Source organism: Acanthochromis polyacanthus, chromosome 3 (assembly GCF_021347895.1).
Source record: "Acanthochromis polyacanthus isolate Apoly-LR-REF ecotype Palm Island chromosome 3, KAUST_Apoly_ChrSc, whole genome shotgun sequence".
In the NCBI taxonomy this organism is placed as follows: domain Eukaryota; kingdom Metazoa; phylum Chordata; class Actinopteri; family Pomacentridae; genus Acanthochromis; species Acanthochromis polyacanthus.
Genome location: NC_067115.1, coordinates 23349890 through 23412076, shown reverse-complemented (window position 1 = coordinate 23412076; position 62187 = coordinate 23349890). Strand labels below are relative to the sequence as shown.

Sequence of the window (62187 nt, the reverse complement as noted above, 5' to 3'; positions counted from 1 at the left end):
CACATGATGACAAAAGGAGTGACCCAGTGCATGCAAACAGAAACCTGCAGTGAATTTTCCACTGTCTCTATGTTGGAGTGGGTTGCTTTAGGTACATAACAGGCAAATAAAACTGAGAAAAAAAACAGCCGAACATCACTTAACAGAGGCAAAGGCTAATTAACATTTAAATAGAAGTGGAGAACAGATAAACAAACTTTACGTAGAAGAAGAAGAGAGCACCAAAAATAAAATACGGAAATTTGTTACTTCAAAGGTAAATATTACACTGTGGTATGAAATTTAAATAATTTCATGGATTTTCATGGAGACTGAATGCAGGCTTTGGGGTAAATTTAAATTAATTCTGTCTCTGTTTATGCTGTCACTCGGTCAACAATTCATGAAAGACTGACTTGACAATTGAAAAAATACTTCAAGGAAAATGTTTTATATCTGCTTTTGGGCAAATTAAGACAAAAGGTCAGGAGACGCATTCATTTAATGGAATCTACCATTTATTCCCTTTTTTACTGCCTGTTTAGATGCGGCAAATTGACTTTATTAGAAACAAGATTGTAATAAGATGGCATTTCCAGTGTTGGGGGGGGGAGGAATTTGATGTGGCGCTTTACAGATATACTGTAATGTGCAGCAAAGCAATTAATTCTAATTAATTTTGAGAATGGTCAAACAGAGCCCGTGGCCGTAATCCACAGCAACAGTGTTATAGCATTCAAAGATCATCTGAAGCCTCTGAAGTGGTGCGCCTGAGGACAGTAATATTAGTCAGTCTGCTGTTCTGTCAGCACTTTGCTCTAGAGAAAGATGTCTCGACAAACTACTGTCAGGCTACATTTGCTATGATTTTATGTCCCTGGAGAGTGAGGATTTAGCCACCTCCTGACCTTTTTGTTTGTAGTACTTAAATCTACCACGGCCACTGTAGTCCCAAGAGGGACGCTTAACCAACCCCATTCCGCTTTTTTTTACATGAACATTACAGCAGATGTAATGCATAATTGAAGTCGCTTCATTCCAAAATTTGGAGACATTCTGCAGTTTTAGTTTATCGCCGTGTTATTGTGCCTGCGACGCCACCAGAGACAATCTGTATTTTCGGTGTGCTTGCTGGAAAAGGTCAGCAGAGTGTGTTATGTTGGGTGCACATCGTCTTGTGGTGCTACAGCCCATCTGGCTCACAGTCAATAGGAATAAAGACACACTGTGGATTCCATGGTCTGGCATAAAGCCTTTCAAATGTGTGTGAAGAGAGCTGTTGCCCTCAGGTAGTCTGGGTATAATCTTATTACCCAAGATGTCCCTTCAAAATGCTCAATCGGTGTTTCATTATGCTCATTTTATCCAGAACTGGACTCTTTGTAAATCTGCTTCAGTATGAGCCACTAATTAATCATCGGTCATTTCTCATGTTGATAATGATAACTGAGCTTTCACTGCGATTGTCATTAAGGTGCAGCATTGTGATAATTAGTGGCAGGTGTCGAAACACTTAGCGACAGCTGCTCAATGATGCAATGCAGTCTGTTAAATTGCACGTCTTCTCCTTTACCTTTTTCTCATTAACAGTGCTATTAACTTGTGGAGTCTATTAAAGCAAAGGTATGTTTAGGCATTTTCAGTGGGGATGGAGATGAGCTCAGGACTGAGATTTTTTAGGCTATGCACACCAGGTAACTCTGATGAAAGGTTGTGAATAAAACTGAATGAAAAGCCTGAAATCAGGATGTTCCCTCCACATATTTCACAGTGGGATGATGTTTTATGTGGCCCTTTTACACCCATATGTGGAGCTGTGCGTTCTTCCCAAACAATTCAACCTTAATTGATCAATCAAAGTTCATATGTGCAGTAATGTGTCTTTTCCTTGTTTTTTTACCCACCTGTTCAGTGATGTTGTGTGTGAGGACTCATGAACAGAGATGCTAACCAGCTGCATGATCTGCCTCTGGACTCTCTAACTCATCTCCATTATATGACAATTTGGTCTAATATGGACTGACGAAACACTTATGCAACCCTTTTCATATTTAAACCAATTAGCAGTTTTCGATCGATGCGGCTAGCTAATTTAAAATGTGTTTTTTCTCAAAGAACTCCACCCACACCTCATTTCAAATGGATGAATTTGAAGTTTGCTATCTCGTGACTCCAGTTTAAACCTAATCCTGACCAAGCAGGACCCAAGCAACCTCCTAATCCGTCGATTTTACACTTTACTTTTTACTCTATCTTATTGTAATTACCTGCTTTTGGCACCCTGTTTCTTCGATCAGCACGAATTGCATGTAAATGGCAGCTCTGTGCGTTGCAATTGTACATTGTTTTGCCCGTGCACATTCATACTACTCATATGCACACTGATATTTATGCATCACAAACAACACTACAGTCACAGTTCACTATTTTTTACTTGCTATTCTACACATGGAACTTTTTCTTGTTCTATGTAGCTATCACTTGTTATCAGCTTGCTGGTTTCACTTCCATCATTTCACAGCCTCATATATAAATAATTATGTTGCGTTTGGAGTATATCTGCACCCATCTGTGGCCCCAGAGGAACATTCACTTTTATTGCAGTCCTTGACAACGACAAGCAAATTTGCTTTCCTTAATTTTCACGCTTCGTCTGCTGAAGATCGGCATCACTTGTTTTGAAGTGATCCTTTCTTTTACTGCTAGACGAGTTTGTGTAAATTTCATTTTTGTTTTGTGTTTTAATTTACACTCCTCATGCAACAGCTGCATGCATATTAAGAGAATCACGTCAGCGTTATTAAACTGTGACACAAGTGAAGGTTTATTAACGCAGCTTCCTACTAAGACTTCTCCACATTATTTGTGAGACCAGGCAGAACATTATGAATAAGAAGATGAATACAGACACAGCACATGTGATTAAGTGTGTCATTTCTATTCCAACCTCTAAGTCTTGATGCACATTGTAGTTTTTTCAGTGTTTTAATATTATCCTGAGATACGATGCAGGACTTTGCCTTAGAGCAGGTTTCCTTTCCTGTGATGATGAAAAAAACCCCAAAGGTAAAGAAAATTGGCATACCCTATCAGAAAGATAAAGAGTTTTAAATGATTAAAAACGCTTTATCACGCAGGAATGTTCTGTAAATATGGTGAATGCTCAACTCTCTAATGCAGAAAAGTCCATTACAAAGAGCAGATCAGTAATCTTTACAGTCAAACTCAGAGATCTAAATAGTTTTCATGTATACAACAGACTGAAAATGTGAAAAAGCTTATTTCTGGCTTCTATTACAGTGAAACTGCATCCAGACAACATCACCTCACAGAGACCAACAGAGACCTACATGCTGCCGTTGCCATCTGCTCTGGGAGCAAACCAAAGGGATGTAATATTGAGCTTTTGAGGCTGAAATTATGCATGGTATTTCTATTTTGTTGCGGCAGGTCATGAAATGAAATCACACAAACAGAAACAGTGACTGTGTGTATGTGGATGTACACAAGTCTGAACAGGTGCCACAAATGCAGCGACTTCCCATCCCCTTGAAGGGTACAGGCTGATTTTGAGAATAACAGGGATCGACTGCATCAGGCAAATCACTGAGCCAGCTGTGCCGTTCTTCTACCACTGATGGTCCACAGGCCCCTCGTGCATACCGAGCTGCATCCAGGCACTATGCAATAACAAGAAAATATGCTATGCTCTCTTCTGAATGTAGCCACGTTGTGAGTCTGTTCCAAAAAAAAAAAAAAAAGAAAATAAGTGGAAATGAAGCAGTACTTTGTCTGTCTTTGAGTAAATATACAAGAGCACTATTTTGTGCTGAATCAGCAGAGTGCTGATTTTTCAGGGATGGGAAGAGACTTTAGTAAAGAACAATTATCTAGAACACAAAGACGACGCTGATTACAGTGTAGCGCTAAGATAACACTGATAATCCCTTCATAATGATATCACCATTTATCCACTGTAGATAGATGCTCAGATTTGCTTGGATTTCTCTAACCTGGCATTCATTTTACATTACATTATGGTTTCATTTAATAATAATTCTTATCATTACCCACAGGATTACACATTTCTATGTTTTGTCAAATTTAAATCAACAATCCTGTGAGCTCAGAAAATGAAGTGAATAAAGTCAGCCAAGGTTAGTCAAACATTCAGCTTGTTTTGTTTTTTTGTTTTTAGGATGCAACGCTCCTCTTGTCCAGTTGGTGTCCATGTTGAGCTTTGCTAAAAGGTCAAACCTGCTCTTCAGGCAGTCTTTTATGGGTGTAGATTCATTTGAACTTCATAAAATTTACAGCCCCTTCGCCCAGCCTAAGTGAACCTTGATAAGATGTGAGACTCGCCAGCTGCTAAAAGGACAAATCATTTAAATCAAGCTTCAAGAGCAGTTTTTTCCCAGATTACCATCAAAGTGACATACTGCAAAAGCACCACAGTACAAGAATCCCTAACGTAACCTATCACCCTCCCACAGCGCTGGAACCAAAGTACAGAGCATTTCTTTAGATGGAATGCATATAGATGTGTTCGTTCAAATGTAATTACAATCACAACACAATATCTCAATATTCATTTGTGGATTTAGATTTTTTTTAATCAATATGTCAGAAAAAAAAATCACAACTCCATAAGTGGCTATAAAGTCTTGACTAATAAGTGAATATTTAGTCTCCAGCAGGCAAACAATACTAAATATGAACTAATGGTACGATTATACAAGCTAGAATACTATTTTGCTTTGTAAACATTTAAGAATGTGTGGATGACCCACTTTTATTGAAACTTTCTTTCTTGTCTAGTTATAGGTGGATCCATCCTCCTGAAGGATGTGCTTTCATATAAGATCATGCTTCTATCTGTTTTCCTGCTTTCTGCCCAAGAACGCTGATGGCACGGCTTTGATGAGTTGAGGCTGATGTGACCATGAAAGATTGAAAGACATAATGACAGCCTATGGAAGGAACACAGGAGGATCAATCTCACATCAGCTGTTTGCCCGTATCGGTGAGAAGACTGTTACAGCTCTGCTGCAAAGGCTTTCCTGAACAGAGGAGCACGGCACGACAGAAGTTATCACATGCTGCGCCGCGTTTTATGCTGCGCTTGTAGTGATGCCGGATGCCTTCTTTGAGCGCTGAAAAGGTTGCAAGCAACACCACCACAAGATGTTACGTGCGTGGACATCAGAAAATATTCTCCCTCTTATCGATAGCACAAATGGTAAGAAACACATGAATGTGTCTTTGGACTTGAAGCCACAAGCATAAGTTCCTTGCTTGCAAAAGCGATCAGAATCAGTCACCAGCTTGCTGCCACTCAGAAAAAGAATCTTGCTAAGCCCTGAAAGATCTGACACTCCAAAGAGCATTGATATACTGACGGGGTTGAGGAGTTAACATTCTGGGATTTACTCCACCAGGCGCCTCCCTAGCACATTTTCCTCTATCTTTATAAATCAATACACTGCACATCCACTGGGTCTATTCATTGAATTTAATTAAGAGTTCAAAGAAACTGACATCTGTTTTCTGCAGTGCAGACGATTCCTTGTCCACCTGGTGAAACAATGTGATTTATTTACACAGTTTTTACAGTGACGGCTTGTAGCAGATGACTTACAAATAGAAGGTGATTGATATGATCTCTGATGCTTTTGATGTTTCAAACAAGGTTACTAATATCTTTTACTGTGTGGTTTAATGATTTTCTTTTATGTGTTGTTTTTTATGACTTTATTGCAGGCTGTAGGACAATTGGTCCTTTGGGGATGATAATGTCCGGCTGCTCTTTCCTGAAGAATTAAAACTGCATTCAGTAATTCCTGGATTTTATTTTTGGTCGAAACAGACTTTTATAGGATGTGACACATGCTGGCAGTTTAATCCAAGTGATTATACTAATTGAGATAATGAGGTCTACAATTATATGGCTTTGGAATCCATGAATTGACATTTTTAACTAAACCCCAAATCAATGTGAGATTTTTACAAACCATCAGCCTAGAAAAACACGATTTTTCAGAGAATTTGTCACAGTTCTTGTCTCAAATAGCATATTAAGTCAGTGTGTGATGTGAATATTAAGTTGTAATTGTTTAAAAAATCGAATTAAGAGGCAGGAGTGGATATACTTTAAATGATTGGGCTTGTGAGCAGAGTGCAGACTGCAGTCAGGCCGGGGATAATGGGAACAGAGCACAGAGCAATGCTTGATTTCGGTTGTTATGATGCTAAAGATAATGAATAATCACATATTTAAATCTGTTTGGTTGCTGGTATTATCTGTGGTTTTTTCTGCATGAAAACAAGGTTTGAAATCTTATCTTATCTGTAAATGGTTGATGTGCATAACAAACAGCCCTTCGCAAAATTATAGCCCATCAGTTTATTTTTTTCTCAGATTTACTGTCCTGAATACACCTGCAGTAAATGCATTATGTCCCTATTTGTCATTTTTATCCCTGATATGACATCAATGTGAAACATGAAGAGCCTTCTACTCATGGATGATCATTTTCCAGATTGTGTCACATTGAATGTCTGTGTTTTATTACAACAGAACAAGCATGTGACGCCACATTCTACCTATAATTAAACCAGCAGATGCGTCATTTGACTGGAATGCAAAAGATGTCTTTATAGATCTGCAACACTGACACTAAAAAGTGATGTCTTTCTTCCTCTTTGCTTTTACTGAGTCTTCTCTTCTGCATATTTAAAATCTGCAACAGACAGGAAGTAATTCTGACGCATGACCACCTGGTGCCAGTGTTGCATACTTGACAAAACAAATTACAGATTGCGGGAGTGGGGTTTTTTTTGTGTGACTTTTATAGTCCTTCACACTAATCTTCGCAGCAGTTAACACCTGTGAAGCATTTTCAGATAAGTCCAAATTGCTTCTACATTTGAAAACTTTTCTTGTAGCAGGAGCCAGTTCACGATGTTCACATTTCAAAGATAAAACTGATGGATTGTGCCACAATATAGTGGCTAAATACTCGAAACAGATTCACATCAGCCAGCTGCAAATTGACATTATGTATTAAATGCTGCTGTTGGTTCTGCATGAAAACGGTTTTAAAAATTGTACTTCTCGATTCATTCTTTACCTTGGAAAACACAGGCGACAGAACAACCTTTACAATCTTCACTCAAGGTCTGCTTAGCAGCTTGCTCTGAGCTTTTGACTGCATCAAATGGCCTTCGTCAGCAGATATTCGGTCAGGTTTTCTGGAACGGCGAATTTTGACGTCTCCATTCGAAACCGTATGAGCTAGCAGCCACTGAATGAAGATTTCTTTGTCACCAGTCGTGCACCACTTTCAAATAAAACTTCCATTACTAATTAATATATCATTTACTAATCAGTTAAAAGCTGTTAATAAGAACATCATGTCTGCAGGTGCAGTCGGTTCCTGTGGGCGTAAACGAATAAAGGCTTAAAAGTGTCTAATATCACTTTCCTGAAAGTTTTTCTACTTTTATGTGTGCCATCTCGCTATCAATAATTGGGCATCTCATATTCTCGAGGCGAATATTTCAAGGTAACAGCCACACAAGAGTGTTTGAAGTTTTTAATGTCAAAGTCAAACTTTTACATGATTCATCTTCATACCAAACATTCGTTGACAGCTCCTCTTCTTCCTCATCATAGCAAATGCAATTAGTTCATTAAGTAATTACAGGAAGGGAGCAGCGAAAAAACAGAGCCAGTCCCTTAAGAAAACAAAACAAAGAAGAGGAAATAAAAATAATAGTTTTTTTCCTTATTTTTTTTTTTCTCAAGTGCAGATTTGAACCTTAAGCATGCCATTGTCTGTTATGGTTTTCAGTTGTCTGTTTCTACAGTGTAGTTTTATCTGTACATGGCTAGGAGTAACAGCACGAGGGGGGATGACAGGTACATGATGTCCACTGAAGTGTCTGTTTTGTTTTTTTTTTTCCTTTCAAAAATGTCTTGATTAGCGGATGATAGATCTCAGACACGATGCTCTTCTCTGTCTGTCTCCCCTCTTGTGTTTGCAGTAGACTGAAACGTATTCGTGTTTAAACGTGCAGTATAAAAAAAAGGACACACCCACACAGAATCATGTAGAACAAGTTCCCCTTAAATCCAGATTTGAGGGTTTTTGAAAGGTGCCATCATGGAACTGCCATAAAACAGCAGTTTTGAAGAAATATCTGCCACTTTGAAGAGGCAGGGCTGCGTTAGGAGTCTCTTTCCCAAACTCGCTTTTTGATATCCGGGGCGCTGAGACACATTTATCTCAACTCCTTCTCCCAGAGAACGAGCATGTGTCCTTTTGTCTCTCAGTACATGCAGGATATCGTGATTGTTTCCACCAATCAACATGAAGTCTCCAAGAACAGAGAAATTCCAAACGTTGTGTTGTTACATCCTCGGCACAGTCCGTCGATGCCAGAGCTCGGTAAACAGCCATGTGGTTGGATTTAGGGGTAATGAAGGCTTAGGGAGTAAATACATCAGTGGGTTCAGCGGTGAAGGCTGCTGTTCACAGAGTTGTAACGTATATACAGGTCTACAAAGTGTAATTACACGCGTAGAGCATTTCTCATCCTAATTACCTCTGTAAAATGTAAGTAGGCATCATGACAACTGCTACTGTTTTCAGATGTTGAGTTATTTTTCAGTCAAGCAGCAGCAGTGTGAGGAGGTTTAACACTGTTGCACACCTGAGTTGGTTGTGTGTTCCCCCCCCCCCCCCCGCCTCATCTCGACCGAAACAATCAGAAAAATTAAGAGACACACTTACTGGCAATTTGCAGCCGTGTTACATTCGCCTATCCAGACATTAATGAGATCAGCGCAGATCAAGGGAGGAGAAGAGAGGAGAAAGGAAACTCATTAAGACCACAGGGACGACCTAACCCTATTATCCCTATCACACCACCGAGCCACACACTGATGATGGGAATTAAGATGTGTTGGCCTCGATCCACACCCACTCCTCAACCCGATGCAGCAGAGTGTGTCGGAAGTCGTGCGGTAGCTGATGGGAAGGACGAACGTGAAAGAGTCTGTTATCTGCGCAGTTCAGCACAGCAGTATGGGCGTGTTCAGGTCAGCACTGTGCGGTGAAACGGGTCGCTGCAAAGCTCCTCGCTTCCACTACACATTTTGTTCTTTCTTTTTTTTTCCTTTGCTATAGCCTCCGGCACCCTTCGTGGACGTGGAAACTGAGCAAAAGGTGCCCAAGGTTACCCCGAACTCGCTTCACGATAAAGAAGTAACAGACTGAAGCTAACTCCCTCGCCGCCATCATTATCTCCATTTCCCCCTAAGCACACACATTTATTACAGACGTATCCAAATAGGCGTGGTACTCAAAAAAAAGAATGTAGTTTAATAAAGAGAAAAAAAGTTATCTTTCTTTCATGCAGAGTCTCTTTCTCCTTTCCTTTTTTTTATAAACTTAAGGAAATTTGGTTTTTCTATGAGTCCTACTTACAGTATGCAGAATATCTCCTATTCCCACATTTTTCTATCGTTACTTACAGAAGATGTTATTAAAATTCCCTTTAATGCAGCCTCACACATCAGTCTGAGAGATGAGTAATTATTTAAATACATATCATGTTTAAATACTGGCTGGAGGGGAGCAGGCAAAATGCTACAGCTAGTTCAATGAGGCAATATGTTTAAAAAAAAAATTATGACCAAAAAGCACATACACACATAGTGCATATGAACTGTGTGTTGTGTTTGTGTGTTTACTTATGTTTCAGTATATTTCATGTGTGTGTTTACGTTGGCTCGATGTTTCCGTAAGAAAGTTAATGTAAGTTATTATACACGTTATGTTACACAGCCACTGAATCATGTCACAAACTGTGGCTCTATGCATGTTCACATTCTGTAAATGCACCGTATGAGTTTGTGTCTACATGCGAAGGTCTGCGTGTGTGTGTGTGTGTGTCACTGCTTGCATGCGCGCATGTGTGTGTGTGTGTGTGTGTGTGTGTGTGTGCATGTGTGTGCGAAAGAACATTTATCATACATGAACACTGTCTGTGGATGAACTCAGCACCTCAGTCTACTATGGAACGGTGGACAGCAGCATGAAGAGATAACGCCGCCGTTTTTATCAAATACACACATACAATATATACATACAGACTGGGTGTAAAGGCAGAAATAATAAACATATTGTCACACGCCAGAATACTGTGGCACTACTGACACTCTATGAGAACCTTGTATTTTTAATAGTTACGTATGATCAACATAAAAAAAGTCTCTGTTTTCACATTGTTGCTGTTTGTTCTGAATCATTTGTGTTTTGAAAGAACACCACCTGATTTCTGAGATCAGGACCTTTTTTCTGTTGTTGAACTGTACAGCGACCACACTTATGTGTACTTTAAACTCTGTTTATGTCCTAAGATTCTCCCGGGATTAGCAGTTTGACTGGTTAAGATCCCCCTCTTGTGTTACGATACATTTGATTAGGCATTAGAAAAGTTTGATTGGTTTGAATTAGATCCAAATAACTCAATCAAAGACCCGTTACTTCTTTTTATCTATTTTGATTAGATGAAACCTCAGCAGTGTTTTCAGCAGATGGTTCACCAGCTGAGTCCATTCTGGCCTGCTGCAGCCTCAGTTTCATATGCGTCCAGGCATTTATAGCATCAGGATTTTACACTGATTCAATCTCTCCCTCTTCTTCACACAAACCCCTGTGTGGCAAAGGGTCAGGCATGCAGTGGGTTCAGGTAAAAAGAAGAAAAGATGAAGTTGTCCTTCCCCAGACAGATATAGTAGGATCTTTGCCTGTAGGTAACTTTTCAGTAGTGGTTAAAATTTTTTTTAGAAAGCGCTCCTGGTCAGAGCTCTCCAAGGAGCTGATCCATCGCTTGCTTCAGTTTAAGTGCCTATAAATATTAGTCAGAATCCAAAAGTTCCAATTTGATAATGGCTTTTGGAAAACCTCTTTTCTGACGTTTTCACATCTTCACAGGTTAAAAGGCCCTCCAAAATGATCACTTGCCAGTAACGTCTTTAAGCCTCCCTCTTTGTCAAAACAGGGAGTAGCGTGGTGAGGGTTTTGCTCCATTACAGGCCTGTCACAGGTAGACCTCACGGCGTGACAACGTCAGGCAGGACGTGGTCTTGTAGTCCCCTCCTGTCCGCGTCAGTGGTATGACCTCGGGTGGGTTCTGGCCTTCTCCTCCTTCCTCCTCTGGTTGGCGCCTGCCGAAGCCCGCGCTGCTAAACGTGTCATAGGATGCCGAAGTCATCTTGCGGTTTAGAAGGTTGCGGTTGTGATCACCCATGTTCCTGTTGCGATCTCCACTGCCCAGGGTGCCGAGAGGATCCCCGTTGGCTAACGGTAATCGCTGACCTTCTCCGCCGATGACCACTCCGGGCTCCGAGCTCCCTGCGCTGCCGGCGCTCTCGCTGTCACTCTCATGGTCGTTACCACGGAGATTGTTGTTGTCATCTCCCGGGGCGAAGGTGGAAAGTCGTGGGGGGTCGCTGCCGTGGCGCTGACGCAGCCGAGGCGAAGGGCGGACAGGCATCCAACAAGTGTCAGAGTGGCCAAACTCATCACACTCTCTGGTACACTTCCCTGTCAGAGCTACGTCCGGCAGCTGTCTGGCATCTGCACACAAGAAACAGACAAAAAAGGGCAAAAAGAAAAGATATAAATGTTGTTTTTTTGTAGTTTTGTTGTGCTGTCCTTACTTAATAGAAACCCACAGAGGAATTAGGAGGAGAAAAAGAGAAGGGGAATGTCAGGCAGCAAAGGTCCCCGATCAGAACTGAACTGGGGAAGCTACAATTATATTGTGCACACCGGGCCACTGTGAGGAGACAATTAAATAAAAAGTACCTCACATGGGAAGAGTTGAACATTGGGTGAGGGAGAAATAAAAATAGGTTAAAAAAAAAAGAGAGACTGAGGTTATAAGCGAGGGGGAATTCGAAGGAAGCGAGAAAGGCAGGGAAAAAAATGCTGCTGGAGCATAATGAAAACTGCTGACTTACAAAGAACGTTTAAAAAACCAAGGCCGTGCTCAGCATTAAAAGAAAGGTGAAAGTTGACGTCAAAGAAAACAACTATGAAGGCCAAAGAGGAGATGCTTATCTGAAATCTGAATGACATATCTAAATATCCTCACGTGCTTGGTAAAGACTAAGTTCTATATTTTCTATGTATGTCCCATGAGGGCTGGTTCAGGAGGTTAGCGAGGCCACCAGAGACTGAATGCTGATGTCCTGCTGGGTCAAAGGTTACTGTTATTATATAAGTAAACCGATCATTTCTGAGTCAATACCGACGGCTTTTTAAATGGAGGCTGGAATTCTAAAGATGATGGATGAGGTAAATATGACCTCCCTGCCAACAGTACAATCGTAAAATTGTACATTCCTACACATTTAATGGCCATGTGAAAGCAGCACAGTCATTTACAGGCTGATTTTCTAAATTCTACTTTATTTGAATTTACCACAGGAAATTAAATATTTCCGTTGTGCTCTCAAAGCTAATTTTTGCTGAATATGTACAGCAGCAGCGGCGGCAGCAGTGAAAGCAAATTCATGTGAAACCAAACAAGCACATAATTATGCAGTATAATTATAACCAACACAATGAGTTCTCTGTTCCATTCCTCTCTCCATCTGACCATGACGAAAACTTATTAAACTCCGCAAAGAAAAAAAAAAACCCGCACAAAAAACCCCCAACAACTCTTGATTTCACACACTGGTTGAAAAGCAGCGTTTAACTGCAACACCCGAAAGTTGCCAGTCGCCAAGGTCTCAGTGACCTCTGTGTTTTGTCGCCATAGCTCCGGCTCTGGCGTGACACACAGAGAGGAGAAAGGACAGAAAATATGAAAATAAAAATAAAAACTTCTACTACTTCTCAATATCCTTGACAAAGAGTCGAGGAAAAAAGTGGTGAAAACACAATTTTGTCGGTGAAAGGGAAGCTTAGGGCTAGGCCAAGGTTGAGACACTGCCACAGCACACAGCCACACAATAGCTTTTCTAAAAAAACTCTTCACATAATACACAATATTCAGACCTTGAATGCGAGTGAAGGCCTCAGTGAAAGTGTGTGTGTTAAAAAGAGAATATATGTATAATTAAAAAGTGTCTAAGTCTTTTCACAGTATGCGGTGCTCATAGCCTTGAGAAACAAGAAATATAAGTACATGCATCCGGCAGCCCGTTGAATTCATCAGCTTCTGTGGGCTGTGTGATTTGCTGTATGATTTGAGTAGGTGTTTGTGTACCGTTCTCCACATGCTCCTCTTCCCCGACGCTGCCCTCTGGAGTGGTTCGCTCGTAGCCTTCCTCGGGAAGCGGCAGAGCTCCCAGCCGTGGCCCTGATGAACTCTTGCTGCTCGGAGTCTCCGAGTCCTCAAGGCCGCTGTCATAGCAACCACCGTCCTGGGGCTGGCTCACCACGGAGAAGGTCACCCGGCGGAGGGTCCCCTGTAGAGAACATACACACAATATGGGATTAATCATCCAGGACTCCTAATCTGAGATTCTAAATCGGAGGATTAGGCTGCTGGGCAGGGGTCTGCAAAGACATTTTGGGATTATCTGATCGTGTTCGCCTTGATTATGGGCTTAGCTGCTACAATGCAGGGCAATAACCATCAACCAATCACGGCGGTCTTTCAAAGTTTTCTGTTGGCTTTTAATCCCTGTCTAGATTAAGGCTGCTGGACATGACTGATGTTTACAAACCTCTGGGCTGCCCGGAGACACTCACTTCTCATCTGGAATGGTGCCTAATAGTAGCAGCTGGGTAATACAGAGTCCACTCACAAAAACACTTAGCTGATCCTCTATTGAAATAAGTGGAGGACGCTAAGCGATAAATCTGATGATATTCTACATTTCTTCACTCGTCAACAAATGCCTGCTATGTACTGAGCTTATTAAAAAAGTCTTGGTGTGTCCAAAGCTTAATATATTTCCACTGCACGGTGAAGCCAATCCCAGTAGACCAGCGTGCTCTATATAGGAGATTTATCTGTATAACCAAGTGTGTGTTATTGCATGATGGCTAAGAATAGCCAACAAAACTGAACAATTCACTGCAATTTTAGTGACATTTGCTAAAACGGTTCCCAGTTGTTTAAAAAGCCTTTTAACAAAGCGTGTAATTCTGGTATCAGCGCCTTGTGGAGCGAGGAAGCATCATGTTGGCAACTTATTTGCTTATATTTGAGGCCTTAGCTACTTTAAGCAAATCAGGGCCATCCAGAATGACTTGGTGCCTCTGGGAACTCCAGAAAAACTTGTTTAGACTAACCGTTGCCAATCTAAAGTGAAGCCAGATTCCTCAAGTGCACAGATTATTTCTTGCCACTAATGCTGAACTATTTTTGTAATATCAGAGAAAGCTTCAAAATGAGCTGCCACATTGGATCCGATTTGAAATCCGGGAGGAAATATCCCTATATTATTCAAATATTCGTCCAATCAGGGTTTGTGCAGTTAAAAAAACAATGTAGTCTGTATTAGTTTCCTGTTTCAAGGAAGGGAAAATCTTGTCAATCACCTATCGTGACACCAACTAGTCCCACAGTCCTCAAACATCCAATGCTGGGGAGCAGCGTGATCCACTGTGTCCAAAACTGCCTTTGTGAAAATGGCAGGACTCCCACATACACGTTTCAAGTTTCAGCTGTCTTATCTCTCATTCACTTTGAAGGAAGTGATGTGAAGCTTTACCAAATCAAATTAGGAGTCTGTTACTTTCCTTCGCTTGCGGTAGAAAACTGAGAAAAGTTCAACTTTGTAAGCGGAAGTACAGGATCCAGTCTATCAAATCCCGTTTATACTATAATAATGTTAGGACAATCTCCCAAAACGCCACTCACGCCCACCGTCAGGCGTTAATGAAACACATATGTGTGGATCCTGCCTATTAAAAGACATAATTCACACAAACGGAGTATCACACCTGCTATGATTCTGACACACAAATCAACCCGGTCTCGTTAGCAGAGCAGTTCTCACTATGGAGAAGGGGGAAAAAAAGACTGTAATAAGTCCATGCTGAGAGAATATCAGAGAGAGTTAAATGACTCCGTCTGGCCTGGAGGGATCACACTGCACCAGGAAGCCCATTTCTATACAACATCCCTCCTATCTCCTCTCATACTCATTTATCTGCTCACAAAATTACAACCCTTTCAATCTAGATCTGCTTTGAAACATGGAGCGTATAGAGAGGAAGTGACGGAACAGAGGGAAGAAGCAGATTAGGGCGGAAAAACTTCAGCTCAGAATGTCACCTCAGGATAATCTGGAGGGAAACGGATGGAGGGCTGGTAGAAAAAGCCCAAACTGTACCAATGCTCCTTTTTCTTCCAAGCACAGAATGAAAAGAAGCCCCTAATGAAGGCACAGGACAAGTGAAGAGAGGAACACAGCGAAATTAATTAAGCAGATGGGGGGAAATTAACGGAGCACTTGTTTCTTCTGCCACTTCTTAGCAACGTTCACATGAAAGGGGGGATGAGAGAAAGTGACTCAGACAGCAGGGACGGCGAGCTCAAGCAAGACTGAGGAACAAGAAGAAATGTTCGAGTCTAATGGAAAACCAGCAGTTCTTGGAATCTCAGTGGCTTCATCCCAACTCTCCACAGACGGCCACGTATTTTTAGAGCTGAGATGATACAGCCCAACCTCGTTTCTACTTATTTAGACAAGGGACAGAGAGAGTGGAGAGGGCGAAAGAGTGTGAAGACTTTGAGTGGGATCATTTATTTTTCTTGCTATGAAAAAAAGTTAATTTGTGATCTCACAATAATAAGTTTGTTCTCTGAGATCAGAGGTGTCAGCATCACAAGTAATTCCTTCTCGACTTAACAGCCTGTCAAAGCTGTTTTCTCAGGATCATAGGATAATAATAACTCAACATCATGGCAGGATGTCTTTTTTTTCATCATCACAGAATATTCATTTCATGATAACAATGATGTACAATTCTAATTATTTTTGATCACAAGACAAGAAGCAAAAACAATATCCACAACACACAGCTCTCCTCCAGCCTTCTGTGCAGAGAACAGCAGACAGCGAAAGAAGGAACGAAAATTACAGAGGTTGGGAACATTGTTAGCAGCATTTTGTGCTTCTCATGAGTTAAAGACACCAAAAATACTCATAAATGCTAGAAAAACACACAGTAGGTAGTTTATCACTAAGCATTTTCTGGCCATATGAAAGGAAAATATGCTAACTATTTCCCACAACAGAAAATGTTCTAACCCATACTTGACATTGATCCTTGCTCATTTTGAAAAATGTGAACCAGAAATTGAGAACATTTCTGTAAAACAACATCAAGGTCAGTGTCTGTATTAGCTACATAGATCTGGAAATAAACAACCTGAGAAACTATCTGAAAATCTTTTCTTTGTAGAACATATTGATATTTATAAAATCCAGGAGGCTAAAAGGGTGTTCTTGAAATACCTTCAGAGCACTAATGATGTTCAAGAAGAAACACTTACAGTCTAAAAGCATGCAGCCCTGTGAGGTTTTACACAGAATAGTTCAATTCTAACTTTTCCACATTAATTGTATAATAATCACAGTAACAACAAGAAAAGCACTCTGAGAGCCAAGGCAACCTCAGCCGCTGTAGGATTTCCAACAGATAAGTCCTGATAAGTCCATGGGTTTGTAGTAGGACTGTGATCATGTGATCGTCAGCAGTCTGCTGACATATCGTTCACATGTTGACATAGTTACAGTGACGTTGTGCCGCTATCTCATAATGATACAGAAATCTTTAACAAATCCGTGGATCCAGACTATAAGCCACATCACTGCCAAAATCTAATCAGTTGGTCCTTGTGCCATTTCTGACCTTCCCTAAAAATTTCATCCAAATCCGTTCGTCTGTTTTTGAGTAATGTTGGTAACAGACAGACAGACAAACGTACGCCGATTGTCACATAATTCCACCGTGTTCCTTGGCGGAGTAGTATTCTATTGTAAAGTTAATTTAGCACTAAACATAAAGCATAGCTGACACTTGCGTGATAATCAATAGATTTTCAGATGTTTAGTCTTAGAAAGATGCAAATATTGACTTGATGATGGAACTTTATGAAAAGTCAGAGGATAATTTCCTCGTTAAACCTTTATTCAAACTCACTGAGGAATAAAGGCCCTCATTTATAATGTAGCTGACAAGTGTGCACCAAATGTCATAAAAATCTATTCAATAGTTGTCAAGTTGCTACACAAATATGTTTAGAAAGTCAGACGATCAGAGAAGTTTGTGGGTTTCATCTTCTGAGGTGCACGAATGTCTGCAAAAAAAAAGCAGCTCTTATGATATTTCAATCAAAGCTGACCCATTAGCTATTCTGCTAGCATGGTGAAAAACCCGGTGGGCTTTTCAAAGATGGTCGTTTTTGTATACTTTTGGAAACTGAACGTTTAGCTCTGTGACTTGAATGTAATACACGAGAGGCACAAACTGGGGCTAGGATTACTGGCTGAATGCAGAAATCCCGGCCTGTGCCACAGGGCAGCTCTTGATTGACAAAGAGTGAGTTACTCGTATTGGAGGTCTGCTGCTGGTTTGCTCTCTGTGTGTGTTCTCTTACAGAATTCATCTGTTCAGCTATGATTCCATCTAATTCAATTTCCCTCTAACCCTCTCTCTGGCCAGAGCTGCCCCCTTTCATTCCTTCATCCTGATAATTTTATTTTCTATTTCTCTCCCTCTGTCCTTCTTTTCTTTCGGCCGATGCTGGAGTCAACTCTCCTTTTCACAGCTTTAACTCTCCCTCTTTTCTCTTCCCGCTCGCTTCCTCCTCCTCCATCCGTTCTTCTCCTTGCCAGTCAGCTTTATGATGTGGCGATCGATGATGTGTCCTTGACCTCGTTATGAGTCCCTCTCCACTCCCCCACAGCAGGCTTTATTGACCCATAACTCCTCTACACTCTCTAACCCCCTTTTTTCCCCTCGTTTTCTCTCATCTTCCATCTTCTCTATCTCAAAGTCCTTCCCTCATTGACAAACTTCTCTTCTCTTCTTTTGCCAAATCCTATATTTTGACATCTTTTGGACTCATGCTTCTTATCATCAGAGCCTCACTTTTCTTCCAAATGTAGCTTTTTACTCTCATACTTCTGCTATATCTATCAGTATGGATTAAAAAAAAAAAAAACGTTTTCTACATGTCAGGCTTCTTTCCCTAAACTGATCTCTGATTATTTCCTCTTTGTGTTATCAGCATCTAGCTTTGTATTGGACAAAAATATCTCTGGAAACATTCCTTGACGCTTCCTAACCTGACTCACAAAGAATGTTTACGTGTATATATGTGTGCTTTCTGGCATTTGAACGAGGAATTGCAATAAAGGCTGGATACTAAACATCCCAAATATCTACTGGATGCTGACACACATTTAGAAGTGAGAACACACACACACGTTGATGAACTGGCTAAGGTCCAGTGTGGCCTATGAATTCATGCCTGATGGAATATTAATTGAGTTTGACGGAGGACATAAAAAAAACCTTCCCCTTAATCTGACACGGGCCATTACAGTTCAATACTGACATGGGAGCTTCACTCATCCGCACGGCTCGGTGAGTGTATATGAGTGGGTGTGTGCGCGTTTTTTGCATGTGTGTGCATGTAGCGCAACCATATTGTACAAGCCTACGAGTACTGTGATACAGTATGGGAGTTATTGTGAAGTTATTTCTGGCAGATCAGTATGAATCAAACAGAAGCATGATGGGTCTGAACTAAGAATAAACTTATCCATCTGAATCGAGCAGCTCTGAAGCAAAAAAAAAAAGAGTTCCTAATATAGCTTTCATTTCAGGGCAAGAGCGTGTTGCAGTGCACGTGTGTGTCTTCATATGCTTATGCTTATGAGTGAGACTTCACACCTTTATGTTTGTGCTTTACGGCTGCGTATGAGTGTGAGACTCCCAAAGCTCGCAAGATGTGTTATGTCAGCCTGTGAGAGTACAGTTGTGTGTGTTTGTAGCGTGAGGACATGGCATGTGTGTGCGCGCGCATGTGTGTGTGTGTGTGTGTGTGTGTGTGTGTGTGTGTGTGTGTGTGTGTGTGTGTGTACGTGCGCAGGTTGGCTCAGTCATCAAGGTAATTAGTGTGTAAACCTCCTCGCTGTCGGTTCAAAGAGAATTAACGAGCTCTAGTTAATTAACAGTCTCCCTCTCTTCTCGTTACATGTGTCTGCATATTCAACACATGTGTGTGTGTATCTGCACATCTGACTGCTGATGTGTGCGAGAGCACGTTTAGACACCGGTGTCTGTTTGTGTTTGTCTATGCCCTGCTACACTCTGGTCTGCATAATGAATTGACAGGATGCGGCTTATGCATAAACCAAAACTACAAATATGGTTGTAGGACTAGAGCCACTTTTCCCTTTGGCTCTCATCCTCATTCATGTTTAACATCACCTGTGTACCGTGGGGGAGCCACCACATCATGGCTGGTTTTATTATTTATTAGTTTGCTACCTGTACATTATATTGTTTAGTTGCTCTCTTGGTATGTTGATTATAACTATGTTGAGACTGGAAGCCAGATTCCCTCCATGGACACAAATTTGTTCATCCGTTCACTCGACTCCAAGTCACGTTGCATGCAGAGCCATGCATATTCTATAGGGGACCATGTGCTCAGACCTGCTGTACATCTTATTTAACCTTTACCACAACATCATGCTTTTCAGGCCGCATTTAGAATACTAAATACAGACCAAATAAACTTCAAATGATTCAGTTTCTGCAGCAAATTTTAATGGAGTTCGCCTGATATGACTTATTAGGGGCTGATATCAACATTTTTAAAAATCCTTATCCACTGACGGCGTATCAAAGCTTTTTGCTCTTGGATTGATATTTCATAAGTGTGGATGTAATCAAGGAGATTCAATAATTACTTTTGGGTTTAATTACATAAAAGATGTGTTTTTTTGCTTGCTTTATACCACTTGTTTTCTAGAATTGAAGATGAAGCTAGAAAAACAACTCAGTAAATGTAACAGACTGTGGCAGGACTAATTTAAACGTTTAATAGCTCAGAAGGAGATATGATTGAGAGTTTTTTCCACAAATGTTCATCATTGAAAATGCCGTTAGCTGATCTTATACTACATAGTGTGTGACTGTATATTATATTTCTTCACCTAATGTATTGCTGCATGTTTGCATTTTTTAGTGTGCTCAGAAAATAAGCAACTGGAGGTAAAATATATGTAATTTTCCCTCCATGATGGTGATGTATTTGTGCTGCATCAAGCACAAGTCAGACAATTTCATGAGCCAAATGTCAATCAAGCAGACAACTGACATGCTGTTTGTAATCGCTCCCTCCAGACACCTGAAATATTCCTAACGCTGACTGAGGGGGTGCAGCTTAGTAATTTTCCTGCCAGTTGTCCTTGACTGGTCATTTTAAGCCCGAGAACACATTATGTTTGATGCCAAGTGTCAATATTTTTTAACTATGATTATTTTTTTCCCTGCCAGAAATTGGATTGTGTGACCCTCATGGGATAGTGAAAGTCTCAATTAAAGGCCCGATTTATGGAATTCTTTAAGAGGCTTAGCAGCTCGAGTGGGCAGAATGACCTATTGAATGGCTAGAATAACCGTGGCATTTAAACGTAATATGTCTAATAGCTGAATAATTAGTTTGCAAAGAACACAATTAAATTAGCAAATACGTGTTTAGAGAATATTTTGATGTAGCTTCCAAACAGCTCCGGATGAGCAGAAATGTGATATTCAGATGTCAGATCAATACGGACGTCTAACATCACATTTATGTCATCAAACTGTGTCACGTCTTCCTGCTTCTTATAATGCGATAGCTTATTTACTACCTAAAAATAACTGAGCTGATAAAATGACAGTCTTATGCACATTACAGCTTTAACTGCGCAAAAGTAAGGTGAGACTGCACTATGCTACCACAGCACACAGTGAAAACTAATATGCTTGTGTTGACACCACATGGGTACGGTCCAGACTTCATATCTGGAATGCTGATCAGTCAAAATGACCTTTGGCTGTTCTCTTGTTTTGCCACCGTTTAGAAATCGTGTTGCGTTAATGCGGCCAGCAAATGTGAATATGCTCATACTTTGGAAGCGGAGTGAATGTTGGAATGAATAAGCGAAGTCAATGACTATGAGTGTGCCACAGCTGAGATATTATAGATAAATAATGAGTTTGTATTGACTGTTAAAGCAGGGACGCTGCCACTTTTCAAGATTAAACTGCCATGTAAAGGTCTTTGTGTGGTGACGCTGTTTCACTATCGATTCAACGCCAGACAGCTCCACTGATGACATGTTTCATTACTTGCATTAAATTAAAAGGTTGCCTTTCCTTACCATTCTTTGCTATTGTTCTCTGACATTATAACTGACAATAACATTCTCTCACCCACTCCAGATGCCTTGTTTCATACTGTTGAGGGATTTTCCCGCAAGTACCTCAAGTGTGAAATGTACTGGTGAAAAATCACATGAATATCTGCCCAAAAAAACTTTCACCCGCATTTTGTTTTAACACTTTCCTTGCTTTTCCTCTGTGTTTTAACACCGTGCCTCTGAGGTCAATAAAAGAAACGAAACGAAACCAAACTTTGACTAAGCGTCCGAGTCGACTGGTCAAAATTTCTCTGCTGTTATATTTGCTAATAAAATCTCTGCGAGATTGCTGGAAAATCTTTTGAAAACCTTTTTGCTGTCAGCTGCTAAGTTATGCATCAAAGGCAGCGAGGGGGAGAAACAGTAAAATATGCCGACAGAAAGCATCTTGTGGTTGCTGCGTGAACAGGACAGATGGGTTAACAATTCATTTCACGATGATATATTTACACTGGTTATTTAAATATAGAACTGATCTAAAACTGTGGTCGGGCCCTCGGTGCTGTATTCGAGTGACGTGTGCAGTGCTGGAATGCAGCTTTTCTGAGGCTGTGCTGAGCTCACACAGTGAAGCCATGAGGTCAAGCAGACAGGTGAAGACACGTGTTGAGAGACCAAAGTGGGAGATGGATGATGAATAGAACCACTGATAAATGGTTGAATGAGCAAAAGGAAAAAAACCAAAGGCGACCAGAAGAGTGTTAATCAGACAAAAGAAAAGGAACAGACAAAGAAAAAACAGACTCTGCAGACCACGAGGCTGTCTGAAGTAGAAATGAAGAGATAAAGAATGCTTTGGGGGTGAGACTGTGGACTGTTGTGGCATTTGGAGAATGCAGAAAATGGTTTGGAGCAGGTTGAAACTCAGCTCAGGGAGGGATGAAGCAATATGAAGAGCATTTCTTCAGCTGTCTGACTCGCAGATGTTGATGAGCCAAGGTGCCGTATTACACACCTACAACGCGCGCGCACACACACACACACACACACACACTTAGCCTCCATGCAGATATTGTAAATGCACACATTAGACACACCTGCTTTCTGGCGCTCACACTTGAAGGTGTGCACACTCACACATTTATAACTATGCAGCATGTATGTTGCAGTGGGACCACCTCTGCAGTAAGAGCAATCCTCCCTTCTCCATGCTTCTGTTTCCCCCCTTATTTTTTCCCTCTCCCTTTCTCTTCTCTCATTTCTCTCTTCTCTCCTTTCTTCTTCTTCTTCTTCTTCTGCAGTTCACCACTCTCTTCCCTCCCTTCCCCTTTCTCTCTTTCCCCTCTGTCTCTCAGTTCTATCGCTTCCCCGCTGCTCCCTCCAGAAGCAGGTGATGTAGAAGGGTGCTCAGCAGTATCTGACTATCAGGCCTGACTCTGTGAGAGGAATGATAATCACTGTGCTGCACTGCAGAGAGAGAAAGAAGAGAGGGAGCGAGGGAGAGACGGGGAGAGAGGAGAGGGAGGGAAAGGGGGCATGAGGTAGAGGGAAAAAAGGGGGGCAAGTGCGGCAGTAGAAGCAAAATAAAGTGAAGGGGGGGGAGTGGAGACGAGGAGGGCAAGAGAGGGGAACAAAGAGGAGAAAAAAGGGGGATGAAGACAAAGAGGAATGTTGGAAAAAAGGGTGACAGGATTGCAGAAATGGACTCTAGCAACATATCCCTTCTTGGTGTCATGCTCCCTCTTTCCCCAAACAAGAAAACCCTCTCCTATTTCACTCCCCTCATCTTTCGCCTCCTGCATACACACCTCTAACAACAATCCACCTCTACTACCACAATAGCTTGTAGTACAGCAGCCCCGCGGTATGAGGGAGAGCCTTAGCCTTGTGTCGGAGCGCCAGAGAACATTAACTGCAGCAGCGAGGTCATCTGATCGGCACTATGCGGACCCTCTCTCTCTCGCTCTCTCTCTCTCTTTACTCCTCTTCAGACTGCAGCAGTCTGCTGTGAGACCCCCTGTGGCCAAAGCTAGAACTGTCAGCCTTTGCTGCCTCTTGGCACGCCTGTCCCAATAAACAGTTCATGCATCGTGCAAGCCATGTATGTAAATTCTTGAAGCTTCTTGGACACAAATCACTTTTTTTTTTCAATACAGGGAGCATTTAAAGCCAAACCCTGCGGTGAGCATCCACAATCACAGCCCTAACTAGTTGCTGCAAGTGTGTGGGTGTGTGTATTTAGTTGGTAGGTATGAGCAGAAGAAGAGAGACGGGCGCAGAGAGCGTGCAGATCTACTGCATCGCCATCCACCCCAGCTTTGTTATCATCAAGCTGTCCACTCTGGCATTGTGCTTTCTCCCTTCTCCCTGTCTCCATCTGGGCTCTCCACCCTGCAGATACACACTGAAAATCACTGACTCTATTCACAGTGTCTGGCCTTTGAAATGTTTATCCTTTTGTGCAGCCGTGGCTGTCTATAGGGGGAAAAAAACAAAACAGAAACAAAAGCTCATAGAGTGAGATGTAAAATGAGGCTTACCGGACAAATGCCCATGATTCAGATTAGCTCCTTTGTTGGTGTGTTTGTGTGTGCTGGTGATGTTCGCCACTTTCCACTGCCAGTCCTTAAAACAGTAATCTCTTATAATATCCATGACAGCAGCCATTGTTAAGAAAGATGCAAACAGGATGGTGGCATACAACTGCCCTTCTGTGTGCACGCCTGAGTAAGAGAGACCATACATATGTATGCCTGTTATTTAGATGGAATTTACTGCCCCGTCTCTGTGTGTGTGTGTGTGTGTTGGGGACCATTAGAGTAATAGCATGCGTGTTAGGAACAGGCTTTTCCCACCCACTGCTATTGTCCATTAAGGTTTGACCAGATGAAGAGTGAACAATAGTCTCTCTGTGGGGGTCAGTGTATGAAAGAGTAAAAGTGAGGATGAGGCTAAAGATACGTAATCGTACACACAAGGCCAAAGCAGGCTCACACACACACACACACACACACACACACACACACACACACACACACACACACACACACACACACACACACACACACACACACACACACACACACACACACACACACACACACACACACACACACACACACACACACACCCTCCCTGTAGAGAGTGATTAGGAGTGCTGCTGTGAACAATAGACAGAGTCAATAAAGGACCTCAGAGACATCCGGATACAAGAGCAAGGTCTCTACCCCCCCGACTCCCTCTTCCACTGCCACCTCTGTTCATTTTTTTTCTCTCTTTCTCGGCATCCCGCACTCCTCTTCCTGCATCCCGTTCCTTTCCCCCTCTTTCTCCTCCACTTATCAAAGTATTTTATTCATCAGAATTGGCATATTTCTCTGCATCGCTTTCGTTTTCGTCTTGCTTTCTCGTCCCCTCTCTCACTTACACCCCGTCTCCTTTGTGGCGCTCCTGTCTTTTGTAAAATGGGCGGACGGGCTGAGCTGACAGAGGCTGACACGACGGAGCGCCATGGCAAACTGAAATCCATCCTGTCAGTTTAGAATCAGTGTCAGTCATTTTACAAGGTTAAAGATAGCTTTGCCTAATGTGCTGTCAGATACAAACAAACACCACGTAGGCCGTGCGACACATACACAATTACAAACCCACATGGAAGTACACTGGAGCAAACACACAGACACACTGAGACGTGCTCTGCACTGCAGGAGAGCGTCGCATTAACTCACCTACCTTCATCTGAATCTGACCTAAAATGGTAAGACAGCATATTTGTGTATTGGATATTTCTGACTGTGTGTGTGTGTGTGTGTGTGTGTACTTGTGTTACTCACACAGTAGGGACACAAATTTCTCACACTGTGGGGATCTTTTTGGGGACAAAAAGCAGAATTTCTTATAGTAAAAGGTGAAGACTTGGTGTAAGTTTAAAGGTTATGGGAAAGGCAAGTGGTCGCTGTGGTTACGGTGAGTCTGCAGAAAATCAATATGGGTCGATGCAATGTCCTCCGAAGTGATGGAAACACAACTGTGCGTGTGTGTGTGTGTGTGTGTGTGTGTGTGTGTGTGAACCCCATCTCAGCCCTATCAACCCCGTGACAGACACAGTGCCACAGAAATGTCTTGGGGCGCCTCGCCCAATGTCTTGACAATAGTCTCAGTGTGTGTGAGTGACAGAGAGTGGCTCGGGGACACAGAGGGGGCGTTATACTGGGTAGACGGCACGCACGCAGATACACATAAACACACAACACACACACATACACCGGCAGACACACACACACACACACACATTAAAGAGGGAAGACAGTGCGCTCTTTCTCTCCCTCTGCGCTATTACTCATTCCCTCTCTCCCTGACGCAGAGAGACTCAATCATTCTCACACCCTGTCTCCTTTGACGCAGAGGAAAAACATAAAATAACTGCTCCCTCACTCTCTCTCCCTCGTTCGCTGTTTGTATGTGTGTGCGCGCGCACAAACGCGGACTGTATAATTAATACGGCTTTCATTTTCTTTGAGCTATGAAGTATGCTTTTGGTATGCAAACAGACTTCTTGCATGTGAGTGTGCGTAAGTGTGTGCGTGATTCAGCGTGTGTGTGTTCAATACTCCAGAGACGGAGTGCAAAGTTGGGCCATTGAGCGGAAGGAGAAGGAAGGAGGAGAGTTAATGAGAGAGCAGGGGAGAATCCAAGCCGTCCCCATCGATAACCTCACAGAACACTTCAAGCGTATGTATGTACATTGGCTCAATTTTGCAATCCCCTTTGAAAATTACAGTTCACCATTAGGGTTAAGAAATTACTTCAGTGGACTCATAGTCAGCAGAGTTTCAGAGAGCTGAGTCTTTGCTCAGGAGTCTGCCTGATTATTATTCGGCTCTTGGCATTAAAAAAAAATGTTTAAAAATGCAAATTATTCCACAGCTACTTCAGTAAACGAGTTAAGCTGCCGCTGAAAGCATAATGTTTGTTGCACACTGAGATTACAGGTATACACAGCACTAATTACTTATCATGCGTCAGTGTCTATTCTCTTACATATGTGTACTTCTGCTGATAACAGAGCCTCTCAGTGGTTCATATGATAACATAAAGACTGACAAAATGTGCAAAATACATAAAATAGAACTATTTATACATTCTTTGTTAAATTTTCTTTGTGTTTAGTCCTTTGCTAGGGTAAAATGTCAAAAAAAAATCACGTATAACAACAACTATAAATGGTTTTCATGATTGATTTATCTGCAGTTTCTTTTCACACTTGACTGATAAATAATTCAGACTTAATGGCCCAGTAGGGTGACAAAAATTGCCTGTTGTACCTAACCAACAGTCCAACACCTATATTCAGTTTACTGTCACAAAACACAGAAAATTTTGGCTTTTATGCAAAAAATAAAATTACTCAAATGATCATTTACTTATTAATGGTTGCAGATTGCTGCGTTTTGCATTGTGTAACTGCTATGAAAAACTACGCATCTCCAAAGCACAGATTTTTCATGAACCAAGTCAAAAAAAGCTTGTTTTAAGCCTTGAGACAACAATCCAATTAACTTTTAAAGCTAATTCATGAAAGAGGAGAATTTTTCATCTCATAAAAGAGAATTTAATCCTCCACTTTATCTGAAAAGTTAAAAAATTACCAACACAGATGGTATATGGTTTTCACAAGAGAGCAACAAGGTCTCTAATTTATACAATATTTGCATGGTTTAACTAATATCTACTAAGAAGATCAAACTGTGAGTCAAGCACTTTGTAGATGCAAGCACACTGGTTAATGTCGAGAAAAGTTACGGCATGTTGTGTGTAAATTGGTCTCCTTACAGTCCAGATCTCAGACGCCACGTTCTTAAATCCCCATATGGGAGTAGGGAATGAATAATTAAACCATTCATAATGATCATGCCATGTGAGAGTAACATCGCTTTGTAAAAGTCATGCAGAGCCATTTTCCTGCTGCAGCAACTCGACTCTGGCATTAAAAATAACACCAGCTGTTTTTTTTTGTTTTTTTTGATATTCAAGTAGTAGTTTAGTCAATATTTTAAATTTAATGTTTGATCACCGTAAAAACTACACCACTGCTGCTGTTACTTTGTGGTTGAGATCCACTTAAAATGTGGCCAAGCGTGGTGAGCACGCTTGACTTCTGTCTTTTAGCAAATTTTGGAGAAAAAAAACAGGGAAAAGAAGAAGAAGAAAAAGAGAAAAAAAAACACGGAGATCATGTGGAGGTGAAGTCGTCGATTCAACATATTTTTGACGGAAGGCTCCCTGCAACGGCTCTGCTGGATTTAAAAGGGCCGTTGTCAGCAAAGGCCGGCATTAAGAAACACTCTCACACATCAAATTCTAATCAAAGCCTGCTCTTTTTAACAGCCGTGAAAGCTTTCATGTTAACACGACACCGCGACCAAAGCTTTATTCACGCTTTTAAAAGAGACTGACCGGTCATTGAGCGTTTGTGTGTGCCTGCACCTGACAATACACCATATCTGTGTCAACACACTCTATCCTTGCTTCTCATCTTACCGGTGATACTGTGTGTGACTCCCCTAACCATGAATAATTGTCTGTGATCCCCACTTACACTGTGCACACCTGTGTGATTGAGCGTATGTATGCATGCACGCAAGGACGTGTATATTTTCCAAAGCCATCTCAGGTTGTCGGCTCAGATGTGAGCATTCTTTTATCCAACCAATTAGAGGTTGCCATTTCATCCCCATGGAAACCTGTTTGTGGCACTAATTGGCAGAAATATTTGCATGACTTTGATTACAATTTTTGTGTGTGTGTGAGCGCTTCAAGTTTCTGTGGGTCTGAGTAATGTTCCATAAAAGTGAGTTGTTTTGTTTTCGCTTTTTCCTCAAGTACTGTTAGTTGCTTTCTTCATATTATCTGTGTGTTTCTGAAACAAGAGAAGAGAGACGCTTAAATAATGTATGTGTGATTTGTACCTGTGCAGTGTTGACCCATTAAGGACCAGCTTTACGGTAATGCTGTGCAATTACTGTGCTCTACTGGGAGCAAGCCATTGATTTATTATGTCGTTTGATTCATCAAAGATGTCTGTATGTGGACGGGTAAAAAAATAAGCAATTCGCTCGCATGGTTGTAGTTATTCATTTGAAATGTTTATGGGAGCGAGTTAAAAGTGATGTGTGGTGTGAGTGTGCGATTACTAGTCTTTGTGGGTTTATGTGTGCGTGTCAAACAGGTCAAACTATTTTAATGTCTCCGTTTGAAGGCACCGACTACTTCTTAGTTCTGCTATGTGTGTGCGCATTTAGGTGGGAGTCTCTTATCTGGTCTATTTCTGACAGGAAAGTGGGACTGAGCAAGGATCAAACACACGTGCACACATATACGCTCACACATACATGCACACATACATTGGGAGAGGTTTGGGTCAGTGGCATAATATGGAGCATCGCTGCAGGCAGAGGCCTGCCCACTCAGATTTATGTAACTTCTTCAATAGGGCAGGTAGAAAGCTCTGATTTCTCTCTCTCACACACACACACTCCCACCAAAATAGCCTGAAGAGTCTGAGCTGGCTTTACTCTCAAAGTGAAGTTCCTTCCACTCTTCTCCTCTCTCGTCTCCTCCTAACCCCAGACCCATATACCTCATTTCTATCTTTTTCATTCCATCTCCTCCTTTCCTACACTCCTCCCATCAGCTTTCCACCCCTAGGCAATACCTAAGAACGCATTCCCATTTCGTAGCTTCACATCCCCCCCTACCACTCGCTGAAGCGCTGCCTGGTCTCTCAGTCACCTTATTTCTTTTCATCTACCTACCCAAATCTCCCAGCTCCTACCCCTCCTCCCACACCACCACCATCATCCCCTTCTTTCTAAGCCATGGGTACAGACCAGGAATATTCTTTTCTCCTCTTCCACTCATTTTCTGTCTCCTCCTCTACTCTTTTCTCTTCTTCTATCTTCATCTTGATCTGCTGATTTATCTATCTTCCACCAACAATTCGAAAACAGATGGCTACACTTAGCCTGGAGCAAAAACATTGGCTTTGGACTACAGCGCTACCAGGGCCAGTCTTTTGCACTCACGCAAGATCTAATAAGCTGATATCCGGCGAGAAATGTGCTCTGATTTGCCAGTAGCAAAAATGCATAAACCATATTGCACAGTGCAGACATTCACACCTTAGGCTTGTTCCTTGGTAGCATGCTAAATTTTATCCAATCAAAAAAAAAAGAACAAAACTGACTTTAACCACTGTCTAAAAACCGAAGAAATAGGGGGGAGAGGGATATGGAGAGGGTTGTTAAGAGTCATTTGTAAAATTTAAAGAAACTATTAGGCGTTATAAAAAAAAAGAGAAAAAGTTTGGAGCCATTAAAAACACGTTTTGAAAAGATGGATCCAGATGGAGAGTGATGAAAAGAGATGAAACCACTTAGGGAGAACAGAGAGATCAATCAGGAGAAGACAGACGGAGGAGGATGTGATTGTGTGTGTGTGTGTGTGTGTGTGTGTGTGTGTGTGTGTGTGTGTGTGTGTGTGTGTGTGTGTGTGTGTGTGTGTGTGTGTGTGTGTGTGTGTGTGTGTAGGGGGGGGGTAGTCAGACATTGGGGATGGAAAGAAACGCTATTTTATTGGATGAGTTACCCAGCGCTGAGTTCCAAAGCAGACAGCGCAGGCAATCACTCTGTAATAATAATCACTCATAATGGCATACTCAAGAATAGATTTATACTTGTCACCTTTGTTTCGAAAGTTTGCGCATTTCAGTTTGCATCTGTAAATTCTCTTTACAGAGTCTGTATGTGCACGTCTTTGTTTGTGGGTTTAATTTTTTTGAAGTCTAACCACTTGTGTTCTGTCTGTGTTGTCTGTCTCTGTGTTCACTTCCATTGCTTTGAGCTTAATTTTACAAGCTGTGAGCTAAAAAAAAAAACATGTCTGCATGTGTGCTCACAGACTTTTGATAGATTTACAAGCAGCTGAGGTTGCTATGATTCGTTGTAAATACATCACAGGGTCCCACAACTTATAGGCAGAAACTTAAATGTAAGTTTCTGGAACTATTTTCATCACATTTTAGCAAAAATGATGCTGAGATCATATCAGTCCACTTGACATATTAAAATCACTGATTCACCAACTGCACACTGAGCTGTCACCTGCAACATCCACCAGCGAAGTAAACAAATTGAAATCACATCAGCTCACTTCACTTTGAGTTGGCTTAACCCAACTTTATTCCATATTGGTTGAATATTATTCAATTTAGCTGAGTTGGGGTAAGTCCAATTCAGTTCAATTCAAAAATCCATTCAAGCCAATTTAATTCAGCCCCACTCAGTACCACTTATTGCACTGAACATCCTTTTGTGTAGGTGGATAAAACCAGTCACAGGGCTACTAAGCTGTCTACAATCCCTGTCTAGTGTGAGAAAAAGCGCTTTTGTTTAGCAATATTGAGTAAAATTGCGCAACCCACAGACAGCCATTAAGGTAATGCTGGAAGGCAGATGAGCTGAATGCAGAGCTGTATAATACAGAGCGGAGTCTTCAAGAAGCAAATAAAAGGAAGCATCTCAGTGAGGGGTTCGCTATGTAGGTCTTTGTGTGTGCTCGAGTGTGTGTCTGTGTCAGAGTTAGGAAGAGAGTGTGTTTGCGAGCCTCCACGGATGTGTGTGTGATTCTAGGAGACAGAGTGTGCCGGGGCTTGTGCATGTGATTCGATCCAGAGGGAATGGAAGAAGAAACTGATGTAAGAGATGGAAAACTTTCCTATCCGCTTGCATGTCATCATATTCTTATCAGACTTCGTTTGCTAGCAGTGGAAAGTGTATATGCATAAGGATCTGGGAGGGTGTGTAATTATGTGCTATTATGCACACACAAGAGCGTGTTTCAGTGGGCACGTCTGTGTGAGTCAAAATCATAAGTCTGACGGCGTCTGCTGCGTGTGTCCCTGCCTCGGCTTGCCTGTGTGTGAGTGAGTGAGTGAGTGGGAATGACATTCTCACATTCCTGCCATTTCGCAGAGAAGTTGAAACAAATGCTGAAGGGAGGAGTTGTTAACACAGTAACATTATCAGCTGAACAGCCTGTCGGTATTATCTCGTGTGGTAAACAGCCAAGACAGACAGGGGACTTCCAATCACATTTCGGCTCTCGGTGACCTTGATGTGTATGGAAACAGACAATTTCTCTCCTTTTGCCTTCCGCAATCTCCCTCCGATTCTCTCCTCGCTTTGTCTCGCTGTCTTTGTCTTGCTGTGCTCGGCTCCCACACACCGAAACACACATACATCTTCGATTTGATAAATCTGTTAGGATGTTCAACTGACTTTCATTTCATGACTTCTGCAACAAACCTCAGTCTCAACCGCTAGATGCCTCCGTTTCTCTTTGCTTTCTCCTTGATCCAGATCCTTCTGAGGAGTAATGATGACCAAAATGTCACTTTTGAGGTGCCATCTTCATTCCTCTGAGGACATTTGAACTTACACCTTGTCTGCTTTGGCTACATTGTGAAAGCAGCACGTCAGCACAGCTGCAGGAGCTGCAGTCCTACGTCATTTGGTTTTTCCAGCCACAGAACTGCTGTGCAATCTGAAATGTTTTGACAGCTTTCAGAGCCAAATACATAAACACTATAGTTTAACACTACATCAGGAGAAAAAAGGTCTAAAGTGGCTGCTCAGGAGTAAACTCAGATATTAGAGTGCTTTCATGTCTCCCACATTTGATGCATTTCAAAATAAGTCTTGTGATCAAATGAAAGACTTAATCTGCCCCACCTCCCCCCAACATATAAAGTTAACTTATTAACTAAGGATGAGGAGCAGGGGCATGCCTCAACCATATTTCTCAACCAGGCTTATTAATACCCAGTTTACTCATCCAGCACTGTTTGTTTCGTTCTCTTGACTCCACCCTTCCACAATTACCCAATTTTTCCTCTTTCAGGCACCATCTGGGTCCACTGCAGGGCAAAAATCACCACCTGAGATGGAACCCGAGCGTCCTTCACTCAACCCTCTAACATCACAGGATCCCAGACCAGCCAACCAGATGACCCAGACATCCCCCCTTATCCAACACTAGCTTTTTTTTTAAATTAAAAGTCATGGCATGGCATGGTCCTTCCTTGTGAAATGACCACTGGTTATCACTTGGCTAAAGTGCCACATTACTGTAGGTCTGATGGTGATGACTGATCTCCATTACAGCTAAACAAATTCAGTCTGAGAGACAATGTAGCTGAACAAAACTTCCCGTGAGATCTTGAGTTAAGATTTCTTCTTTTGTCAAACCTTCCTAAGTTTGTGTATCAAGTTTGTTTTGTATCCATAATTGCTGCCAATCAAATTCTCAAGCTGCTTTGACGTGAATTTTAACCACAGATGAAATGACACATGGTTTACTCATCACTTCTGTGCCTGCAGATATGTCTACTATATACTTCACTGCATGCACTAGTAAAAATAAAAAGCGCAATAAAAAAAATTACAGGATTCATTTGTCTGGTGAAGTTCACAAATGATCCTCCTCCTACACAGCTATCAAAGTAACCACAGTAACAAAAATGAATGTTTTTAATTGAAAATTTGATTTACTGAAATGATGGTTTATGACAGGTGAGGACTAGTAGCATAATAACACACAACCAGCTATTACTGTGAAGAGCTCTTTGTGACCACATGAGTGGAGGAATAAATTTTCCTAACAAAGCAACGTGACTTGTGGTCCAGAATAAAAGTTGTTTAATAGCTCTGATTGATGACATTAATCATCAATCTGTCAATAAAGAGTCAATCTGTGTGACTTAACGCTTAAAAATCTTGCTTTGTTGTTTGAACTGAAAGGTAAAGATGTTTATTGTTTTCCTTTGGTCTGAACTGATGGAGCTGCACTGCAGATGTAAAAGCCCCTTCAAACACAACGTATTTGTATCCATATGATCCTGGTCAAGTGAAAAATCAATGTTTACAGGGTAAGCGTGTATTCCACCTCCACAACCGAGCATCTAACGGAAACAAAACACCTGTCTCCATTTCCCTGTAATGTTTGAGCCTTCTTCATCTCCTCTTATCGTCCTCTTATCATTAATACCTCTCTCTGACTGTGTCTCACTTCGTTCCGTCTGTCTCATGTTCCCTCTCTCATGTCCACCGACTCTCACTTCGTCCCTGTCCCCTCCCCTCGCTCTTTGTCGCCGGGTCAGTAGATCAGTTTTCAGTCTGGCTCGATGGGTGATCCCCGCTTTGGTTACCTCGTCCTTCTCACCTCTCACTTACCCCCACCTCCTCACCTCCCTATCTCCTCCCCCCTCGAGCATATGGCTGGCTGCGTGGCCTGAACTCGTTGTGGCTTTAATAAATACATCAGTGCCCTGGTATCATCATGACAGGGGTCATGGGTTGGTTACAGCATGCAACGAAGAGAAAAGGGGAGGGTAGAGTGTGCGTTAGAGTGCTTGTGCTCGCTTCTGGTTGACAGTGCCTGCACCTCTTTGACCTAAATGGACACCACATGTCATCATAGAAGGCGTATGCGTGGACGCATTCATGCAGTGGGCCGGAGCACGTCGAGGGGTGAATGCGAGTCAATGACAGACGCTCATCATATTTAATCCTGGAGGGATTTTGTTGAAATGAAAAGCTGCTTTTCAATTTTATAATCCAGTAGACCTAATCTCTCTACCCGCACTCGTCCACACAGTCCAATTAGGCGAACAAGAGCTGGCCGGATGTGTCCACCGCAAAACTCTCCACAGCCTGTCCACAGTGCCCCCGTGTTGTGAGAGCCCAGCGCTGCCCTTCACCAAGTGTTGCAGAACTGTGCAATGCGCAAAAAACTGCGCCGTCAACCCACCTGTTTCCACTGCAGTCTTGGCCTTGTTAACAGGGCATTGATTGGACTGAATGTGTGTGTGTGTGTGTGTGTGTGTGTGTGTGTGCGCGTGTTGAAGTGGGTGTGTGTGTGTCTGGTTCGATTCAGCCTTTGTGGCACCTCGCTCTCGACCGCCCCCACACACCCGCTGGGTCCAGAGAGAGAGAAAGTGCACACTACAGGGAAAGAAGTCGCACTAGTGAAAACGCTGAGTCGATCTGTTCACAGAGGTCAGTGTGGCGCATGGACGACGCAAAGGTAACAGCGCTGGGATTTTTAGATTTATGGCTGGGAATATGGCAAAGAAACTGGAGATGAATGGAAAGCAGCAAAAGGGTTCAAGTCAAAGGTGTAAGGAGAGAAAAGGAAGGTGAAAAGTGCTCAACTGGACACAGTTTACTCCTAAAAAAAGAGTAAAGATAGAAATCTAATGAAACTGGACCATACATGTTGAGCTCTATGACCTTTGCTGTAGTTGAAAGAGGACGGCAGACAGGAAAAACTGTTTTGTGGTTGAGTGTCTGTTGTGTGTGTGTATGTATGTGTGGTGGTAGTTAAGAGGGTAGAACGAGGCCACTTTGCCCATATTGACTGCAGAGCCATGTGACTGCTGTGATCATTAATGTGTCCTGATGCCAACGGGTATCCTGATGACCCACATCTCAGCAGTCCACTCTCACTCTCTGGCTGGCACCCAAACCAGACCTCTCTCTCACTCACTCACCCTCTCTCCCTGCCTCTCCCCTACTTGGGAGCACGTACTCTAACCTTCTTCCTAACACTTTCTCCATTAGAGCTTGCTATTGAACTTTCCTGCCACTGACTGAAATGTGTCTGTGGGGACGTTGGTCCACAATGTCTGGCTTTATCTTGTCTTCCCCTTCACTAATTCCATATATATCCATTTAAATAGACTATCACAGTCTTCTCCCCTTTTCTAATATTAACTTTTTTGTATTTCTTTCTTTCTTATGAGTTCTTACTGTATGTTTTATAATGTACTGTATGTGTTTTTAATGTTTTCTGTATGTAACTGCTGCCATTTTGACCAGGGCAGCCTTGAAAAAGAGATCATGTAATCCCAATGGGACTCACCCTGTTAAATAAAGGTAAAAAATACTTTCCTTTCTTTCTCCACAGTGAAGAGTTTAGTTTGCAAAACAGATCCAAAACCATAAACTGAGCTGTCTTGTCTCCCTGCTGCCTCTCTGATGCAATCTTTTACTTCTTCCATGACGCCCTTTTTTTTCCCCCGCAACTTGGAGTTACCCTAGTTGGTCTGATGATGTGCTGACTTCAGATGAACAGTTTTTAATGTTTGCACTGACCCAGTAAAGTAGCTTTGAAATTCAGAAGTTCTTCCCCCCACCCCATCTCGTTTACTCCATCTTTCTTCCCTCCTAACCCTCCGTAATTCTCTCCCACTCCTGATCTAATGCTATTCCAATTTCTGTTGGCGTCCCAATTCCTACATTTGGCACATACAAACCACCTATTACTCCCTGAGTCTATCTCTCACTTGCACTCACTTATAAAATGCATATGCCTTCATGAAAAAAGCAGTCCCTCAAGCACAGTGACAGGCAGCCACCAACACAAACCTGCTCATGTCGCCAAACTGTTCAACTTAACAAATTCTGACATGTACGCAAATGCAGTCACGCATGAGTACCCAAAGTCTCAGACACCATCACGCACACACACACACACACACACACATACTCTAACACAGGGCTGTGCGTGAAACCACGGGCGGTTGGGTATTTTGAGGGTGGGCTCAGATTGGGAGGGGGCACACCCCGCTGCAGCAGAGCAGCTAATTACCCCGTACGATCAATAATTCATTACAGTGTCAGTTTCTATGTCTGCGTGACTCTATGTGTGCTGGCATGTTTTGAGTGCACGTAAGCATGAACACCAAAACTCTCCCAGTAAGCATTTTCTTTCCCTGGGAATGGCAGATTAAGAGGATTGACTCCGTAATGGATTAACCTCTGGAGTCTGTATGCGTGCGTGTTCCTCCGTGTGCGTTGAGCAGGATCAGAGAGTCCGTGTATGAATTGATTAGCCTAAGAAGCTCCTCTCCTTCCCTTTTAATGACCACATCAGCACTTTTTCACCACGGGGAGGATAAATGTTGAGCTGTCTGTCAAGAAAATGAGTCGCCTCCCCTTTAAGAAGGGTTCGCTGTCACTCAAATATCACTCTTGGGAGCACTCCCCCTGGACTACGGAGACCCTGCTGTGTCAGTGTGTCTACGGTGATAGATGCTGCCTGTGTCTGTGTGTTAGTGTGTGTGTGTGTGTGTGTGTGGGTAGAGGGGTGAGTGACCGTCTCTGTGCAGTAGTTATTTGTCAGCAGGACTTCAGCTTTTAACTGCAGCTTCCTCAGTGAATACCAAAGCCAGCGTATCCATTATCTATGCAACTGACACTGTTTATCAAATAAACATATATGCTAAATGGAAAAAAGATAACAGCTTGATAAAGGAAACAGAAACACAAAATGACCAATTACCCTGTTGGAAGCAACCGCTTGCTTTCTCCTTTTGTATCTTTACTTTAACAGAGCTCATCAGGGGTTCAGGCACGTGGTCTCTCACAAACACACATGCAGTTTTGCATGCACGCAGAAATGCAAATTTATATGTTGTTGAGCTACAGTATGAACTTGACTTATGTGCCCTGCAGAGGGTTGCGCGCACGCACGCACGCACACACACACACACACACACACACACACACACACACACACACGCACGCACACACACACACACACACACACACACACACACGCACACACACACACACACACACACACACACACACACACTGTGACAGCAGGGTACAGTCACACTGCTCATAGGCTTAGGATGCTGACACAGACGCACAACTGGGTGTGCATGCGTGCACAGATACTGACAGCTATTTTGTGGAGATAAAATAGTGTTTAGACATTAGCGACAGGGTGTGCCGTACAGTATGTCAGGAGATGAGTGAAGAAGAAGTGAAGAAGCCAAGGAGGCGGAGGACTAGAAAGAGATCAGAAGCCACAGAGCGGACAAAGAGACAGAGAAATACAAAGAGATGAGTCGTTTAGGATAGATTTAAATAAAGAGATAACAGAGGCAAACCAATACTAAAGGGCCTAATAGCTTCTCAGTTCGTTTCTAGGGCACCTACCTGTTTGCTGTACTTGTTTCCAGTCTGGCAGCCATACTCTGAGCACTGGTCAGATCCCAGGGACATGGCATCTGCATTACCACTGCCCCCACTACTGCTGCTGCTGGAACCGGCACTCCCCACACATCCACCACTGCCCACGAAGGTGTTGGAGGGAGGCAGCTCCTGGACCGCTTGGTGCTTCTTTCCTTCTGCTGGGGGGGAGTGGGGCTGCAGGTTCACTGCAGGGAGAGGTGAGCTGGATTTGTAGTGCCTGGCCAGATCTGGACTCGACTGGTGCCGCCTGCCGCCGCCCATCCGTGGGCTGCCAGGGTCGCCGTCCACGGCGCAGTAACGGGCTGCTAGGCGCTCACTAGCACTGCTCAGATCCTCTTCATCATCGTCATTGGCATGGCGACGCAGGCCGTTGACTGTGACAATACCGCTGTAGAGCGATCTGTCTGACTTCCCTCCTCCTCCAACTGCACTGCCGCCACTTCCATTGCGCTTGTCCCGTCGAGGTTTCCGTCCACGGTCTGATCCTCCACCACGGCCGACCTGTGGTTGAGCTCCTGAAGGACTGAAGAAGTCTTCCTCTGGCTCCTTCTTGCCGGCCTCATAGCCATTCTTTCCCTGAGCGCCACACTGCCGAGCTGTGACTACAAGAAGAATAACTAGAATGACCGCTGCGGCTCCTGCCAGGACACCGATAGCAACACTGAGGCGCTGCTTCCCTAAGGCACGTTCACTGTCTGGATCCCCTGCAATGTCCAGTGATAGTGGAGCCATCAGGCTTCGAGCCACCTGGGATGGGAAGAAGAGAGAAGAAAGATAAGAGAGAGAGAAGATGTAGAGTGAAAGAGGAAAGGGAACAAAAAGAGATAAACCATCAATGAGAAAATAGTCCACAACAACTACTGTAAAGGAAGACACAGTGGGTATGAGCCATGGAGAAACATCAAACAGCATCTTCATCTTAATTACACTCAACAGTATGTTTTAGTGTGGGAGCTTCACCATTATTCCCAGACACATAGAGTGTCACTAAATATATAATTGCTCTTGCTTCCCAGTTGCAGCATTTCAAGTTGTGCCTGCAATTCTCCACTTGTGATCTCGCATCATTTGCAGTGTTACAGGAAATGCCTGAGATTAGGCTGCATAAAGCTGATTAAAAGAATGAAAAGAAACTTTAGACACTGAGGTCAGGGGCAGTTAGAAGAGGAGAAGAAGAAAAAACAGTCAATAAATGTGAAAATAAAGACAAGAGACATACTATGACTACATCTTGAACACAAACACATCGACTGTCTCATCAATGCACAATGTCTCTATTGTGAATGATAGTGTAGGCGTGGATTTGTTAAGGATTTGCTATCCCAATTTTTGCACAAAGAACTGGATGGATAGTCAAATAGAAGACTACTGTAAACTCTGCAGTCCTTTTTAGAGCCATTTTCTATTTTGTCTTGAGTTTGTTTTGTTAAGCATAACAGTTTATACATATATATGAAATCGTTCAGCGTAATACATTTTGATATATCATATATTTATATCATACTTAAAGGGGAACTTTGTTTTTTTTCAACCTGGGGTCTGTTTTCATATGTCTTTTCATACATGTGAGTGATGGAGAAATGAATTTTCGACATTGCTCCAGTATTTAGCCAGGCAGGCAGCTTCGCAGCTCAGCTAGCAGCTCAGCTAGCAGCTCAGCTAGCGAAAAGTATGGAGCAACTTGCCCCCCTGCGTCAAAGTCCGCCCCAACGTGCTTTTTTTCCCACACTGACCTGCTCGGATAGTCTCAACGAGTGTCCCACAACATACTAGAGATGAGAAGTGAACGAAAATCTCCACATTACTTGGCGATCGCTATTTGTTGTGGTCTGTATCCAAATCTCAGGATGCTAGAAAGCAAATCTCGTTCCGAAATATGGCGATAGCTCGCGCCAAAACCAGTGTTTTGGCGCGAGCTATCGCGGACACAGACTAAGGAGAACTCCACGTCTCCAAGATGGAGACACAAAATGCACACAAAAGCTCCCCTAGCCTTTGCAAAAGCTCACCTGGTTCCCAGTTCTGTGTGAGGATGAACAAACAGGGACGTGGCTTCTGCTACAACAACACCATTCCCCACAGTTAAATGTGGCATTGGTAATGTAATGCTTTGGGGCTGTTTTTCAGCCAATGAGCCAGGCAACTTCTTCAAAGTAAACAGCGTCATGAGAAAAGAGCGCTACATTAAGATTCTGCAGGAAAACATCAAGCAGTCTGTGGAAAAACTCGGCCTTGGGCAGCATTGGATCGTCCAACGAGACAATTATCTGTTAATTTGGAGTGATCCAGCCAGAGTCCAAGACCTGAATCCCTCAGAGAATCTGAGGAGGGGACTGAAGACCGGAGTGATGGCAAGGAAGCATTCCAATCTCATAAACCTAAAAATTTTTGCAAAAGTGGAGTAATCCAAAATCCCAGTGGAGACATGCTGAAAGCTTATTAGCAAATTATAAGAACCATTTGACTGACATGGTGACAAAAAAGGTTTAGCTGTTGATTACTGAGGTATAAATGATTTTAAACATTGTATTTTTTCAGTGGAAATCTATATTAAAAACATAAATTGGTAAAATGTACCAATGGAATCTATAACATAATTCAAGATTCAAGATTCTGTTGTCATTTGATAATGTAATTTGCAGCAAGAAGAAACCTAGTGGTCAAATGCAAATGGGTATGAATACTTTTGGCCTTAACTGTATAGAGGACTAAGGGGATCTCATACACACAACCAGACACACATATGCTCAGAGCTTGTACACTAATAAAAGAATCATTATAAGAAAGTGGGTTATGCTGAAACACAAACACAGCCATTACTGGTTGTAAAGCTTTGCTCGACAGGAGACAATGAGGCTGTGGTGTTCTGGTCTGCAGGGCCCTGCTGGTAATATGGGGAAGGGTCATGAATCTGAATATAGCTAATCAATACATAGCAACTTTGTTGGGGGAATCATTATGCAGGCGCAACACAAAATCAGACAGAGACAAGCACAAGCACCAACACAAGCCCACACCAAGTGTAAGCTGTCTGTTAGTGAGACAGCTCATTCCGTAGCCTGGACACCTTGTCTCAGAGTTCATACGACAATTTCTTTGGCCTGTCAAGGCTACAAATTACAGACCCCTGTAAACCCCAATGCCTTAACAATGGCAGGTAATAAGGCTTGATGGAATAAACGAGATAGAGAAGTTAAATTTGAGCCCCTATGGTTTGAAATAGCCAAATAAAATAACTACAGTACAACCGCCAGTATTGGTAATACTGCAGAGAATTCTGCTCATACAACTGCACTGTGTAACTTGCTTATTACATTATCCAAGGCATATTAGGCTTACTCATATAGAGCCACATTATTCACTCTCCCTCTTGTTACCCCCAAGCTAAGAATGAGACTGTGTTATATTTCATTGTTTCATCACCATCTATCTTTGGGTTAACTTTCATTGTTTTTCAGCGAGTTGTGTTGGTTCTGTTCCATTGTTCTGCTTCCACTGCAGAGGGCCTCTCTGCCAGGCTCTGCTCTCCCATCAGCACCACTGTTCTTTTGCCTGCAGTATTCCTTTCCATTCTCATTCTGCTGGGAAGCTCTGGCATAGTGCATCCCTGCACTGTCTGTTGTATGGTGTGTGCAAAACAGAGAAAACAGCGATGCAGTGTCTTAAGTACGCATACTGTGTGACAGTGCAACGGGCAACTTTGTGTGTGCTTGAGTGTCTGTGAAGGCTTATGTGGCAGAGAACAGCATCAAGGGTGTATAGTTAGGAGTCAACTCCTATGTGAGCGTGCATGTGAGAAGCCCATGTATTGTCAACTCAGTGCAGGCATGCATGTTGTATGGGCACACGTGGGACAACCCAAATGTCCTGCAGGAAAAGCACTCAGTTCTACCACGGCATTTGCGTACATCCCTCTGACGCATCCCAGAATCCCTGTGGAATCTTCCATTCTGCTGCATAAGCTTTGTTCTGGCTGGACGTAACCTCGCCGTCTATCCGTTCCACTCTCCAAGGATTCAGTTAACAGCAAGTCACTGCAGATGCTGCCAATGTGACCAATAGAAGAAGTGCTCCCCTCACCGCACTATTATTGGTCCAACCTTACCAAGTACTTGACCTTAGCTGCGGCTTAGTGCATTCACAGTTCAGTATAACAACAGAGAGTTGCAGTTTGGTAATTGTTGGTTGTTACATTAATCAAGCTATTATGAGAACAGAAGGCTGAGTGCGAATGAGAAAGTACTACATTTTAAGATAAGAAACTTCTAATCTGAGATAAAATACAAATGGTAATCACTAAAATTGATATCACTAAAAGCTTTAATCAGCCTCACAGAACAGTGTGCTTCTGATGTACCTTAAAGGTTCTCAAATGACAACCGTGTCTAGGACGCCACAGCAAAATTTCTTCTTCCTTGAGCTCAAACTCCACAGCATATTATTACAGATAATTACCCAACATGTGGTTCACCCAGTACTGTTGGATAGAAAAGACTGGAGTAATTTTCTGCCGCGGTGCTGCAGCAGTAGCAGCCGTTTTCGTTCCCTAATTGCATCTGGCACCCATCCACCACTCAGTTTGACTTCATTATGAGTTGGAGGTATTCTCTCTTCAATGACTTCTACTCAATTACTCCGCCAAGTTCCTCCCAACAATCAAACTAAACTATGCATATTGTAATCAAGGACGGCTTTTATACCAGCTTGGACATATTACACCCCATTGTTTGATACAATGGCCCCGGTCGTTTAGGCACATTGTAGTTTATTCTACCCGTCAACACTATTGTTTCATTACTCACAAAGTGTTCTGTTCCAATCCTCACCTCCTTGATTTTTCAATTTGTATTTGTCAGTGCCTCATTCATGAAGTGTTGTACTTACTGGCCAGTGGTCAAACCTGACACCTTCCACCTGCACTCAGCCGTTTGTCTTTGTTCAAAAATAACGGTGCCATGACACACAGCATTTTTGGATGAAAACTTGTCTCCACATGAAGTGAGTCAAAACTCTCAGGCTGTGATTATACAGGACATTTCTTTTTCCTGCTGAAACACAACATTTAGCTTTAAGTGTCATTTATAACAAGGGTACAGACTACTCAGAGGGCACAAAATGCAAAATGTTACTGTGGTTGCTATGCGACTGTCTAGAATAGCTATACAGATATAACTGAAAAAGAGAAAATAGCTAAAGTTTACATTACCCACTTGGACACTCTCATATTCCCCAAGTGCCTCTATTTAATGCTCTTCTAATCCGGAGAGGCAACAGCAAAAGATAACACGCATAGTTCTTAGTAGAGTTTGAGAGGGGGTCATCTGAGGTGTTGCCTTACAAAATACAATCTTTTTCTAAGTGTATTATAACGTGACTCTATCGAGATATGTGTGCCTCTCGTTTGTCTGTTCTCTTCCTCTTTAATGTCTCAGCGTTGTGCTAGGGTTCAACTTTGTACATCACTTTACATGCTCAGACCTGACAACTGGAGACCATCTCCTCTGAGAAAATATGCAAAAATGTTCCAAACCAAGTTCCAAGCAACGAGTTGAAACCACAAGCTGTTAGTCTCAGAACAAACATTGCAACCACAAGGCCACTGAGCCGATTTAATTACTAGTCAATACAAATTACGTTCTTCACACCAGAGATTAAGTTTTAGTAATTATGATCAGCCCGCATTTACAGCTTAACTGAACATTTTGAAAGCATAATGGAAAGTTCATTTGATTAATAGGGGGGGAGCAGAGAAGAAAGAACGATTTCCACCAGCATAGCATAAGCTAAATTTGAACTCATACTGTTGTAGTTATTTCTGGTATCTCAGTAATGTCTTTGAGCCGAGTCAATTACCTCTGCAGCTCAGCGTGAATCTTTCAAGCCAACTCTAATCTTGCTGTGACGTCCTGTGTTCCAGTAGACCACACAGATTTATTCAATAATAGCAGATGCATCAGTTTTTATATGCTCACATTTCCCTTCATCCCCCCTGTAAGCATTATTCATTTAGAGATGTTAAAGTTATCTTTCCCCAAACTCTTACGGCTTCTGTTCAGCGCAGAATGTGCTGCATAACACAATGCAAACTCCTGAACCTCATCAATATTCAAGCCTGTAGTGAACAGACACTGCTCAAGTACAACTTCTATTCAAATGTTCAAACATACTTCAACCTGCTCTGTATTGCAAGGCCAAAACTGGGACAGGCCCATCTCTCTCTCTCCCTGGCTCTCTAACACACTTACCCCTAATGCTTTCTCTCTCTCTCTCTCTCTCTCTCTCTCTCACACACACACACACACACACACACACACACACACACACACACACACACACACACACACACACACACACACACACACACACACACACACACCTAATGCTCTCAGCTCTGAGTTCAATGTACCATAAAAGCAGAATCACTCCAGTAATAACAGCTATTTTAACCACACAGTCATTATAACAATGCATGCTGGACAAAGAACACACTCCAGTATAATCCAAACTACAAAGAAGCTGGCATTGCCGATAGTCTTCAAACAGGAAACGGGGTTCTTTATCTGGGACAAATATAGACACAATTATTTCCCCAAAAAATGGTCAGAAAAGTGCAACACCATGCCGGCTGTAGAAATTGCGCATTTATCTCATTCTATCAAGAAAATAATCTGTAGTTTAGTTTAAACTGCTACAATCAGTCATTACCCCCCCTCCGCCATCCTGTAATGTGTTATCATGGGGGCCATTATTTGAGTAGATCACTGGACAGTATCATCACTGTCATTATTGGTTATCATTACCAGCTGTGTGGAACAATAGAGGTCTGCACACGCCAAAATGGGAAGGAGGGTTTCATTACAGCTTCTACTTAAGATTGTTTTCAGTTACATGACATGCATTTTAGCGTACTTTACTGTCAGCTCAAAGCAGTTACAAAAACATATGAATACATTACCTGTGCATCCACAAGTGTGGCATTAGCCAAGCTCTCATTAATGAAGACATGAACCAGTGCAGTGGCACAGAGGGAAGGGATGCCACTGTCATTGACTTGGACCACCAGGCGATGCAGACCTCTGTGGCGCCGCTCCAGAGGCTCTGCCAGAGTGATCACTCCATTGGTGTGGCCAATTTCAAACAGTCTGAAAGGATTTCCCCCAACTAGAGCATAGCGAAGGTCTGCATTCGGGCCTGAGTCTGAGTCTATGGCTGTTACAGTCCTGACAATGGTGCGAGCGCTGCTGGCAGGCGGCAGCAGGGTGTAGGACTCATTGGCTGGCGAGGTAATTGAAGGGGCGTTGTCGTTTTCATCCGTCACAAAAAGGGACACCGTTGCAGTGGCAGTTTTGCGGGGTTCTCCTCCATCCACAGCCCGGACACGGAAGGTGTAGGTGGAAAGCTTTTCGCGGTCGAACGACGCAGAAGAGAAGATAGTTCCAGTGTTGTTCTCAATGGAGAACACCTCTTCTTGCTCTTTCTCGCCAACTTCTCCCTCCGTCTTTTCTCCCGTTTTCTTCTCATCAGCTCCATCCATCTCCACAAACAGACTAAGCTCTGCGTTCTCACCTTCGTCGGCATCAGTCACGGTTACCATGCCAACCGGGCTGTTGGCGAGCAAGTTCTCCTTGACATAGAAAGTAAAGATTTCCTGAACAAACTTTGGTGCATTGTCATTGCGGTCAGTCACCTGAACAACAACAGTTGCCGAGCCTTGCAGAGACGGAGTGCCCTTGTCTTTTGCAATGACCCGTAGTTCATATCTCTCTCGCTGCTCACGGTCCAGAACCCCAGTAGCCCGGATATCTCCATTGTCTGCATCTATGTAAAATGGCCCATTTGCAGCAGAGTCCAGGGAGTATGCGATTTCTGCATTCTTGCCACTGTCTGCGTCTGTAGCCACAACAGTGACTACCCTTTCACCAGGTGAATTGTTCTCAGCAAAGTGGACCTCAACAACACTCTGGGCAAAGGTTGGGGCATGGTCATTGATATCTACCACTCGCACCATCAGGGAGCTGTTACTGGACAGACTGGGGCTGCCAGAGTCGACTGCCACAATTGTTACACTATATTCTTTTGTGGCCTCATAGTCCAGCAAGGCAGAAGTATGCAAGAAGAACTTTTTCTTGTTCCTGTGAAAACAATTGAAAAACAATGAATGACTGTAGTAACTTTCTTGTCTAGACCTTTTAAAGGAGCCAAATGGTGTCAAACAAACTAATAGTGAAGCATCTGGTGAATTAGCTGACTGATCAGTCACCAGGTGTTTACTGAACAAAAGTTCCTCAGTATATAGTCACTGTGTATGTCGTTTTTATGTGGAATGGCCCACCATATTAAAAACTGGTAGAAAATAGTGAAAAAAATCACTTCTTTTAAATTCACAAATCTCAAGGCAGCATTCTGAAATGTCTTGTCTTGTCCAAAAAATAGCCCAAAGCCTAAAAACCCACAGATTAAAATGATTTGAATCCAAAAAAGCAGCAATTGTTGATGTTTGAAAGGCAAGAAACACTGAATGAATTGTGCTGCAGCATGAAAACTGAATGAAATGATTAATCGACTGTCAAAATGGCAAACCAATTGCTTTACTGGCAAACAATTACTGGATTAATCAACTAATCATTTCAGTTCTAATATGCTTTATTTTAAAGCACATTTGATTCGAAGAGATTTTCCTGCAGGAACAATAATACTGAAGAAACTGGGACTGTGAAATTTTAATGAAGTCAACTTATCGATTTCGTGAAAACCTCACATGATTATTGCTATGACATATTTCTTTCATCAAGCACAGCCCTACACTGAATGAAAGAACAAGCCTCGCTGTACAGATGTCATATGCAATAGCAGCAAAATCCAGAGAATATCTAATTCCCTCACTCCGTCCATTCAACTGTGTCAGGAGGTGTTCTTACAACTGACTGAAGGGCACTGACATATGCCGTTTGCACTGCTACAATAATAATATTTTAAAGTACAAAACCCTTGACTTTGATGAATATTCATGCTTGGAAGTTTACAGATTGTCAGTCTGAATACTTGAATGACTGACACCACTTGATCCAAGCTTAAATGAAACTGAGTCACTTTCCTTTGAATTCTCTGTGGAAAACAGAAATGCTTGAAATAGGTAAATGGGATCTTGCTGAATGTGCAGCTGTTTAAAATGGGAAGACATTAATGATCATGCAGCATGTATGTCTCTCTCATCTATACCGTTTATCTGTGACTAGTGTTCACACTTTACAGAACTGTATATACAATACATATCTAGAGGGATGAGTCAGGATGCATATTCAAATGAATGTGTAGTTTACAGACACTTCCTGAATAACTCTGAACCTGTTCCTGTAAACACTGGTTGATAATTCTAAATTACTTGAGAACAGACAGTGGAATGTTAATGAATGAGGTTATGGTAATTATGGCCATTTTCTAAACGAATAATGAGCTTTTGTGAGTTATTTGTTGGTTGTGACTTTGTATCAGGTACTTAATGGCACACATCCAAATAGTTTTTTGCTTAATATCTGTTAGTTAATGTTTCGTCCCCACTCAGGTTATGTGGTGCGTCGCATTGAACAGTATTTGAAATGCATCATTACTTTATAATTACCTAACATTACTTATCGTTATGTGTTCTCTCAAGAAACATCCTGCACCCTCCCACAACAAGTAGATGACTAGATAAAGCTTCATTACTATAGTATCTAACAGTGTGTGTCCAAGTGCCTTATGATCTGTTATTCCTTGATTCAGAGTTGCTCAGGAGTGACTTATCACAAGCAGTAACATCCACACTCCTTCGAACTACTGAGGGGGTTTGGTGTAACTTACTCTGAATGGTGACAGTTGGTTTGTCTTACCTATCAAAGGCTTCGTCTGCAGGCAGGGGTGGGAGTGCCGTTTCACCAGCTGGCTTCAGTGTGAATGGGACGTCTCCTACAACTGTGCAGGTCACAGCTCCATTCTCTCCCTGGTCTCGGTCTGACACCTGAACCAGAGCTACCGGTGTGTCCACCAGAACGTTCTCCGGCACTAACGCTGCTCCATCTCGAACAGGGATCCGTCCAATCTTTCGGATCTCCACGACTGGGACGTTGTCATTTTCATCCCGGACAGCCAAAACCACTGTGGTTCTGTCACTGCGGGGAGGTTGACCTCTGTCTCTGGCCGTTACTGTGAACCTTAGCTGTGCCACTTCTTCTCTATCAATTCTGTGGAGAACACTCAGCCACCCAGTTGCCTCATCCAGCCGCAGGAGTCGTCTGACAGATTCAGTGGCAGCTCCAAAGACGTACTCCACCTGCCCGTTGACACCAATGTCACGGTCTGAGGCCCTGACCTGGAGGACAGGTGTACCTGGGGGAGCATTTTCAGCCATTTCTGCCTCATATGTCGACCTCTCAAACTGTGGGCTGTTGTCATTCACATCAGTGATGGAAACTCGAAGCAGAGCTTGGGAGGAACGCGGTGGGTTCCCTCCATCCCGAACCCTGAGGACAAGCTCATATGAGTCTTTTTGCTCACGGTCCAATGTGCCTTTCACAATGAGCTGTGGTTGTTTTTCACCATCTGGTATGTCTGCCACTTGCAGTTCAAACACACTGCTCCTGGCTCCAACACCACTATCTCCACTTCTCCCCCTCCGGTCCCCCAGTCCAGTGATGGGGTTTCCTCCTGTTGTGCGCCTTGTTGAACTTGACCCAGTCCCACCATCTTGGATGAGCTCATACCTGTCGATGCCATTCCTCCCAAAATCCCTGTCTGTGGCGGTGGGGAGCAGGTAGAGGGTTCCTATTGGACGGTTCTCCTCCACTGAGAGCTGGAGCACAGGTGAGGGGAAGGAAGGGGTGTTGTCATTGATGTCTGTGATGACAACGCGGCCTTCAAACAGGTCCACCCAGCTCTGCAGCGGCCCGATCACTGACACCTCAAAGTCCAAGAAGCACTCGTTCTCATCAAAGATCATCTGGCACTGCGGGAGCTTCTCCCTGTCGATGCGTCTCGGGCCTGTTGTCAGCTCACCTGTCACGTTGTCAATCTTGAAGTACTCGGAGCCGCTCTCCAGGGCGAAGGTGACGTCCCCGCTGCCGGTGCCCGCTGTCAGGCCCAGGTCGGCGGCGACGTTGCCAATCTTGACGTCAGGCGGGCCCTCCTCCGCCACCCGGTACCGGAGAGCTGAGTCGGCACCCGGTAGCTGAGTCAGCAGCTGCAGCACTAAGACCACGAGGCTGAGAGCCTGCGCCGCGGAGGAGTGCACTGCACCAAGCCTCTGCATGGCTCCTTCTCTCTCACGTCTCTCCTCCCAGCTCCGTCTGCCTCCCAGCCGCCTCTTCTTTATTGGTGTTTTGCGGTGTGGTGTACCTCACAGCGTGGGTGTTTTGATTTATTCTTTCTTTCCTTCTCGCTATCGCTCTCTGCGGACTGCCGCCTGAGGTCCGGGGAAAAGCTTAGCTGCGCTCACTGTAGTTCACTTCAGCGCTGCAGGCTCCTCTCTTTTCTTCTCCTCCTGCACTCAGCGGTGGGTTATGTTTTTTTCAACTTCTATGATAATGATTCTTCTGTCTTGCTGGGCTGTTTAAACCGCAAAGATATTAAAAAATCCATCATGCTGCGTAAAAATACAAAAAACCCTAATTCATCAGCCTTTTGATTAATCCACTTCACTCTTCCTCACTCCTTTTCTTCCCGTTAAACCGAAGAGCTATCCCGTTGTCACACGAGGGCTCGTATCAGTTCATATAATGCCATTTGGAACTTCTTTTTTATTCCAGTCACATTTGGGACAGCGGCTTTTTCTCGCGTTTCTCACAGTTAGAAAACTGCAATGCAGCACCACTACACAAAAGAAAGAAAAAAAGCACACACACAGCTCAGCTCTCCGGACTCCGGCAAAAATTAAATCGCATCTCCCAAAGAAGAATTGAAAAAAGAAGTCTTTTAGGATGGGATCTTTTTTTCTCCTGTCTTTCTTACCTTTAAGATCCAGCTGCGTTCCCCCTCTTGTTTTTTCCCGCAGTGGAGCAACGTGCCAAGCAGTCGGATTCCTTTACGCAAGTTATGAGGAGGGAGAAGAGTTTGTCGTATTAAAAAAAAATCCCTCCTCAAATTGAACCTCTCTTGGTGGGCTAAATGGGAGATCCCGGCATCAGTTTAGCATAATCCCGTGGAGCCCGTGTTCGGGATGGATGTCTGGCTGATGGACCGAGTGGAGATGCGTCTTTTTCCGAGAGTCCCGCATTCTCTCTCTCTCTCTCTCTCTCTCTCCTCCACATGCGCCTCCTCCTCCTCTGGCTTCTTTTTTTCCCCTCTCACCTGCACTGCTCGGGACTGCTGCTGCTGCCTCCGGTCTCCGGCGATGCTGCAGTCTCTCTCTCTCTCTCTCTTTCTCTCTCTCTCTTCCTCTCTCTCTCCTCCTCTACTGCAACATTTTCCCCCGGCCGCGTAACTCGATCCGCTGAGCTGTAACCGGAGAGGCAGCAGAGGCGGTGTTGGGTCGCTGTGTGTGTGTGTTTGTCGGTTACCGGGGACAGACCCCTCTCCTGTCATATAGTGAAGATTAAATGGGTTCGGTGTCCCGGCTGCTGACAGCTCCTGCTGGGGGAAAATGTCTTTATTCACATATTCATACAGAGGACAAAGAGAGGGGGAAGAAAGAGAGTGATCTGCCTCGAAGTCAGTCGTGTTATTTTTTTATTTTTGCTGCCGCAGCTCTTTTTTTTTGCAAGTGTTAAAGGCTTCATTCATTCCTTTTTTGAGAGGCAGGGATTGTCACAGTCACTTATAGTAATTTACAGGCTGCACATGTCAAATAAGTAGCTTTGACGCACCAAAAAAGTAGTGAATGTACTACTTTTTGGGGTTCAATTATCTATTTCTAGGCTTTTTTTTTTCTTTTTTGACTATTCACCCATTTCTGTGTCAGCACTGTCCTCCCCCCTGCACACACACACACACACACACACACTGCTGTGAGGGATGTTGTCTCTCGGCGGACCAACCTGCTCGGTTGAGGAGCGCAATGCAGCATCGGTCTGCTGCTATTGAACACTGCCGGGGTTTCCACACTGTGAGCTCACTTAAAAAACCGCCTCTGCAATTCTAATTTCCATGCTAGGCCGCGGTAGGAGAAGCCAACCAGCGCTTTAGCACCGGCCCCGAGAAGCAGGGAGTTCCCCTCCTCTCCTCCACCTCACCCCTCCAACTCTAACATAATGTTATTGACGGAGAGCGCACTGTGCTCCAGCCATTAGTGAACGCTTTATGGCTGGCAGAGAGTAAACAAAGACTGACAAACTGCAGAGAGAGGTCACAGATTTCCTCCCCCCCTTCCCGCCACCACCATCCTTCCCTCCCTCCATCTCCATCTCTCTCTTCTCTGCATCTCAACTGCACCCGGATGAGAGTGTAAGTATTTATGGGCCGATGTGCTTAACATTTCAGAGGCATCGGCACGCGTCCGCTCCAAGCGCACTCACGCCCTCTATTGTTCGACCCACGTGCGCTTTTTTTTTCTTTATTTCCCTCGAAATCAATCGTGGAAATTGCCCTCTGCTTCGTGCGTGTATCAGCATGCAGTCTGCTAAAGAGAGGACAGAAAGAAAGTTGGAGAGAGGAACAAAAAGACGCCCCTTGTTGTGCATCGTTCTGCTCTCTGGGTCAAGTCCGGCCACTTTGGCTTGGATTGATTTAGAAACTTCACATCAGATTTGTGCTAATAATAATAGAAATCATCTAATAAAAATCTGCTGGCCAGAGCATGCTGTTATATCCAACCCATTAAGATATAATTGAGCATGAATCCTCTTTCATCAGCAAATGAACTGCAGTTTCAATTTGCATATTGAATGAAAAGTGTGTTGTCTGCGTGTGCACTGCCCTCATGTGTGTTCTAGTTAAAGACAGGATGTTCTTTGGAGGAACACAGCCTGTGTTGACATCCCGCCTAAAAGCCTAATCTACTGTTTGTGCCACCTCAAACTCAAAGCAGGCCACATGTCCCCGCGGTCTGCAAGGAAAACTGCCGAGGAAAAAGAAGAGAATCTTGAGGAAAGCTTTTGATACCATTTGGCAGCGACAACTAATATTTCAAGTGAAGTGTCACGGATCATGTTTTTGTGGTATCCTGCAGACAAATATATAAATAGGCTGTTGTGGAATAAGCGAAAGACTCCAATTTATAATCCACTCCCCTCAGATTTCAGTATTATTTCAATACAGATGCAATCCAGAATTCTCTACAAAGCCTCGGTGTAGCTTGTACAAAGTTTGCTACATCTTCCATTTTTTTCACCTTTCCTTTTTACAGCAGCATAAATGAGTATTTGCTAACTGTTTATTAATCACACTCCCTTTATGCTTCGGCTGAGCCACAAACATGGATTTCTGTCCAGGCTTTGGTGTGCTTTCTAGTAAGACAACACTAATTGCAGTGACACATTTGGTTGTTTAAGCAATGCTTTCAACCACGGTAATCCTATCCTTGGGAAAATCCACAGCAAAGGTCAGAGTGACTGCAAGCCTGTCACCGTGACCTTGGTGGTAATAAATCCACTGAACAATATTGCGTTGACTCACCTGAATCATATCGCCCACCCTCCGCATCTACTTGACACACTGCAGTCCACCTCCTACGCAGAACAGAAGCTACAAGCGCAACAGTATATGGATCAGTTCGGCTTGCTAGTGAACTTTAGCTCAGCATTCACAGATTTGAACCATGAACTGCTTCACGCCAAGCCGTCCCGGGTCGCTCTACGCCTGCCTCCACCTATCACAAGATCTGCAGCTTTCTGACCGGTAGGCGCGAGGACATGAAGCTGCAGAATGTTCCATTATCATGAGGACTAATGACTTCTTGAATGTAACTCGACCTTTAGCAGCCTCATCGGGGAGGTTTGCATACTGCGAAGTTTAACAGCTTCTGCAACCTCAACAACGTGGAGCAAAACATTCTCCACATCAAGAAGAAGGTTTGCCACTCTGCATGCCCACCAGACTCAAAACTGTGATGGGTGTAACAACCTCTGAATTCCTGTTAACTCTGAATACTTCAATTTTACAAAAGGCCAGGTGGAGAATGTACTTCTTGACCGAGCGGAGGAAATACGATTCGTGAAAGAAATCACTGGTTTACTTCTACACAGAATTACCGAGTCTCCCCTAACCGTTTCTGCCTGTGTGGTATGACTGTGAAACCAAAGGAGGACATGAAAAGCTTTTTTTTTTTTTTTTTTTTTTTTGCAAAAATATAGAAGAAGCAGTCAGTCTTACGGAAATATTTCACCCAAGGAAGAAAATAAAAAGGGGTTACAGGAGCAGGATTAGAAAATGGAGTGGTTGTGCTTAGTCAGAATTCTAAGTGAGGAAACAAGCAATAAGGGATGGGAGATGCCTTGAACTGTGGCTTCATACTTTGAATTTCTAAATTCTAGCCACATGTTTTTAGAAGGCGGTTTTAGACAGAGCACCATGGCAATTGGATGTTTTATGAATGCTGTCTGTTAAACTAAAGTCAGGGCAAACGTAATGGCTATACATATATTTATTGTGAAATAGTTACATGTAGAACAAAATATCCATTTCTGCATTTGACTGCAGCAATTTATAATCCTCCACAGTCTCAAAAGAGCACAGATGGAACAGTATGAAGTAGGCAGGAAGCTCTGCATTCAGGAGCTTGTGTACTTTTATTTACAAGGTGCTGAAGAGGCATCATCACGACTGGTGAAGCTAAATGGATCAGTAAGTGACGTAAGAAAGCAAGCCCTGTTGTAGGAGTGATTGTCTGGAGGAAGAATGAATACAAGGACTGAATCAATCCTGCATGACCTTCTTCTCTATATAATGGAGATGGAACCAACAAACAGGAACATTCGGCATTGAGTTGGACTCCAACTCCACAAAATTGCAACCACTCTACCTTCCTTCATGGATTACTTTTCATGGCTGAAGTCCATTTTGCTGCTGTGCTGTGTATGTACAGTGATTCAGTTTTTATATCCTTATTTACATTATAATACCAAACAAAGACCACAAGCGCTTCACACAAGTACCCATTATTACACATCACAGTCCACAATGCAAGTAGCCTAGCCACGCTAGACAACCCACGGCAACGAATTTAATTCTCTGCCAGGGTGGGTCTAGTTACCCTCCATAAGGCTCGAGGTTGGATGCTCCTAAAACTGGTCGGACGAATCACCATAAAGTGTAGAGTCAGAAGGCGGGCGTAACTAAGTGACGACAGAGGCGTGACGATTCTGACAGAAACAACTGGAAACAACTAGCCTAGCCGTGCTAGACAACCCATGGCAACAAATTTAATTCTCTGCCAGGGTCGACAACAAAAACGACAACAGTCGTTGAGCTCCATTCGCACCGACTCTGAATAATCTTTCTGTTAACATGTCTGTAATATACTTGAGCTTCACCCATTGACTGTATAAATAAGGCTTCACCGAACTACCACATCCTCTGATTTCCGGCACTCTAGGAGCCTATTCGTTGCGTTGATTGGTTGTATACCTGCCCAATTGCTGCAGAGTGATTTGATAGACAACCTTTTAACCCGCCTCCCTCCCTGTCGAGCAGTCCTAGACCCTTATGCCTTCAGAACATGGGTCTAGCAGGGCTAGGCTACAATGCAAGTATAATTCTTTAAAATTACCATTTTATTTTGTTATAAGTACAATATGTCCCTGTATGTGTTGACATGATGACATTACAAAATTCATCCCGCATGCAAACTCCAGGCAGTCAAAATATTGCAATCGCTCCATTACATTGGTCTCTGGAATAACTTAATCACAACTTCAAACACCGCTATGGAGGTGGGCTGTATTAGAGGGAATGCCAATTAGTAGCCTTTGTCAGCTAGATGAGGCCTGGTAATCAACAGTTTGATGTCTTATCAAAGCAGCATGAAACAAATACTTTAACTGAGCTCTGAAGAGGCCGATTCATTTGTACTCTAACTGCAAGAGGATTGGTTAAAAGAACTACTTAAATATTTTATACATCCAGTGAAAAAGTATCAAAAATTGTGACGGCATATGGCAACATGGACAGACTGCAGTGATGAAGCTGAAACTGTGTAACGTTCTTGTTTTATGCATTTACATGATTTTATATAACCACATCTATATGAACACGCTGATAAATATTTGTCATGAGAATATCGTACAATAAAACAAGTGAATGTGAAAGAAAATCATATGAAACATGCTGTAAAATAATAATGACACTTAAAATACAGTTCTGAGAGGTGAGTTTTGGATGTGGATCCCTTACTCTCCGTCAAAGATGATGCTTCCATGAGGAAGTTGCAGAAAAGGGGCTATGTGCTCATATGTTATAGTTGAGTCTAATTAGCTATGTGCATGAAACTTGACTTTGTAGATATTTTTCTACACACATCAAGTTACGTAGGCTACTTGGTTGCTGGTCTTCGTAACAGGTGGAGGACAAAGACAAACATTGGGTAGGAAGGTTAAAGAATTGTCAGCACAGTGAGTTGCAGTCACTGCTGTTTTAAATTTGAATGCCAGTGTTTTCAGCCTGCTTTGACTTTTGTAATGGGTTTAGCAGCTAAGCTGCTACCACCAAATTAGCTTGTGTCTGAAGCTGGATTCATTTGACAGTACGAGCTGTGGTAGGGAGTATGCAAATGCCCAATCTTCACGTCCACACTCACAAACCCTACAGACTTAGAGGTGTGTTTCTGCAAAGGGCGTGAGAATTTAAGGCTCTCCTCCTGTCAAATCAGACATTTATGCACACATTACCTAAGTCTGTATTTCTACAGACTTACCCTAAGGGAATTTCCCACAGTTCGAAGCACTGTAATGTCAAACACAGGGTTATGAAATGGTCACAGCATGGTAAAGATTAGGGGGGTCGGAGTCATCTGTCACCATTACATGCTGTGCAGTGACACCCACATATGTGCTCTGACAACACACAAAGCTGTCATTCATATGTCTTTCTATGATACCAGGCTGTGCAAGAAGAAAGAGGTGTACAGGTATAAAAACACAGCTTACTGGTGATTCATAGCCAGAGCTGTGTATTGTCGTTTGTCCTATGGTGGCATGATGATGAATTCTAAATAGGCTCTTCCTTGAGTGCCCTTGATGTGAAGAAAGTAAATAACGTATAAAAAAATAAAATGCCTCTTTGCTATTTATATAATTTCAAGCCCTTGCTGCATCTCGCACTCAGTCACTTACCGGGTGGCGTCAGTGAAATCTGTAAGGCTTCAGGCCCAAGGGTGGAAATCCGGACTTACCAACCAATCAGGCACCACGACTGTGAGAAGTCAGACTTCTGGGGGAGAAACTCGGTTTTGCGTACTGGCTCTCCTGTGTTCTCCGTCATGTTTATGATCTGTGTAGAGGTTTATGTCTTGTGAGGATTTGCAATAACTTACACTGAGTCCCGTTAGCAAAAAACTACTTCCACATGCAATGTTCGCGGTTAGCCCAGCTACACAATCCAACAGATCCACTCCGGACACGTTGTGATAAAAGAAAAAAACATAAACTCTCCGGTTTATTTTGTTCCCAAAAATATAATTCTACAAGCAGGAAAAATGTGGCTGGCTAATACACTTATTGTACCTTTTTGCTGAACGCAGGTAAGAAAACTGTACGCTTCTCTCACTATCGAGCACAGACTGAAACTGACGTAAAACGAAGGGTAAACAAACATCTGCGTCTGCGCTTGAGACGTTAAAGGGCAGCTACACCTTTTTATCAATATGTATGCTCATCTTAGGTCATCATATTAAAATGAAACTCAAATTATATTTAATTATATGTTCAGCAAGCTGCTCCCTTTTAGCCACTACAATCTGCATACTCTAGACCTGATCACAACCACAAAGAGGTTTTATGTCATTTGAATTGTCTGCTTTTTGATTTGGTTTACTGAAGTGTAATTCATTTCTTTTATGGGTTTAGATGAGTAAATGCATATGTGGTTAAAATGCATTCACTGGTGCAGGTTTACAGTATATTAATCTCTTCTGAGGTATTTAATGTATTTGGAAAATCTTTGATAGATCTGAATTCTGAGATATTTGAGAACTTTTAATATTAAGCATAGAGATGTCCAGAGTCAATCCCAAGGATCCAGGCATGTTTTAATTAATACTGGCTAAATTAAAGCAGATCAAACTTGAGGCCTTTCTTTACTGCACTGTACTGTGTGTAGTCCACCTCTGCTGGTGTTGCTGTGCGGCTCATCTTAATGACATCCAGGCTTTGCACTACCATCATCTGACTGCATAGGACATTGGAAATTACAGCGTGTAAATGAAAAACTACTTGGTCACACCGGAGAGTGAGTGTGTTCTGACACCCGGGTTGGTGAAATTTGCTAAGCGGCTTAGTGTTATTTCACTCTCTCTCTCTCCCCCTTTCTCTGTCTTTCTGATTGGAAAAGATCAGAGTACAGAACATTCAGCAAGCTTCTCATTTGAGTCAGCACTGATAGTCACTTCTTCAAAATGACAAATGTCACCGGTGGCAGGTTAACCTTAATTCCATGAGTCACACTGTAAAACTTGCCTGTTGTTCTGTTCCTGTGGTCTTTGCAGTCAAGATTTAGGTAGAAATAGGTATTAGACAAGACTTGAGACCAGATATACCCAAAATTAAAAGACTTGGATTGAGGTCAGGCCCATCGAGACTTCCCTAATTAAAGGTATTTCAGCTGTCGAGTTAATGGAATATTTTAGACATTAGGAGTATTGCTGACATTTGAAGGTGGCAGTTAAAGGTATAAGGCAGGCATGGGCAAACTACGCCCCCCCGGGCCACATACGGGCTTTTCAATATGGCCCGCGAAATAATTTTGTCAATATTAGAATTGACGAAATTACAGTAAAGACCACAATCATTTGGCCTTCCCCTGCAGTACCCGACGTTTGTGTTGTCTCCAATAGATGGCGCGCTCCAGGCACAAGTGACCTTTGTTGGTTTATTTTCTCTTCTTCTACTGTGCAGCTGCATTGAGCCCCGCCCTAATAATGAGTGAATCAAAGAATGAGTGTCGAGTGTTTTCGAAGGAGTGGACTACTAAATATTTTTTCGCTGAAGTCTGTTCAAAGGCTGTATGACTTATTTGCAATGAAACCGTTGTGGTTTTTAAAGAATACAATATCAGCCGGCACTTTTCCACGAAGCATGCTAACTACGCTAGCAACCAGTCAGTGCAGGAATGGACAGCTACGGCTCAGAGGCTGGCAGCCAGTTTACAGACTCAGGAAAATACGTTTTTTCTGCCAACTACAATTCAAGAGTCAAGCACGAAGGCAAGTTATTTGCTAGCATTCAAAATAGCAAATGCTAGAAAGCCTTTCTCTGAAGGGGAGTTTTTGAAAGAATGCATGGTAGAGACAGCAGGTCTCCTGTGTCCAGAGAGCAAAAACAAATTTGAAAAAATTTGTTTATCAGTAGGAAAATTACTCGCTGTGTTGAACTAGTCAAGAAGACTTAGCCAGCTCACTGAACGAAAAAGCGGAGTCCTTCAAGCTATATTCATTAGCACTGGACGAAAGTAATGACATAAAAGACACTGCTCAGCTTTTAATTTTTATTACAGGGATTAATGAACATTTTGAGACAACGGAGGAGTTTTTGACCATGAAGGGAAAACACGTGGAGAGGTCTGTAGGACCGGGTGTCTGGGTCATCCAGAGGATGAAGCTGCTGTGGTGGAAACTCGCCAATGTCACCACGGATGGATCGCCAAATTGGACAGGAAAAAACGTGCGGCTGCTGAAAAGAATCCAGGATAAATTGAAGGAGGAAAACCCTGAGCTGGATGTGATTTTCCTACACTGCATAATCCACCAGGAAGCGCTCTGTAAGTCTGTTTTGCATCTTGATCATGTCGTGAAGCCAGAAGAGGGCTTCAGCATCGTTAGTTCATTAAGTTTCTTGAAGAAACTGATCAAGCTCAAAGGCGAGATTAGCTCATTTTTGAAGTTAATCAGGAAAACCGATGATTTTCCTGAGCTGCTCGAGTGAGATTGGCTGTGATTTTACTTTTGCCATGGGCATACTGATGCACATGAATGAAGTGAACATGAAGCTGCAAGGGAAAGATCAATTTGTGCACGAAATGTACACAAATGTGACAGCCTTCAAAGCCAAACCGACTTTATTCTCAAGACAAATGTCAAAAAAATCCTTCACTCATTTCCCTACGCTGGTTACGCTGACAGAGGCCATTGGATATGTGATGAAATACACACGTGGACAAAATTGTTGGTACCCCTCAGTTAAAGAAGGAAAAACCCACAATTCTCACTGAAATCACTTGAAACTCACAAAAGTAACAATAAATAAAAATTTATTGAAAATTAAATAATCAAAATCAGCCATCACTTTTGAATTGTTGATTAACATAATTATTTAAAAAAACAAACTAATGAAACAGGCCTGGACAAAAATGATGGTACCTCTATAAAAGATTGAAACTATTTGACCAGAGTGACATGATTAACTCAGGTGTGTCATTTAATTGACATCACAGGTGTTTCCAAACTCATAATCAGTCAGTCTGCCTATTTAAAGGGAGACAAGTAGTCACCCTGCTGTTTGGTGAAAAGGTGTGTACCACACTGAACATGGACAACAGAAAGCGAAGGAGAGAATTGTCCCAGGACATCCGAAAAAAAATTATAGACAAACATCTTAAAGGTAAAGGCTATAAGACCATCTCTAAACAGCTTGAAGTTCCTGTGACAACAGTGGCTCATATTATTCAGAAGTTCAAGACCCACGGGACAGTAGCCAACCTCCCTGGACGTGGCCGCAAGAGGAAAATTGATGACAAATTGAAGAGACGGATCGTTCGAATTGTATCCAAAGAGCCCAGAGCAACCTCCAAAGAAATTAAAGGTGAACTTCAAGGCCAAGGTACATCAGTGTCAGATCGCACCATTCGTCGTTGTTGGACTTCATGGGAGACGACCAAGGAGGACACCACTGCTGAAAAAAACTCATAAAAAAGCCAGACTGGAATTTGCAAAAATGCATGTTGACAAGCCACAAAGCTTCTGGGAGAATGTCCTTTGGACACATGAGACCAAACTGGAGCTTTTTGGTAAGGCACATCAACTCTATGTTCATAGACTCAAAAACCAAGCATACGAAGAAAAGAACACTGTCCCTACGGTGAAACATGGAGGAGGCTCAGTAATGTTTTGGGGCTGCTTTGCTGCATCTGGCACAGGGTGTCTTGAAAGTGTGCAAGGTACGATGAAATCTGAAGACTATCAAGGCATTCTGGAGAGAAATGTGCTGCCTAGTGTCAGAAAGCTTGGTCTCAGTCGCAGGTCATGGGTCTTCCAACAGGACAACGATCCAAAACACACAGCCAAAAACACCCAAGAATGGCTGAGAGAAAAGCGTTGGACTATTCTAAAGTGGCCTTCTATGAGCCCAGATCTGAATCCCATTGAACATATGTGGAAGGAGCTGAAACATGCCATTTGGAGAAGACACCCATCAAACCTGAGACAACTGGAGCTGTTTGCTCATGAGGAGTGGGCCAAAATACCTGTTGACAGCTGCAGAACGCTCATTGACAAATACAGAAATCGTTTAATTGCAGTGATTGCCTCAAAAGGTTGTGCAACAAAATATTAAGTTATGGGTACCATCATTTTTGTCCAGCCCTATTTCATTAGTTTGTTTTTTTTAAATAATTATGTTAATCAACAATTCAAAAGTGATGGCTGATTTTGATTATTTAATTTTCAATAAATTTTTATTTATTGTTACTTTTGTGAGTTTCAAGTGATTTCAGTGAGAATTGTGGGTTTTTCCTTCTTTAACTGAGGGGTACCAACAATTTTGTCCACGTGTGTATGAGGAATCACTAAAAGACCTACACGGAGAATTCTGCTGTCGATTCTCTGATTTTGAAAAAATTGACAAGAACCTTCAGCTGGTATCATGTCTTTTGTCACAAGACCCACAAACAGCACCTCAGGAGTTGCACTTGGAACTGATCAATCTTCAAAGTGACTCGGTCTTAAAGGAGAAGTTCAGCTCCCTTAAACTGAATGACTTTTACGCTTCACTAAGTGAAGCTCAGTTTCCAAACATTTGGAAGATGTCACAGAGGATGCTGGTGTTGTTCTGATCTACCTACGTGTGTGAGCAGACATTTAGTGTGATGAACATCAACAAAGCACACCACAAATCCCAGTTAACTGATGAACACCTCAGATCCATCCTGAGAATTGCCACAACCAAATTGACACCAGACTTTGATGTACGGGCGAAGAAGGGTGACCAACAACACTGTTCCCACTGAAACTGAATGTGAGTATTCTTTACTTTGTCATTATTGTCTTTAACATGTAATTCATATTAGTTTGCACAATGAGGTGTAGTGGGTATCCTGCCTTTAAGCAGGATGTGCAGGGTAGTGATTATTATTTTCATTAAATACTTGATTTATTCTTGTTAAAACAATGACCAAGCAAGTGAAGTATTCGCTCATGCCTCTACCTTTTCCTGGAATGTCTGTATGGGTTCTCAAATGCCACTTTTTCTTGGTAGGTTGACAAAATGACTAATTTTGCTGAAGACTAATGCTCTTTGAAAGATGAGGGTGTTGTGCTTGCACCTTAATTAAAGGTTAGAGTTTAATTGCACTTTGATGTGCTGTTAAGTTGGGAACTTTGTGAAGCCCTGTGAAATTTCGGTTTTAATCTCTGTTAAATGTGGCTTCTTGTTAATAATAGCAACACAATGGGAACAGCTGCAAAAATAAGACTTTAACCACTACAGAGTCTGTCAGAGAAGCTAAATCTTTAAAGAAAATGTTACAGGTCAATGTAACAATTAGTTTTTTTAAAGATCACAGGTTTACATTTTATTTTTTTTTAAAAATGACATATTCAGTAGACCGATGAGAATAGAAATCACACTGTAGTGATAGAAAATGGTTATTTGCCTTCAGACTGTTCAGGCAGATTAAGGATTTGTCTATTTGTGATCATCTGTGGCTGTTTGGGAGCAGTGAAGACAAGCAGTGACTTAGACCCTGATATTTTAGCATCTTTTAGAATTATAGGATTAATATGCTTATAATCAATTTGTGTCGCAAACCTTGATATTTTGTATTTTTAAATCAGGTTCTGTAAGATCAGGTTTATTTACATAGAGGCACTGAAAGACTAGCGTACAGTCATCAGAGCAGACACAGTAAATCTGGCTTTAAAGCTGCTTTTATATGTTGTTTTGTAGATTTATCAGTTTTAGGAAGCATCACCCACAACATTAAAACTGCAGGTGAATGAATGACATTGACCACCTTGTTACAACAGCAGCTGTCAACGGGTGTGGCGTTTTATGCAACACACGAGCAATCAGTTTCTGACGTTGACATGTTGGAAGCAGGAGAAGTGAGCAAGCATAAGGATCAGAGCCACTTTTTGAAAGGTCAAATTGTGATGGCTTGATGACGGAGTGAGAGCATCTCCAAAGCAGCAAGTCTTATAGGGTATTTTCTGGTATGAAGTACCGTAGTTAGTAACTTGCAAAAATGGTCACAGGAAGGATGTAGATGGGAAGCTAAGGCTCTTCAGTCTTGTCTGACCCTGCTGTTGCACAAATTGCTGAAAGCCCTAATGCTGGCTATTATTGGAGGGTGTCAGAAGAACACACA

The 62187-nt window shown here is 42.6% G+C and overlaps 1 protein-coding gene across 2 annotated transcripts; it reads right to left on the bottom strand.

Moving 5' to 3' along the window:
• Window positions 1-7560: 7560 nt before the first annotated feature.
• Window positions 7561-49990, bottom strand: pcdh7a (protocadherin 7a). 2 transcript variants are annotated; one of them, XM_022206447.2, is made up of 6 exons: window positions 49471-49990; window positions 47358-49332; window positions 44444-45620; window positions 37453-38235; window positions 13270-13471; window positions 7561-11627 (listed from the first exon to the last, which is right to left on the bottom strand). In XM_022206447.2, the coding sequence occupies exons 2-6, from the start codon at window positions 48770-48772 to the stop codon at window positions 11089-11091; spliced, it is 4116 nt and encodes a 1371-aa protein (XP_022062139.1). In that variant the 5' UTR covers window positions 48773-49332; window positions 49471-49990; the 3' UTR covers window positions 7561-11088. The 2 variants fall into 2 exon arrangements, with proteins under 2 accessions (XP_022062139.1, XP_051801292.1); XM_051945332.1 differs by having other exon boundaries at window positions 47358-49990.
• Window positions 49991-62187: the final 12197 nt, after the last annotated feature.

Bases quoted from the DNA above. Each gene is read 5' to 3' on its own strand.
- pcdh7a (XM_051945332.1), bottom strand. From the start codon at position 48,772: ATGCAGAGGCTTGGTGCAGTGCACTCCTCCGCGGCGCAGGCTCTCAGC. The intron at 38,236-44,443 runs GTAATGTATTCA...TTCCCATCCCAG, and splicing joins CCACACTTGTGGATGCACAG to GTGGCTCGAAGCCTGATGGC. The intron at 11,628-13,269 runs GTACACAAACAC...TCTTGTGTGCAG, and splicing joins AGAGGAGCATGTGGAGAACG to ATGCCAGACAGCTGCCGGAC.